Source organism: Emys orbicularis, chromosome 12, assembly GCF_028017835.1.
Source record: "Emys orbicularis isolate rEmyOrb1 chromosome 12, rEmyOrb1.hap1, whole genome shotgun sequence".
NCBI classification, from domain to species: Eukaryota; Metazoa; Chordata; order Testudines; family Emydidae; genus Emys; species Emys orbicularis.
In genome coordinates this window covers 26,465,553-26,531,376 of record NC_088694.1, presented here as the reverse complement: position 1 = coordinate 26,531,376, position 65,824 = coordinate 26,465,553, and the positions used below count along the sequence as shown (strand labels likewise).

Genomic DNA, 65,824 nt, shown 5'->3' with positions numbered 1-65,824 from the left:
CCCCCGAGTTACCCTAGTGCCAGAGGGCGATTGGCCCCAGAGAAGGTAGAAGAGGAAGCCATTGGAATCCCGCACTTTTCTCCGAGGGAGGATTGGTCCTGGTTCATATTCTAGTGCTCAGTCACATGCTAGTTTTAGAGAGGGCTTTGCACTGCTTCTCTTGGGAGGCAGTTTCAGGTCGTGCTGCAGCTCACTGCTCCGAAGCCTTGCTTAATACTGAGCCTAACTTATCCCCCTTTTTAAAAAATCTTCATCCCACTCCCAGGCCTGTGCTTGGAAAAGTTACCAGGTGCCTCCTCGCTCCAGGCCAAGAGGGAAGCTAAGGGCCAGGGAGAAGCTGGGGTCAGAATCTGCCATCCCCAGGGGGGCTGCAATTCCTCTGAGGATGCTTCCCCTTGGTGCCATTCAGTCGCTTTGATGTAAGCTGCTGGCTAGTGGGTGTCTGGTACATTTGAAGCCTTACTCAGTGCTGGCTTCTGGAACAGAGAAGAAGCTTTCTTCACCGCTCTTCCTTCAGAGCTGCTGTAAGGAGGAGTGGGGGGTGGAGAGGATCACACTGTTTTACTGGAGCTGTTCCCCTAACCTTTAATTTCTGGTCCTCTTTCCCTGTGACTATCACCTGTCCCAAATGCTCCTACCTTCCATTGCAATGGCAGAGTAAAACCAACCTGAATCTTGTTCCTTTCACTGCTGGCTACAGCATTGCCTCAGTGCACTATGTGGCATTTTGTCCTAGAGCTCCAGGCGTCATGCGATTATGTGAGAATATCAATGGAAAATCAGTGTGTGTTTCTAGCCCTCGTGGCAGTGGAGAAAAGCTTGGGGCGGGGAAATGTGTGTTCAGCCCAAAGCAGAAGGCCAAGAACAGATGTGAGGCTCTGGCTGGCTTAAAAATCATGAGGTTTTAAAGAACAATCTCATGCTAGTTCACTGCTCGGGCCTGGCAACATTCACGTGGGGTCCTGAATGGTGGCACAGAGTGGCTGGGTGAGGGGGTGACTCTTACAATTGCACTGTGCTGTTAAGGGAAGCCCTGAGCAGGAGCAGCTGCCTTGTATCGGGGTTGTAGTTTGGAAGGTTTCCTCACGACCACGGGTGCTAGCCACTTAAAACTGGAAGCTTAAATGCTACCTATGCCAGTGATCTGGGAGCGGTTCCAAACCTCTTGGACACCCCTGTGTGTTTTCAAGCCCTGGCTTATGTCAACCTAAATAATTCCTCTCCTACCCTCCTACTGTTAATATCTTTGTAGACACTGTCACTGCTTCACCCTGCTATACAAAGGCACAGCCACGGCCGCTTGAAAATATTGCAGCTGCACTGACCTCTTCACCGAGCCTCAGCCCACCCTCCCTGCGTCTCACTGAGAACAAGCAGCTCATGATGGAGCACAGCATTGGGGCGTGGGCCACTCTGTGCAGCCCCAACTTTACTGGCCTCTTGCCACCATCTTGCAGTACAGTGTCATGTGGGAGTTACCAGCAGACCCCATTGGCTAGGTCTTACAGCACTGGTTATTCTCCCCTCACATGTGGGTCTGCAGCTTCCCAAACCGAATCATAGTTGTCTCTTGCACCCTTGTGTTCTCTGTCTCTTCTCACTGCCACGTTGAGGCCTCTGCAGTCCACGGTGGCTGGGTGGTTCATTACCTTGCTGTTTATGCTTGCTGCCACATCATTAATGATGACGTTAACAAATCCTGGTGCTAATACCATTCCCTGCCATTCATCCCCACCTGCTTTATTGGCCCAGCTGCTGTTGGTGCCAGAGCCAAGTGTTTGAACTCTCAATGATGGGAAGAAGAGCGCTGTGTAAGCTTGAAAGTTGGGCCAATAGCAGCTATTACCTCACCCAGCCACGCTCTGCTCTAGCATGGGCATTTATAGGCAGCCCATCACCAGGCTCAGGCCGCGGTAGACCCCAGCCGGTCCATTAGTGCTAAAAATGTCCCTTTAATGGCCCCCTTCTTAATCAGTTCATGCACACACCCCTAAAAGCAGCTTATTTGTTGGGCAAGCTGGTTACCCACCATCACCCACAGTGTAATCAGCCATGCCCGAGTAAATCGCGCTGGGTGAAAAACATTTTATAAGACTGAGTAAATTTGCCTCCCTTCCTCAGCCCCCAAAAGAGTGTGCCGTTTGGGGGGGGGGGGCACAACTAGTTGCACGTTTGGTGACAAAGTTTGAAACAAAACTCAGAACTGGCCAAAAAAATGGTTCCTTGAGTGACTGTTACTTTGTTGTTTGTAGCAGTAAGGGGGAAAAAATTGTTTGGCTCGTAATCGCTCAGCTCATGTGTCACACTTGCTCTTAGGGTGACCAGATGTCCCGATTTTATAGGGACAGTCCCAATTTTTGGGTCTTTTTCTTATATAGGCTCCTATTACCCCCCACCTCCTGTCCCGATTTTTCACATTTGCTGTCTGGTCACCCTACTTGCTCTTTCACACCCAAACGCACACCCCACCCTGCCATTTGTTACCAAAGGGGCCAGTCGTGCCAGGTGCACGTTGCGTGCCACTTTGAGACAGCCCTACCCATGTGCTGGCCTTTCTTCCCGTGCGCATCCTTCGTGCCTTTGCGCTCATTCTAGTACCCCTCAAGGGTGCGCCAGGGATGCCCTGCTTGCTTCAGTCCCATTCCCACGTGTTGTGTATGGCTGACTTACCAGGAGGGCGAGCCCTTGGAACCTGGCGCCTGCTGGATAAGGGCTGAGCTCACGTTTTGTGGGATCCTTAGCGCTCATGTGCCAGCAAAGCTGCATCTCATCACCTCTGTGAGGAAAGCAAGGCCGGGCCTTGCCTCCCGTTTGCCCCCATTGCCAAAGAGAAAGCAACTGGGAGTGGCTGCACTTCTTGTGGCAGGTGAATGAGGCTAGCACGGGCCCGGGAAGTGCAAACCCGCTTGTGCCCATTGCGCGAAGCCGTTGGGTCACACAGTGCAGCCTGATCTCACGCTCAGCTCTGGCAGCCACTAGCCACAAAGCCCCCCCGACTCACCATCTGAGGGCACTGGGGGTTCAGCTCCTGCCCCGCAGCCAGGGAACTGGCCAGCCAGGTGTGGTGGGGCTTTGCATGTGTCCTGGCTGTTGCTATGGCCACTTCTGCCTGCTGCCAATCTGAGGCTGTGTAAGGGAGCACAGCCCCATCCACCATGCCCTCCATCACAGTACAATAGCCCCTGCCCTGCTCTCCCCCTCCCCACCCCGCCCAAGGAGCCTCCTGAGGGATTTTCCCGCACTCTTGCGTCGTGCCTGGCACATGCGAAGGCCTGAGTGGCACCTGCTAGCGGCCACATCTGCCCCCAGGCCTGCCACAACCCTTTGAGTTGCCAGCACGTCTCCCATCCAACTCACTGTGCCGGGGCAGTTGTCTCATGCTTCTTTTTTTTGGGGAGGAGGGAGAGGAAAGCCCAGTAAAACTCTATATTGTGATAGCACCCAAAGGGCCCGGTCAGAACCCAGCCCCCAGAGTGTCAGGTGCTGTATAAATACGGCACAGGACACAACCCCTGCTGTGATGGGCGCCACAGTCTAAAGCAGAGGTTCCCAAAGTGGGCGATACCGCCCCCTGGGGGGGGCGCTGGAACGATCCAGGGGGGCAGTAGTAGCCTCGGGTGCAATTGGGGGGGCGTTGAATAATAATTGTATTATTGTTGTTTCAATAAAACAGCAATTTACACGTGAGTAGCTTTATACATTTTCTTACATATCTACCGTACGTTTCTGTGTCTCTAGTGCTTACTAATAATAAAATCGTAGCAGGCTTGTGTCGGTACAGTACTATTTGAAGTGTACAGTCAATATATTTGTCATATTTTTTATTACAATATTAACAAAAACAGGGGAATGAAATCGTAAAAAACCTGTTAACTATTAACATTTATTTATATCTATCGAATCATCTGTGTTAATTGGTAAATAAGGCGTGTGTTAATAAGGAACAATTATTTAAATAAGGGCAAACTAAATTAAAACTATTAACTGATTTTTAATTGCATATTGATTATTTTTTAAATTAATTATTTCTTGATAAATTTAGTTTGATATTTGACAATTTAATATCAAATACATATATCTAATGCTGAGCAAAGAACAAAACCCAGTTTATTAGTTTCATTAGTATTTTAGTTTGGTTGTCTTTTGCTGTCTTACGCAAAAACCACTGTATACCTGATGTCGTGGGCGATATTCAATAACACATCTTTCTTTACTATATTGTAGGACGTAGGTAGAAATATAGATACATAAAAGAACGCAAATTTGTCACTGCATCATTCTGTTTGTTCACTTAAAGACGGTAGATTTCCAGGGGGGCGCTGAGTAATTTTTTTTCTGAAAAGGGGGCGGTAGGCCAAATAAGTTTGGGAACCTCTGGTCTAAAGTGACAAACTCCCTTCAGGGGAGCAGCCAATGGTAGTGCCCTTCACCCAGGCCTGCGCTTTGCTGAGTCTAAATGAGCTGCCAGGCAGCCCACGTGGCCAGGTGCAGTGCCACACAAGGCTGCGCCTGCTCTGTGTCGCTTGCCATGGCTGCGCTAGTGCCCAGCAGGGCATGCTGGAGGAACAGCCCCTAGTGGGTGAGTAAAAACAGCCCCTAGCAGTCTGGGAAGCTGTGCAGGCCAATGAGTTTTGAGAACAGCCAGCCCCACGCAGCCCTAGGAGCATTTAGGCCACCTCCCGATACTGCACCTCTTTATTACCAGCCAGCTAATGCTGCCCAGGTAACCCTTTCACAGGGCTTGGTCCCCCTCTCAGCTACGAGCTGTGTCTGGATGTTCCCCCCACATTGCTCTCGCCTCATTAAAACAACACAGTCCCACTGGTTGAGGGGTGCTGATGGGAGAGGCACAGAGAGTTTTACAGCAGTTTTTACAAAGGGCCAGGCTAGCATGTGTAGGCTCTAAATGAGGGGGTTTTACAGACGCTAATAGGAATAATGCTTTCATGAACTTAAAAACATACAGGTGTCAGCCAGGCACTCTCCTTCTGGTCAAACCCTCCCAGAAGAGCTGGAAACCTAAACACATAAGAATATAAGAACAGCCATACTGGGTCAGACCAAAGGTCCATCTAGCCCAGTATCCTTTCTTCTGACAGTAGCCAATGCCAGGTGCTTTAGCAGGAATGACCAAAACAGGTAATCATTGAGTGAGCCATCCCGTCGGCCATGCCCAGCTTCTGGCAATCAGGGGCTAGGGACACTGGGGTTGGGTCCCTGACCAACTTGGCAACAGCCAGTGATGGACCTATCCTCCATTAACTTATCTAATTCTTTTTTGAACCCAGGTATAGGTTTGGCCTTTACACCATGCCCTGGCAACAAGTTCCACAGGTTAACTGTGCATTTTGTGAAGAACTACTTCCTTATGTTTGTTTGAAATCTGCTGCCTATGAATTTTATTAGGTGACCCATGGTTCTTGTGTTATGTGAACGAGTAAATAACACTTCCTTAGTCACTTTCTTGTTACCATTCACGATTTTATAGCTCTCTATCGTACGCCCCCTTAGTCGTCTCTTTTCCAGGCTGAAAAGTCCCAGTCTTTTTAATCTCTCCTCCTACAGTAGCTGTTCCACACCCTTAATAATGTTTGTTGCCCTTCTGTGAGCAGAGTTTAAAATAACGTCTCACTGTACTGGGCCTAGGTGCTGATTGGGAGCCAGAGACTGGAATGCAATAAAGGGGGTTGGGAAATTTCTTTTTTGCTACTGGATAACCAGTGTGGGGGATCAGAAGTGCAGTTTGTGACTGGTTGAGAGGTTTAACTTCAGTGTTACCCACCAGTCTTGGGAGTATCTGCTCTCCCTTGTGCAGTCTGCCCTGACCTTGGCATTACCAGTGCGGGCTACCCCAGTCACACGTTCTCTGTACCTTTTTGAGTTCTAATCTCTTTTTTTGAGATAGGGTGACCAGAACTGCAGTATTCAAGGTGTGGATGGATTTATAGAGTGGCATTAGCATATTTTCTCTCTTCTCTATCCCTTTCCAAAGGGGTCCTAACCGTCTGGTAGTTGTTCTGACTGCTGTTGCACATTGAGCAGGTGTTTTCAGAGAACTATCCACAATGACTCTCAGATCTTTCTTGAAGGGTAACAGTTAATTTAGACCTCACATTTTGTATGTATAGTTGGGATTATAACAGGAGTACTTGTGGCACCTTAGAGACTAACAAATTTATTAGAGCATAAGCTTTCGTGGGCTACAACCCACTTCTTCGGATGCATCCGAAGAAGTGGGTTGTAGCCCACGAAAGCTTATGCTCTAATAAATTTGTTAGTCTCTAAGGTGCCACAAGTACTCCTGTTATTTTTGCGGATACAGACTAACACGGCTGCTACTCTGAAAGTTGGGATTATGTTTCCCAATATGCATTACTTTGCGATTATCTACATTGAATTTCATCTGCCTTTTTGTTGCCCAGTCCCCCAGTTTTGTAAGATCCCCTTGTAACTCTTCGCAGCCTGCCTGGGACTTAACTATCTTGAATAGTTTAGTATTAGCTGCAAATTTTGCCACATTACTGTTTACCCCTTTTCCCAGATAGTTTATGAATATGTTGAGCAGCACTGAGCTCAGTACAGACCCCTGGGGGACACTGCCGGTTCTTCTGTAAGTGACTGCGCATATCGATTCCAATTAGATGTGTACGCACCACCTACACAGTCATCAGAACGTTTTCCCCCTAGCAGCACCTGTTGGGTCAGCTGTGGAGCCCCTGGAGTGGCACCTCCATAGTGCTCTATACATGACCCTGCCAACCCTGCGCCACCTCAGTTCCTTCTTCCCACCAGTGACAGTCGTTGGAACTGTGGCATCTTGCTCAGCAAGCTCTCCGTTTCCCTAGCTTCTATTTACTTTAGTGTTTGTTTTCCTTGGTTAGTTATTAGTGTAGTGCAGTGTTAATAGTTCAGTCGGGGTGGGGGGTTCCCCTCCAACCTGACTGCACTCTCCCTGGGGACTCAGGGCATGCCTACGTCCCAGGGGTTCAAACCCTGCCGGTCCTGCAACAAGCCTATGCCAATGGGCAACCCCCACGACACTTGCTTAAAGCGTCTGGGGGAAACACACGAGGTGGATAAGTGCAGGATTTGCAAAGGGTTTCGCCCGAGAACGAAGGAGGAGCAGGACTTTAGCCTGAAACAGCTCCTTGTGGAGGCAGCAGTTAGACCACAACCAGCATTGGGGTGGCAGGACCTGGTGCTGAGTGCATCAGTGTGTAGTGCCCCAGCAGCGGCAGACACGACACCATGGAAGGACTCTGGACAAGACCCGCAGCACTGCCGCTCTCCAGGGCGGAAACAGTCAGAGAGGACTCGGCCCCAGTCACATTCCCTGGGTCAGAAATAAGGGAGGAGTGGTTCCCCAACTTTGGGACCCACCCCTCGTAACCGGCCAATGGGGCACATCCCAAGGAGGAGCTCCGACTGCCGAAAACCTCAGAGCTGGCACCATTGACTTCGGTCCCGCAAGTGGGACCGTTGATTTCGGTGCAATTGAACTCACCATGTCAGGTGGTGGAGGAGGTACAACTGCCTTCCACCCAGACACATTTGAGGCTGCGAGAGACCTCATAGCCATGATGGCACTGTGTCTCCGGCCCTTCGCACCAAGCCCCCGATGCCACAGCACCTTCCCGCGGAAAGCCTGCAATGCTCCGCCCCTCGGTGCCACCAGAGACAAGATACTGCTCGGAGTCCCGGCACCACTCAGAGTCCCTGGGCCGATCACGGCATCGATCGCCATCGCGCAGCAGGTCCTGGTCCTGGCGCAGTCCATCTCGGCACCGTTCCAGGTCACCGCGCAGACCCCACTCGTAGCACCACTCCCCAGCCTCGCAGCAGCGCTCCCCAGTCCAACAGCATTTGGCACCGTCCTGGCCTCGCAGTCTAGGTCCACGTCTTCGGGCTCAGAGACGGGGTCTAAAGCCTCGGGATGGGCCCGATGCAAGCCGGCACGGGGCAGACCAGACAGGGGTATGACACCATGGCACGCACCGTGGCGGGGGCCAGCGCAGTGGCCATTTTGGACCCCTTGGGCATACCACCAGGCCCAGGACACTCAGTCCAGGGGCTCCCGAGGGGTGCAGAGGAGTTACCAGCCCTACTACCTCCCCCAGAACCCATCCCTGTTCCTGATCCTGACCCTTGGGTAGCTGACCCTGGATTAGAGGCAGGACAGGGGGTACCAGAGGACCAGGAAGGTCAGGAGGACCCAGTTCCCCCTCTGGCCTCCTCGTCTTCCTCCCCGGACGAGGCTGTGGCAGGCACCTCCACCTCCGGGCCTCCCCCTATAGATAGCTGTGCCCACCAGGAACTCCTACGCAGGGTGGCACGAAATATGAACCTGCAGGCCAAGGAGGTAGTAGAGTCAGAGGACCCTATGGTGGATATCCTGGCACTGGAGGGACCATCTAGGGTCACTCTACCACTCATCAAAACTATCCAGACCAATGCAAAGACCATTTATCAGACCTCAGCTTCCATCCCTCCCACCGCCAAGGGGGTGGAGAGGAACTATTTTGTCCCCTCTAAAGGGTACGAATACCTATTCACACACCCGCAACCCTGTGCCCTGGTGGTGGCTGCAGTGAATGAGAAGGAGAGGCAGGAACAGCAAGCCCCAGTGCCTAAATGCAAGGACATGAAGTACTTGGATTTATTCGGACGCAAAGTATATTCCACAGGGGGATTACAACTCAGGATTGCTAATCAGCATCAACTCCTGGAACTCGATGCTGAAGTTTAAGGAATTCTTACCAGCAGAGTCCAAAGAGGAGTTTGGGGCTATTGTCGAGGAGGGCAAGGCAGTGGCACGGACCTCATTACAGGCTTCACTGGATGCTGCGGACTCGACAGTGTACACCTTGTACTCAGGAATCGCCATAAGGCATAGCCCATGGCTGCAGGCCTTGGGGCTCCCGCCCTAGGTTCAACAAACTATGAAGGACCTGTCTTTTGATGGGGTTAGTCTGTTTGTTGAACAGACAGACTCCAGGCTGCATAGCCTAAAGGATTCCAGGGCTACAATGAAATCCTTGGGTATGCACACCCCAGCAACCCAAAGAAAACCCTTTAAGTCCCAACCACAGTAACAGCGATCATATCCTCCTTGGCCGAGGCAGGATCCCTACAGACACAGGGGCAGAAATGGCAGGCGCAAGCCATCCCATCCTCAATCTGGGCAGGGCAGGGCCCGACTAAATCTTTGTCGGGCTCAAAGCAGTCATTTTGAAGGTGTGCCCGAAGACAAAGCACCTGTCTCAGCACCGGACCCTTCCCCGTTTTCTGAATCGTCTATCTCACTTCTACCACATTTGATCCCAAATAACATCAGACCGCTGGGTTCTTCGCACGGAAGAAGTGGGATATTCCCTTCAATTCTGCTCCGCCCCTCTCTCCCCCCCACCCCCTCCCTCTTCAGGGACCCTTCTCACGAGCAACTCCTTATCCAGGAGGTACAGTCGCTTCTTGCCATAGGAGTGGTGGAGGAGGTTCCTCAGGAGCTAAGGGGAAAGGGATTCTACTCCCGCTATTTCCTAATCCCCAAGGCAAAGGAGGGGTCTCAGACCCATTCTAGACCTGTGAGGACTCAACAAATTCATGGTGAAGTTGAAGTTCTGTATGGTCTCCCTGAGCATGATTATCCCTTCCCTGGATCCAGGAGACTGGTACACTGCCCTCGAAATGAAAGACGTGTACTTTCACATAGCCATTCGCCCCACGCCCAGGCGATTTCTAAGGTTTGTGGTCGACCACAAACATTATCAGTTCATGGGCCTCCCATTCAGTCTATCACCAGCCCCCCGAGTGTTCACCAAGTGCATGGCGGTCATAGCAGCCTTCTTCTGGAGGAGACAGGTGTGGTATACCCCTACCTAGATGACTGGCTGCTCAGGGGGCGCACCAGGGAGCAAGTGGAATCTCAGGTCCGTTTCGTCAGATCCACTTTCGAGAGACTGGGCCTCCTCCTCAACGTGAACAAGTCAACCTTGTCTCCGACCCAGAGAATAGAGTTCATCGGAGCAGTGCTGGACTCTGCAGGCATGAGCATTTCTGCCGGAGACACGATGCCAAGCCACGTCAAACATCATTCAAGGCCTCAGGTGATTCCCGACTACTACTGCAAGGGGTTGCCTATGTCTCCGCGGCCACATGGCAGCCTGTACTTACGTGGTCCGGCATGCCAGGCTGAGGCTCAGATCCCTGCAAGTGTGGCTTGCATCGGCCTATCGCCCGGGACGCGACAACCTGGACTGAGTAGTGACAGTACCAGAGCACATACTCGAGTTCCTCCAATGGTGGCTTGAACCTCGGATGGTGTGTGGAGTCCCTGTCCACAGCCCCCAGCCCGCCTTGTCCTTGGTAACGGATTCGTCAGCTCTGGGTTGGGGTGTGCATTTGGGAGATCTACAAATGCAGGGACGATGGTTTTGGGACAAGCTCTCCCTTCATATCAACATCAAGGAGCTCAGGGTGGTATGCCAAGCATGCCAAACTTTTCGGGCCCAGCTGCAAGGCCAGTGCGTGGCAGTGAGATTGGACAACACCACTGCCATGTTTTACATCAAGAAGCAGGGTGAAGTCCGTTCCTCCCCTCTGTGTTGAGAAGCCCTCAGACTCTGGGAGTGCTGCATAGCTCACTCCATTCACCTGGAAGAGTCCTATCTCCCAGGGGCTCAGAACGACCTGGCAGACCACCTCAGCAGATCATTCCACAATCACGAGTGGTCCGTCCATCTGGACGTCAAACACTCCATCTTCCACGACCTTTCCCCAGGTCGACCTGTTTGCCACCCCCAGCAACAGGAAGTGCCCGATGTTCTGTTCCTTCCAGAATCACAGCCCAGGCTCAGTGACGGACACGTTTCTGCTACCCTGGGGAGGCCGCCTGTTGTACGCCTTTCCCCCCTTCCCTCTGGTGCACGAGGTTTTCTCAAGGCCTGCAGGGACAGAGTGGAGGTAATTCTGGTGGCTCTGGTGTGGCCTCAGCAACACTGGTACACCACGCTCTTGGAACTGTCAGTGGATGCCCCGATTGCATTGCCACTCCACCCCAACCTGATCACTCAGGACCACGGTCACCTGCTCCACCCAGACCTCAAGTCTCTCCATCTCACAGCTTGGAAGCTTCATGATTAAACCCTATGGAACTTCTGTGCTTGGAACCTGTACGGGAGGTCCTACTTGGCAGCAGGAAACCATCCACCAGGGCCACTTATCTAGCTAAGTGGAAAAGGTTCACTTGCTGGTGTGCCCAGCATCACACCCCTCCAATCCAGGTGCTTATACCACTCATCCTAGAGTACCTCCTACCCCTAAAACAACAAGGCCTGGCAGCGTCATCCATCAAGGTACACCTCGCTGCTATCTCGGCCTTCCACCCAGGAGTGTCTGGATGCTCCATATTTGCCAACCCCATGGTGGGACATTTTCTCAAGGGCCTGGAATGCCTCAATCCCCAGATTAGACAGCGAGTCCCTGTGTGGGACCTTAACTTGGTCCTCTCCAAACTAATGGGGCCCCCGTTTGAACCGCTAATGACTTGCTCCCTCCTCTATCTGTCGTGCAAGGTAGATTTTCTGGTCGCCATTACCTCAGCACGCAGGGTGTCTGAGTTAAAGGCCCGCACCTCTGACCCACCTTACACGGTCTTCCATGAGGATAAGGTGCAATTTAGGTCTCACCCGGCCTTTCTTCCTAAGGTCATGTCACATTTTCATACGAGTCAAGACATATTTCTGCCTGTTTCCTATCCTAAGCCTCATGCCAGTAACAGTGAGCGGAGGCTGCACTCTCTGGATGTTCAGAGGGCGCTAGCCTTCTACATCCAACGCACTAAGCCGTTCAGAAAGTCGAACCAGCTATTCGTAGCGGTGGCTGACCGGCTAAAATGACTCCCGGTATCATCTCAAAGAATATCTTCCTGGATCACGTCCTGCATCCGCACCTGCTACGAGTTGGCCAAGATCCCAGCCCCGGCACTTACAGGACACTCCACATGGGCACAAGCCTCAGCGGCAGCGTTCCTGACCCAAGTCCCGATCCAAGAAATCTGCAGGGCAGTGACTTGGTCCTCGGTACATATGTTCACCTCTCATTACGCCATCATCCATCACGCCAGAGATGATGCAGCTTTCAGCAGAGCGGTGCTCCAATCTGCAATTCCATAACTCCGATCCCACCGCCTAGGTAAGGCTTGGGAGTCACCTACTTGGAATCAATATGAGCAATCACTCGAAGAAGAAAGAACAGTTACTCACCTTCTCGTAACTTGTTTTTTGAGATGTGTTGCTCATATCTATTCCAAACCCACCTGCCTTCCCCTCTGTCAGAGTAGCCGGCAAGAAGGAACTGAGGAGGCACCGGGTCGTATATAGAGCATTATGGAGGTGCCACTCCAGGGGGCTCCACAGCCAACTCGATGGGGAAACTGCTAGGGGAAAAACTTTCAGACGACTGTGCACGTGGTGTGTGCCCACCTAATTGGAATGGACATGAGCAACACATCTTGAAGAACAACAGTTATGAGAAGGTGAATAACTGTTCTTTACCCCTCCCTACAGGGAGGCAGTGCAGCAAGCCTAGGAAGTGAAACTGCTCAGAACCAAAACAAAACCAAGCAGGCTAGCACCATTTGGTACCTTGTGCTGTAATCCACACCTGAGCCAAGTGGCTACAAGAAGCCATCAGTGGTGGGAGGGTGTGGATAGGGTTGCCAACCCTCCAGGATTGTCCAGGAGTCGCCAGGAATGAAAGATTATGTCATTTGATGAAACCTCCAGGAATACGTCCAATCAAAATTGGCAACTGTAGGACTGGAGGATTCTGACTGGAAAGCGAGTCCCTTTGCACTGGCGTGAAGGATGATCCAAGGTGTGAGGCAAAAGGAGAACCAGGCCCATTGTACCAAAAGGAGAGAAACGGTGAAATACAAATGGGATGTGCTCTTCAAACATGCGGGGGTATTGTTAATGCAGCGCAGGGATTTCATTTTCATGTTGGCGGTGTCCCTTTAGCCACATTGCCTGCTGCTGAATGAACACACGCATTAGCTGTCCCTTCCTCCCCTTGCGGAATCAGGCTGTAAGCTCATCGGCACAGCAGCTCAGCTCTGCGTCGTGCTTCTGACGCTCAGGCCACTCCCAGGACACGGCCCTTACGTGGTCCTTCTACCTCCTGCTTTACCCATTGTCGAGGGAGGCCAGCTGGAGCGGCCCTTTGGTTCCTGGTGCGGCTGAGCCTGGGCTCTTTCTAGGAAAGGCTCATTTCAGCCACAGAAAGGTCATTCAATGCTGAGCACCCACTATTATTTTTCTGTGGGTGCTCCAGCCCCAGAGCACTCACAGAGTCAGCACCTAGGACTCCAAGGTGAGTTCTGACCCCATAAAGGGAGATGGGCCAGAGACTCCCTGAAGTCCATTAGGAATTGGTTTAATATGTTATTGATTTAACATGGAAGATGCCCAGAGACTATGGTGATGGGCATCAGTATAAAGCTCCAAGCTAGAATGCAACGAGTGCCATGCCCCTAGCCAGCTCTCTGCAGGCCACCGGTGATCCCTAGAGCAGTTTGGGAGCTTCAGGCACCAATGTTAAATGACTCACTTTGTCAAATTACACAAGATGTAGATGTGAGGACCAGACTGCAAGTGAGATTCCAAATCCACCCTTCAATGCTGGAACTAATGTAGCTGCCTAGAATAAGACCTGCCAGTATAAGGCCATGGAGCTGAAAGCAGCAAAAATGTCATTGCAAGAGAAAATTCATTACGGGTTCCATGATGGGGGAGTCCCAGCCAGACGGCAGCCCGCACCCCACAGATTGGCAGCTGCCACTCAAACATTCAGCTAGCCAGCTCCAGCATCAGTCAAACAGGCTGCATAGAGCCTTTTCCGCAACACAATGGGGGTTTAAAGCAATCAAGCCAAGCCTGCGAATGCGTGACCCCAGCCATAGGCCTGGAGCTATCTCAGTTAAGATTTCAGCCATTCTGAGGGGAAGAGGGTGAGTGTTTCTGATTTTGACCCCAAGAGACACACATACAAGCTGTTTCATACCCACAGCTCGCCCTTCCCTCCAGCCCAGATGGGCCCCAGGTCTTGGAGGAAACATGCCCATTCTGGGTAATCCGACAGAAAGAGATCGAGGCTGCTGGGCTTCCATGTGTGTCTAATTCTGAAAACCTCAAGGATGTCCAAGACGGGCAGAAATGTTTTCTAAAAAAGCATCAGCAAAGGGTCAGCCCATGGCCCTAGGTTTTATATAATCCACGAGAACAGCTGGGTCTGAACTCAGGATCCTGCCTTCCACAAGCAGGGGGAGGTGCCTCATGAGGAGGAGAAGCCCCTGTGCCAGGCAATCCGCTTTGGAACAAAACAAACCTCATTTATCCCACACCGAGACCCTGCAACACATGGGAGAGAAAGTGGCTGCTGCCATGACAACTGCCCATGGCAGGACACTGCAGCTCCAGGGCGCCCGCGTGCCAGCCGAGATTAGGATTAAGAGGATGAAAAGGAGGGGAGGGGGAGACCCATGGTAAAACTGGGACACATTTCAACTAGGCAGGGAAGCCAGACTGTCAGTTACATTAACTAATGGCTTTATCAGAGCTCTGTGTGGCTTGAAAGCTTGTCTCTCCCCCCAGCAGAAGTTGCTCCACTAAACGCTATCCCCTCACTCACCATGTCATTCTAAAAGTGCCCAAGTCTCACCCCCAAAGAGCACTCTCGGGCACCCCGTTGCCACGGCAGTATCGCCAGCCATCAATTGCTCTGACTTGGCCTTTGGAGGCTGCCATTTGGGCAGGACTAACCAGTTCACCCTCGGAGATCAGGAAAAGCTGATGACTTTGAAGGCCGAGTTTCAGACAACTTTCAAGGGTGCAAATTCAGTTGGCCTAAGCAGCTGTGCTGGCACCATTGGCTTGCACGTGGTTATACTGACCAAGAATCTAGCCCAAAGCCACCTGCTTGCCTCACTCCCGGAAGTGCACGGTACCAAACCGTTGGTCCTGCTCCCTTCCTGCCAGATAGAGTAGCCTCTGGGCTCCTTACCCAGATTTACATTAACCACAATTTAAGGCAGTTCAGGCCTTGGAACAAGAAGAATCCTGGATTTATTTAAACAGGAAATGACCCTGGAGTTTTCCTCCAAGCACAAGCCCAAAACAATGGGCTGGGACAGAGGGTAAGGAGCCCCTCGGCCCCCCAGCATCACTGCTGCACAGAGCACTCGGAAAGCATTTAAAACTTGCATGATTTATTATTCACTTTGTGATGTGCCCCAAACACCTGACTGCCGAGGGGAGAGCTGGTTCTGAGTGCCCTTCTGCAGCCAGGAGCAGGAGCCTCTCTTCCAGGGGATTCCCACGCGGGAGCGGCTGGGTGTTGTGTACAGCAGGTTGGACTCAGCCCAAACCCACCCGCCCAAGCGCCAACAGTAGTGCAATAAGGCAAGAGTTTATCGTTTTCTTACAAAAAGCCATTTGAACAACTGCTCAACCAGACAGAAAACGTAGGAGAAAGGGCACCACGTCCAGCAGAGTGACTCTGTAAAAGTGGCCGGGGGAAGGAAGGGTATGACCGTGTCTCAATCATTCTCTGCTGAACGTGCTCGGTTTAAAAGTAAAACGATGAAAGGGGGTTTCGAATTAGCAGCCCTTCACACCCCCTTGGGATCTGAGAGTTGAGCTGGGTTCTCTCTGGTTTGTGTTGCCAGCATCAGTGCCAAGGACCCTGGCTAGGATCCTGCTTGGTTTCTTGGAGCTGTGTCAGGTCTGAAGAGTTAATAGCAGCAGCAAAACTTATCTTAGTCCCTGAAGTGTGTGGCTCTGGCACACAGGGACCAGAGCTGGGGAGTAAGATGCCATTTTTGCATAGTCACTTTTCTGAGCGTAGCCCCATTTTAATGCTGCTCTAGGTGCGAGGGAATAACACTTTGGGTAAATGTCTCTTCTTGCTAAGTGGCTGCAGCCCATTTGGAGCCCAGGCATCCCAAAGTACTAAAAGGCTCCTTCCAGTTTGGATTTGTATTTCTAGATAGAGGAATTCTCCCTCCTGGCCTGTCTCCCAAAATCCCAGAGTGGGGCAGCTCCAGGATCTAAACACAAGCCCCAAATAATAAGAGGGGGTAGGCTGAATGGGAGGGACCTTCCTAGGAAACTGAAGCACTGGGCTGACACTCTGTATTCCACATGCAGCCATGCTCCGCACGGATTCAATAAGTGATGCTATGTTATTTCTATTATTTTGTCCTTTCCCCTGAAACCTCACAATGCTGCTGTCTAGCTTCCAAAGGGATAGTCTCTCTTTTCCCTTAAAGGGAAACCCCCAGACTATCCCCAACCCTCCCGCTCCATGCACTCACTTCCCTTCCCACTCTTCCTGGTGGTTTGTATTTCAGTTTGGTGAGTTTCCTGTACATCCCTCCCAGATGGTTCATGCTATCGCTTTCCCTTTGCTATGGAAAGCCAATGGATCATCTATTCATTGCAGGAGCTGTCCACTGTGCAAGAAACTCTCTGATTTCCAGACGCAACGACAGAATGAAGGAACAAGTGTCTGAGTCAGTCACAGTTAAGTCCCCAGAGCTTGCTGCATGCCAAGCAGGAGCATCGCTGAGGAAAGCAATGAAGGAGGAGGAACCAAAGCAGTCTACAAAGAGATTTCCAGTGGCAGTCAGTTCCAGAAAGAGAAACACACATCTCCAGTGGTTTTCCCCACAAGTGATGATAATAAATTAAAGGGTTTATGGCCTTAACTCTCTAGGCCTGAGATGCAGCCCTGACGTCAGCCCAGCTACCTGCTCCGATCCCTGCTGGACTGCCCGAAACTGATGGTTGGTGTCATAGCAGAAAGCACAGCGAAGGAAGAAGGGAGGTGCTTCGACAGAGGCCACGTGGCCCTAGCAGCAGCAGTTTTTGGCCAGTTCTTATGATCTTGGCTTTGACCTCAACGTCACTGCCAATGAGGGTACTCCCATCCAAACCTCAGCCCTTTCTTCCACCGCAGTAGGTAACTTCCCACCAGTCAGACCACTCTCAGGGAACCCTCCCCACCCACCCCAAGCTTCAGATAGAAGTCCATTCCCCAAGTCGTGCAGGGCAGGGTGATTATTTCAGAACCAGCATGGCCTCCGTCCCGTCTTTCCTTGTCAAGTAGAGTCCGTGAGTGAGGTAGTACTCTCGCCGGAGGAAGGCGTAGAAATAATCAGAGATGAGCAGGATCTGCAGAAGTGAAATGTACAGGGTGTAAGTGACACTTCAGACCAAAGACTAGCTAGCTTTACAGACCACTGATGCAAAGCTCTCTTTCCCATATCACTCCCAGCCTCGTCTCTCATTCAGGAGAGCAGTAACACAACCCAATCCGGCCTCGCCCATCTCAGAACCCCATGCTGATCACTTCTAATGGTCTTTAGTTTAAAGTCTGATCACTTCTGAGTGACTGTTTTATTCAGAAAGGACAAGAGCCTAGGAAGGACTAGAAGAAAAGCCACAAACACTCAGGGTCTAACACAAAAGGAAACGAGATAGAGGCTTTAGAACTTCAGTGCTACCAATACACATTGTACTGATGGGTAAATCGCAGGAAGACTAAGGTCCAGCTTTTTAAAGGTATTTAGGTGTTGCATGCTGAGCGGAGCAATGCCTATACACCTTTCAAAATCTGGGCCTAAGTGACTTGCTCAGGTTATTACAGCAAGTCAGTGGCAGAGTGGGAAAGAGACCACAGGAGTCCTGGGCACTAACCACTAGGCTACCCTTCCTCCCAAATGAATCTCTATTTTGCAGTGAGGCCCCATTGTGCTGGGTCCTGTACAAGTGTACAGTACAAGGCACCATTGTTTGTGAAATCTCAAGAGCTGACTCAATGAACAGTTCCGGGGCGAAGGCCTAAACTCCAACATTTTGGAAGGGCTTGTTTTCTGTAACTGCCAACCGGGCAGCTCCCACAACAGGGACTGGCTTTCAGTGAGTGCCAAAGTTTGATCATTCTTAAAACACTATTTGTTATGTACCTACTTGCCATTCATCCACTGATCCCATTGTCCCCATATCTGCCCATCAGCACTTGGATCCAGTCCGCCTGGGAACAAAAGCAGTCACATTCACCAGTGACCCTGACCCATTCTGGAGCTGGAGGCCTTTATAGCACTGTACAGGGGTACCTATCACTATAACAACCAAATAACAGCGTGTCATAGCTGCAAAGCACTTCCTGAGCATTCATTATGCTACTCCGTGAATTCATTCAAGATGGAATCTTACCTGACAGTCCTTCTGGGTGCTGACTGGACCAAGGGAATGGGGTGATGGGCTGGGTGGGAGAGGTAGGAAGGGAGCTGCACTGTCAGCAGGAGACAGTTTGGTGGTGGAGTAGGTAATGTGGCTGCAGATGGGAGGGCGGGGCGGGTCTGATGGAGTGGGAAGGGCAGGGGATTGTGGAAGTGTGGGTGGTCAGTGGGGCTGGCAGAGATGGAAGGGGAAAGCACAAGGCAGCAGAGAACTGAGGCAAGGCTGGGAGAGAAGGAGCTGGGAGGCAGTGCCTGAAGTGAGGTGTGAAAGAAGGCTCAGATCTCCCGCTCTCTCCCACAGGGCTCACTTCACAAAGATGAATCAGCACTTCCATGGAAGGCTGTCAAAATTTTTTCTGGAAAACAATTCTGCTTCCAGATCCTACATTTTCTGCATCCCCTTCCCCACCCTGACTCTTTATTACTGAAGAAATCTGCAGCTTAAGGAGCTCATCTCTAAAACCCTGCAACAACACAACTGCTTGCTGTGAAAAGGAGGATGCTGTTCCCAGTCAAGGCTGATTCCTTCAAGCAGAAGCTCTGGCACATCTTCTTTGGACATGCCGCTCTCACTAGTGGCACAGCAACACAGGAGGTGTAAATAGCCTCAAGCGAAAGAGGTTCTAAGTCCCATGCAAGGCAATGGCAAAGACACCTGTAGTTAGTGTTCTCTGGTTCCAGGGGAAATCAGTGTTACCTTGCATGAAGGATGCTGACAACAGGTGATTCCCCCATAGCTGCAACACATTCCAGGAAGGCAATCTACTCATTAGGTGCACCAGCACAAAGCTTCCACTAATCTTCCCTTTAGACTGGCAGCCTTGCTTATGCGTGGACATGCCAAGATGCAAGCCTGGACCTTATGTGTAGTAAGGGGTTTCTCCTTCCAAGGGGTTTCTTTCTGGAATATTTATTTTCTCTAGCACAGATGGGGAAATAATTCCCACCCATTGTCACTGCAAACGTCTCCAGCTATATGGAACTTTTAGGAGCCCCATGTAGCTGAGGCCTGGCCTGACATGAGTAATTAACTCCTGGAAGGAGGCCTCATTTCTTGGAGGACACAATTAAGGAGGTAAACAGATCATTAAGTTGAAACACACACTATGTCTGAGCCAGCAAAGATAAGAAGGAGAACACCCAGGGAACCATTTACTAACAATGGACAAGATTAGTTAGGAACGTAAAGATGAGGTAAGGAGTAGGTTGAATGTGGACATGCATGGACAGAGCATGCTGCACAGGGACTGGTTCCTGCAAAGTAACCACACCAGTCCAAAAGTGTGTGATGTAATATATTGTAAATGCAATGAGATGTGTAAATGTATATGAAGGGAAAGGATTTCTGTGTAACTTTGGACGTGTGGTACACCCTGTAACCATTGATGGATACGTCCATCAATGGCTATTAGCCAGGATGGGCAGGGATGGTGTCCCTAGCCCCTGTTGCCAGAAGCTGGGAACGGGCGACAGGGGATGGACTGCTTGATGATTACCTGTTCTGTTCATTCTCTCTGAAGCACCTGGCATTGGCCACTGTCAGAAGACAGGATACTGGGCTAGATGGACAATTGGTCTGATGCAGTATGGCCGTTCTTATGTACTCACTACACTTGAGTCTGATCAACTCAGAGTAGCTTTGCTGTATGCCAAATAAAGACACCTGAGTGATGAAATCTGGAATCAAACTGAGTTTTTTGGACCCCAGAGAACTGGATGAAGTTTTCTCCCAGAACTGGACAAGGTGTCTGAATAAGCTGAAAAAGATCTCGGAGGGAATCCCAACGGCCCAGACTTGCTGCACTGGAAGAAGCTAATGCTCTGTCTGACGTGGCATCCCATCTCTAATGATAACCAAAGCTGGATGCTTCAGAAGAAAAAGTGTAAAATCCAAAATAATACCCTTCGCTCTGCAACGTCTCCTGGGGGGGAGTTTCTGTCTAACTCCACTTGTTTAAGCCTTGAGAGCTAACGATTTTCAATTGGTTAAAGTCCTGAGCAGGGAAGCCACAAGAGTTTCAATTTAGGCCATTTCCCTCTCCTAGCATCTTGCTAAGAAATACCTGGGCAGAGGAAGGAAGAAAAGTGACTCAGGAAGGGTTTGCAGTCGTACTGGCCACAAGGGTGACCTGTCAGACACTGCAATATACTAGTAAAAGAGAGATGCACACGACAACTGGTCCCACTCTCTCCAGAGCTGCCAGTAACAGCCACCTCAGGTTTTCCCCACAGGGTCATTTCAGTGATGACAGGAATGCCTACCACTTACATGATACTGTTCTTTTGCAGGGTGCTGTGCAGACATTAATGAAGCCTCAGAACAGTCCCATTTCACAGTTGGGGAAACTGAGAAGTTAAGTGACTTTCTCCAGACCCCACACCAAGCCAGTGGCAGTGCCAGGACTAGAACTCAGAACCTAGGCAAGTCACAGCCCCTGGGTTCCCCAGATTCTCCACATGAGGTTAATTACCTCAGCCATGAGATTGTGAGGCTGAACTCATTAACATCTGGAAAACACTTCAACAGCCTCATATAGAGGCACCACAGAAATGTAAAATATTGTCTATAAATCTGCCTTGTCCTGAACCACTAGGTTAGTCCATAAATCACTCACAACTGCACCCATTTGCTGCAAGACTTGTTTTGGCCCGTGACTGAAATATTCACATCTTCCAACTGTTAAAAGCATGAGCACTCCTGTGAACACACAGCTCTGCTGCAGCCAAACAACTCTGAGAGCGGCATCATGTGTGCGATGAGAAAGCATCTCTATGCTAGAGAGCTGAGAGCCCCTGGATGGCATTTCTACCTCTTAGTTATCCTTGGAAGTGTAACATGACACTCCATGTGGGAGTGCATCTATCTGCCTGCAGCATCCACTTGCTATTAATGACAGGGAAGACTGACTGTAAGGGCCAGTCTACACTGTGAAACAGAATGGGGACAATTGTGTTGTAACTAGTTTACACCACAGGTTGTATGTGTAGTTTTGTTGGCATCCTAAGGAGCCCCAGAGGTCTGGCAGAATAGTTGGTGAGGGAGGCAGTGTTGCCTAGTGGCCAGAACTCTGGACTGGGACTCAGGAGGCCTAGGATCTATTCCCGCCTCTGCCAAAGGGCAGTTGGGTGACCTTGGGCAAGTCATTTCACTGCTCCGTGCCTCAGTTTCCCCATCTGTAAAATAGGGATAATGAAGCTGACCTCATTTGTAAATTGCTTTGAGATCTACTGACGAAAAGTGCTACATCAGAGCTAGGTACTATTATTAATGACAGTGCATCTTAATGTGCACCAACCAGGCTGTCTGCTGAAATAAATACACAAATGAGTGGGTGCTCTGATGATCACACATTAATTTCAAGGTCAGATTGTTCTGGGGCTGAATCTCCCATGTGTGACAGCACAGCAAAAAGGCTGCCAGACCCAAGGAGGGACTGGCACTGCAAAGCTCAGATGGGGGGGCACGTGGCCACAGGGTGGGTAATCTTTCATGCTAATCGCACAGTCCCCTATCACACAGGCACTTCTCACCTGCCTCCCTTCAGATTTCACCCCCTCATGGAACATGCAGTCATGCTTCCCACAGGAACAGGAACAGCACAACTCTATGAAAAGCCCTGGAGTCACCACTATCTAGAAGACAAATTTTATACCGTGACCATCTTTAGAAAGTCGATAATCAGTTACCACACAGCAGCATACTTAGACCAGGAGGTAAGCATGGTACCTTAGACAGCATGGTATGGTATCTCTTGGGAAGTGCTGATTTTAATGGAACCTTTTTAATGCACAGAAGGGGTCTGAGTTACGACTACTGCAGGGAACACAGATTATAAAGGCACAGAAATCAAAGTTAAGTCCCAGTGTTGCATTAATACAGCTTTTTGCATGCAACAATAGCTCCAATCTGGCATTGATTGGCATGTGAGTAACGGTGAAAACAACAATATTGCTGCCCTGACAGGAGGACAGAACAGGTAGAGTCCCAGGGTGGGCCAGCTCCCTGCAGCCCTCAACCCCAAGTAGTGGGGAGGGCTTCTTCCTGGAAAAGGCAGGCCCAAGAGGAGACTGACGTTCACAAAATAATGGTAAAAGTAATCCAAGACCAGTCGCTCAGCAATAGACCCATGGCCCTATCCATGGCCAAGGCACTGTCGGAATATCAGCCCTCACCATTCTCAAGGGAGGTGGGTGAGCGTTGTTATCCACAGTCTACAGATGAAGACTCTAAGGCACAAAGAGATGAAGCGATTTGGCTACAGTAACTCCTCAGTACTCTGTGACCATACAGTGCCCTGACTGGGGCTGTTAGGTGCTGCTCTCACATAAATTCTTAAAAACACCTGCGACAGAGCCAAGGCTAGATCTTAGGGCTTCCCGAATCCCAACCTTGTGCTCCTTTGCCATTCCTCGCAGCCCTTCGCCTTTCTGAGAAGCAAGGCCAGTCACTTCAGATAACCAGCTCTGGCCAAGTCAAGCTGCAGATGCCCTGGCTTCCCTGCCATTGTGAATGATGACATCACGCATGCCAAAAACAAGGACACAAGAAACAACCCTTTGCGAATCCCTATTTTCTTTCCTTTCCTTTATGGCCCTCGGTGACATGTTGCTCTCATGGACAGTAACCAAAGCGCTAGCAGCAGCTCCTTTTTGTGAAGGCTCCCAAAGAAGTCAGCCTGTGACATTACAGCGACAGGTTCCTTGTTAAACAGCCAGAGAGTTATGGGATCTTACAAAGAGGTGGTTTATTTCCCACACACTTTAAACTTAATGCTGATACGCTGCAGCTTGTGGAAAAACTGCTGCGCCCACCTTACACAAAAAGCCCACAGGTTAAAACAGGACAGCACCCCGGGGAACAGATTTGATGTGAACGCGGATAACAGGCAACTTCTAATGTATCTTGAGCAGGACAGCAAATGCTTTAAACTGGTTCCAATGTTTTGTTTGATTTTAGCCTTAGGGTTTTTGCTTAGAGATTGCTCTCGTTCTTCCTTTAGAAAATGAATACAATCCAGTAGAGATTTTAGGAGCCCGTATGATACTGAGACACACAACAACCAACCACTGTTCCTTCAACTAGACAGAGTGTGAGAGGCTGCTACTTGTGGGGAAAGTTCCAATCTTCCCCACCCCTGATTTTAGCCTAAAACTTGCTCCTGATATAAATTAAAAAAAAAAAAAAAAAAAAAATCCGTCATCTTTTCTGGCTTCTCCTCAAAACTGATGAAATCTCCCAGCAATCTGCAGAGTTTGGATTAAAGTGGTCTAAGCCCTCCTGAATGCATTTTATGCCTTAAAGTGAAATACAACTGATCGAAGAATAGTTAAAGAAATACAAACATAACAAAAGGAAAGTTGTGCAATTCTTGTCTGTACACAATCTTGCCGCTGTCGACGCAAGAGCCTTCTCCTATGCAGCCCCTGGAGTCCTGTACCTCAATGTCTCATCCACTCATACTCTAAGATCACTCAGAACTCCTCCATTTCCATAACCTACCTGAAAATGGATCTTTTCTCCTTGCTTAATATATCTGATTTCTCTCAGTCTTTACTTGTTATTTACACTCTGAAAAGCATTTTAGGATACTGATGAAAGAATCTTCACAAAACAAACATTTACTTTGTATTCTATTTTGTGTTAAAATGCATTTGATCAATGGGTTTAATGCAATATAAACGGAAGATCCTTCTTTGTTAATGAAATAACTTTGTAAGATAGATGGTTCTCATATGACAAACACATACTTCCTGGGTGATGAGATGACTAAGGAAAACATTTTCAAAAGCGCCCAAGTCCTGTTGATTTTCTCTGAGACTCTGGCTCTTAAGTAACTTAGGTGCTTTTGAAATTGTACTTAAGTCTCATAAGGCCTGTACAAAAGTCTCATAATGGCCCTTTTGTCATTGACCTCAATGGATGCAGACACGTAGTATTTATAGCTTTATTATCACCATGGGTATTATTCTTTATGTAACTGCTGTTATTCTTGGTAATGCATCTTGCTGAGGAGGGGGAAGTTTCCAAACTGGCCAGCTGCATTTCTAAGTCTATATGAAAACAACTCAAGATAACTATTAAATGACAGAAAACCACTGCTCCTCCCAGACCACATCAGTGGGCAAGTAATTCGTTGCCTTGAATTCAAGGTTTGCTAGCTTGCTGTACCGCTGGCTAGGAAATCTGTGCACAAGGATCTCAAGAAAGGTTTACACAGCGACAAGCTGGAGGGGTAAAAGGGTTTCTGGCAGTTCAGCAAACAAAGGTCACACACAGACAATGCATGCTCTTGCATTACTATCACAGTATTTTTCATCCTGTTGGCTCCCCAGGCATGCTGCAAACTGAAATAGAGATGGAGACTATATACACAGGGATAACTCCGTCCACTAGCGAAGTGGTGATAAGATGCAGGGTGAAACAAGGAAGCTGTTTAACAACATGCAGCAAAGCTATACAACCGGTTAGCAAGTGAAGAAGAATTCTTTGTCTTGCTGAAGCTGCAAGGGAATTAAAGAAAGCAGAACATAATTACCCATGCTGGAATGTGGCCAAATCACTTTTACAACTGTTCCCTGTACAAAGATTTCCATGGGAACTTTAATGATCACAAGTGGTCAGGACCTCGACAGCACCTGCAACAGCCTAGCACCATGCTGCTGTATTGGTTCTGCACTCACTCAGAAAGAAGCAGTGTCGCCATGGCCCACATCTCCAGCATCACTACCTGCAGCATCTAGGCATCCCTTGGAGGTCTCCTATTCAAGCACAGAACTGGCCTGACCTTCTAACAACATCACAGCACAAAGTAGTATCGTCTGCTGCATGACCCTACACAGGTCACTTGATCAAACTGAAGGTGCCAGCCAGAAAAACGGATTCCAATTTGTTTTCTTGAATCTAATAGCAAAATAATTCTAGATACCTTGCAGACACAGCACCCTCCCCAAAATAAATAAAAAGAGAGATTTCCAATGGACTGCCCATTTCAGGACAGTAATTATTTCTGTTTAAAGCTGTAATGGGTATTGTGTGTTTGTGTTTTGGAACTTTAAGATGATGGCTGGCCAGAATGCAGCTTGGCCAGTCATTAACAGCCCTCTGATGACTGCAACATACTATCTGCAGGGCAGCACTGAAGGCCAGAATGATTAATGCCCAGGGATGCGCCAGTTTTGAAACTGCAACTGGGAGAACCTGAAAGTCAAGACAGGAAGGGAGTCCTTGCAACGCCAACAGGAATGCTGAGGTCACAGACAAGACTGCTTTGGTGCTACCCTCCCTTCCTTTTAAAGCAGGTCTGACAAGAAAAGCTGTGTGAGTAACTGATTTTTCAGTTCGCTGTCAATTCCAGGAATAGGGTCAAACTCAAACCAAATTTTTTAATACTTTTCAATGAATTGAAAAAGTCAGAAAAATTCCATTTTGGATCAGACAAAACGTTTTGGGTATTTTAAACTTTGTTTTTACAAAGGAAAAGGAAATGAAGGCCTAGATGGTGATGTCATGCCCAATAGCCCGGTAGGATTGGCACTCACCTGGGATGGGAGAGGGTCTCCCTCTAGGTGAGTACCCTAACTACCAGGATACAAGGTCATTCTCTCTCTCTCCCCGTCTGGCACATTAGCCATTCAAGAATTTTATACGAAGTGGAACAGCTTCAACAGGACAGCCGGAGAGACACCCACCCCAGAGCATTGCGCTGGCAGCGGAACGAGCTGAGTCTGCGGGGGAGGGGGAACTGCAGGGGAGGGGCCAGGGGCTCAGGGGCTGGCCAGGAGGGTCCCGCGGGCCAGATGTGGTCCGTGGGCCGTAGTTTGCCCACCTCTGGCTTAGGGCCAGGGTGCAATGGAACTGATGTGGCCCTGTCTGCATGGAGGTTCAGGGTTCTGGGAGTTCATGTACAGGGTTCCACACATTCTACCTTCCACTAAGCACAGCACCACAGAGGGTCCCTGCATCCCAGCACATGGGAGATTGGGGGATAAGGTAGGCCAAGACAAACGGGGAGACTACAGGGATCCACTCGACATAGAATCATAGAATATCAGGGTTGGAAGGGACCTCAGGAGGTCATCTAGTCCAACCCCCTGCTCAAAGCAGGACCAATCCCCAGACAGATTTTTACCCCAGTTCCCTAAATGGCCCCCTTGAGGATTGAACTCACAACCCTGGGTTTAGCAGGCCAATGCTCAAACCACTGAGCTATCCCTCCCCCCAAACATCTGGGGGGGGGGGAAGGGAGGCACCCAGTAGGAGTGCCTACAGCACTCCTATGGCAGCTCTGAGAGTTTAGTGACAGCTACAGAACCACTCTATCATCTGTTTGTGACCTGAAGGGCAAAGGGAACATCTTGCTTTTATTAGAAGTGATGACTCACTAATGCTCTAACTTGCTACGTCACGTATTGTGAACATTGTTGAGGCAATCCAACTCCCTGACTCCAGCAGAAATACGGGTCTTTCCACAAACTAAACCCGTCCCTATCGCTAGAAGGGATGGGTAATTTCCCTCACGGTGCTGTGTTACAGACAAGCAGAATCTCATAGGATGTGAGAAGATTGCTGCCTACTATTGCTTCATTGGAGGTCCCACTGGACCTGTAGGCTACACTTCAGCAGTAGGGATGGTGGGCAAGTTAACGTGTGCAGTCTCAGTTGGGATCATTATAACATCAGCATGATTAAATCACCATCCTTAGCATCACTAAGTGCTACACACATCTAGCAGCAGCAGCAGGCGGACACTGGTGCTGACTGAGGCCACACTCCTGTGTTTGGGCTTGTTTTTGGACAGAAGCACTAGTGGGAGCATAAGAAGGAGGCCTGCCAACCCTTCTGTTATGTCTCCCCAGACCACCAGAAAGAAAAATAAATTAGTCAATGTGGGCCACTGATTCCTGTCTTAAATCTGATGACCCTTTCAGCTAGCAGGCAAACACTCCTGCTCTGTATGTCCACAACAACTTTCATCTAGGATCACAAAGTGCTTTCTAACTGTTAATTTAAGTCAGTCCCCGCAACACTCCTGTGAGACAGACAAGTATTATTCCCATTTTACAGAGGGGGAAACTGAGGCAGAGAGAAAGGAAATGACTTGCCTAAAGTTACTGTCAGAGGAAGAATTGGGAACAAAATTCAGGAATTCATGATTTTCAACCTTGTGGTCCTCTCTCCAGACCAATCATCTCTGCTGATTTGGACAGCCCTTCCTTGCACACTTACTTCTCTGCACAAGAGGTGAAACTGCTTACTGCACTAGGGGTTGGTTGTTTCTGACACTGAAATCAGAAAGGTGTTTGGGAGAACAGACAGACAAAACTTCTGAGCACAGAAATTGCACAAAAAACTGTGGAAGTCTGAAGTGATCCAGTAAGACTGAGAACACAACCCTCTGTGCATTTTCTTTCCAATTACAAAGCTACATGAAATTGCAGTTTTACTGCTCCCCTCACACATTAGCTAGGTGCATATTTAGAGAGCTAAAGAACCACCATCTGTCCCTGATTTCTCCTACGACCCACTGATTATACTATTTTGATCAGTATCTTTATAGCCATCTCTCCCACTCTTACCACTGTTTGCTTTCACATTTCAGAACTTTCACCCTTTATAAATCTGTGTTTTAACTGCACAAATGGCTCATTTCTGGCCTCTCAGTAAGCTTGCCTGTCTAGTACAAGGTGAAGCACCCCCCCCCCCAGAGTGCCAAAGGGACAGAGGTGGTCTCATTTTTAACATGAAAAGAATATTCAGTTTCTTCAAAGGGCGAACAAAGAAATTGACGCAAGGCTCAGTGAAGATCAGCAATATGGAGTGGCTTAGTTACTCCTTTAAGTTTTCTGCACACAAACTGTAAATGGGAGAAGTGTGGATGGAGTTTGGGGATCTGTCTATTGCCAGTAAATACTAGTTTACAAAGAGGAAAAAGAAATTAGCAAGTTGCAGAAATTGTGGACAAGGGTCTCAATCCCACGAGGTGCTGAGCACGTTCAGTCTCAGTGACGTCAACGGGAGCTGGGGATGACCAGCACCTTGCAGGACTTGAGCTCAAGAGGAGGAAAGAAGATTATCTGGATACTTTTGGGTATTAACTTTCCTTTGTAGGACGTTAACTTAAATACAAGCTTTTACTGCTGTTTTACAAATCTGCCAGCTTCCAAACCAGACACCTGGGATCCTTCCTTTATTTCCAAGCTACAGGCTGTATTTTTTGCAGCATAAACTGGACAGAACATTAAGATATGGTTCAAGTAATCAGACAGAGTAGTTCTGCTTCTTATTAATGTGTTAGAACCTCGTGACTAAGCTCTTGGCAGCGCAGATCTCAGCTTGACAAGAGAGCCAGGACGCTTGCTACAATCAGTGCAGGATGCACAAAATGGACCATATTCTGTAACACCGGGGTTCTCAACCTTTTCTTACTGAGCCCCCTCACCCCCTGAACATGCTATAAAAGTCTCCACGGCCCACCTGTGTCACAACAACTGTTTTTATGCATATCCAGTAGACTAAAAGCCAGGGCTGGCATTAGGGGGTAGCAAGCAGAGCAACTGCCTGTGGGGCCCCACACCACAGGATGGCCAGCAAAGCGAACTTGCTTGGGCTTTGGCTTCAGCCTGCCCACAGCTTGGGCTTCGGCTTTCTGCCCCAAGCCCCAGTGAGTCTAACGCTGGCCCGGCTTTCGGTTTATTGTGGAGGATCCCATGAAACTTGCTCGTGGCCCCCCAGGGAGCCCCGGACCTCTACTTGAGATCTGCTGCTGTAGCAGACCCAGATATTGCTTCTTTGACAGTCATGTTACCAGGCACCCAGCTGTGCTGCATAAGTGTTGCCAATTGCCTCATTTTACTAACCTGCCCTACATTGAACGTCAAAGTGATGGCATAATAAAAATTGGAATTGGCGCTTCCTGCGTAAATCCAGAGATGCCAGAGCACTGGGAACAGCAGGGAACAGGCAATGAGCACACAGGAGAGAATAAAGATGTTCCGAAGGACTGTAAGAAAAAACAAAGATATTATAACAGTGTAGTTGAGATACTAACAAGCAGCTGACCTATGTCACCTGAGGATGGTGCTTAGCATGTCTATAGCGCCACCCAGCAGCTTGGAGGCACTAATTAAAGGGTGGTTCTCTCCACCAGCACAACCAGGAGTGGTGCCAGGGTTTTTGCTGCCCTAGGTGGCAGCACTCCTCCTCTGAAGCTGCGTTCTCAGCGGCGGGGGTCCTTCCGCTCCGGGTCTTCGGGGCACTTCGGCGGCGGGTCCCGGAGCGAGTGAATGACCCGCCGCTGAATTTCCGCTGAAGACCCGGAGCGGAAGAAACCCCTCTGGGCGGCCCTGATTCTTGGCGGCGTTTCCGCGGCCGCTTTTCTTCCCACCCAGAGGAATCGCCGCCGAAATGCCGCCCCCCACATCCTGCCGCCCTAGGCGACCGCCTAGGGTCGCCTAGTAGAAGCGTCGGCCCTGAGCACAACCTTTCATAATGATAAATATTTGCTATATTAATCCCGCTATTACATTCTATAATAAAACAACTGGGATTTTTCTTTAAAAGAAAAGAATTTTGTCTGTTTAATTTTTAATTGGATCTCCCATTTTGCGGCTCCTGGTTTCCAGGAAGTGCTGCTTTGATAACAGCAAAAGCAGGAGACCTCACAACAGCAGCAGGGGGCAGTGTCTCTGGGTTATTCAAGAGCCATTAAAGCTCATTCTCTGAGAGGGATATTGCACCTCACCTCAGCATCAAATCAGGTTGCTCTGCTTGCCTACAGGAGAGCTGGAGTGATCAATTATTGAAGGTACCCAAATCACTTTGGATTAGCCTGGAACGCAGGGGAGCTTTCCAATTGGCTGTCAATGTTGTCATAAAGGATGCAGACCATTCTCCCTTTAATATATTAATTCCCTATTTCATAACTATAATAGGACATTGCAGGATAATAGAATCATAGAAGCGTAGGACTGGAAAGGACCTCAACAGGCCATGTAATCCACCCCCCGCACTTAAGGCAGGACTACGTAATAACTAGACCAGGGGTCGGCAACCTATGGCACGTGTGCCAAAGGCGGCACGCGAGCTGATTTACTGTGGCACACTGCTGCCGGCCTGGGGTCCCGGCCGCCGGCCCCGCTCAGCCTGCTGCTGGCCTGGATGGACGGAACCCCGGGCCGGCAGCCGGGACCCCAGCTGGCAGGGGCCGGGAGACGGAACCCCAGACTGCCAGCGGGCTGAGCCGCTCAGCCCACTGCAGGCCTGGGGTCCCAGGTGCTGGCCCCGCTCAGTCCGCTGCCAGTCTGGGGTTCCATCCGCCGGCCCCTGTAAATGTAAAATGTATTACTGGCACGCGAAACCTTAAATTACAGCGAATAAATGAAGACATGGCACACCACTTCTGAAAGGTTGCCGACCCCTGAACTGGACCATTCCTGACCGGTGTTTGTCTAACCTGTTCTTAAAAAACCTCCAATGAGGTACTGAAAGAGGATTGTCTTTCTCGGGTAGCCATGGTCCCTTGGCTGTGCGTACCTGGAGCGCCCTGCGCACCCATGGTAAACCAAGGTGTTTTGGAAACGTGCTGCCTCGGTCTGTCAGACCTGGCTGCCTAAGGGATCAAGTCTAACTGATGGAGTTACTGGGCTATATTATCAAGGCTGTTTTATCCTCTGCTATAGTAATTCCAAGACTGGAGGAGCAGCTGTCCCCAAAGCAGGTAAAAAGCCCCACCTGCTAGTAGCTAGTGCTGCCACAGAGAACCAGCCATGGGTCACTTCAATGAAGCCCTGACTACATGACAATCATTCAATCCCCTTCGTTCTTCCTCTTGTTCCCTTTTGAGGGCTCAGGATTAGCTTGGATTTTCAAAGAACATATAATTTGTAATGATTTCAAAAGCTTCATAGAAATAACTGGAGCAGAGAGGCCAGGATGTGAGTCTTGTGAACCAACCCCCCTAGTTTTGGATTACAAAAGCCAAAGGGAAACAAAGATGGCAGGTTTCACATTTCCAGGCCTAACTAGGCTCCTTTGTCTTAAGGCTGAAATTGCTTATTAAGGAAATTGAGGTCATGTTTGGGTTAGCAATGGATTGACACAATCCAAAGAACAGCCAAGCAGGGTTGGCTGGTACTGACTGCTATAGCCACCCCAAACCACTCACTCCAGGAAGCAACACAAATCTTCCTGGAATGTTACACTGCCAAGCCTATTAGCTGCTGCAACATTATCTCAGCAGACATTTAAAGTCACCCTGAGGTGGTACATCATGGAATCCGAATCTGTGAAAATGAGCTGCAAGCTACCTGACAATTACACCAAGTCCAATGCTCAGGGGCTGGAAAGGGTCTTTGTGGTCTAAGAGAGGCTAAGCAATGGCTTGGCTAAATGGGGTGATCCAGTCAGCACACATTCTGAGTGTGTGATCTCACACACAACAAACTGACAACTGTGAATTATAATTTGTATTATTGTAGCACCTAGGAGCCCTCATCCTGGACCAGGACACCAATGTTCCAGGCACTGTATAAAACATAGAACTAACAGTGTTAGAATGGAGGGTTCTAGTGACTGAATTAACTGTAGGGTTGGTGCTCAGATTACCAGAGTCATAAACTGAGATTAGAGACACTCCCAACCCAATTCAAAGGGTGCCTGTATTTTATATCAATGATATGATAATAAATACTTTGCACTCATGAAGTATCCTTAATGAAAGGATCTCAAAGAGCTTTACACACAAGCATTTAATCCTCAGAACAACCTGGGCAAGGAGGGAGGGAAAGTTGCTCACAAAAGTCATAAAATCTCCCCACACACTTCATGGTTTGTATTGATCAGACTTGTTTCCTTCCGGACAGCGGACAGTCCAAGGGGGACAGTGCCCCCTGTGACATGCAGTTGTATTGCACAGCCCCAGGCCACATCTGGTTTTCCTAGCTTCATCCTGCAGTGAAGAGTTTTGGGGCAGGTCTACTCTTAAAACACTGCATTAGCGCTTAAGTGAAGACTCTCCTACTCTGATGGGAGAGCTTCTCCCATCGGCATAGTTAATTCACCTCCGCGAGAGGCAGTAGCTATGTCAATGGGAGACGCTCTCCCGCTGACATAACACTGTTGACCCTGGGGGTTAGGTTGGTACAACTACATTGCTCAGGACTGTGGATTTTGCGTACTCCTGAGCGACGCAGTTATACCGATATAAGCCTATAGTGTAGAGCTGACCTTAGTTAAGCCCCTCATCTCAGCCATGTCAACAAACAAAGGTTTGGACTGAGAGTGCCCCAGGGACTGTGGGGGGGGGGAGGGAAGAATCAAACACAAAGAACTTACATCTGTAAAGGTGGCTCCAGAGTGGAAGGAAGGCCATGTACAGCGCTACGTCTCCCACAGTTGGGTAGGACTTGAAGATAGAAATGACGGCAAGCTGAACGAACAAGAAGAAGATGGGGTGCTCCCTAGAGAAAGGAAAAAGGCAATGACTGGACATAACAGGTACTGGAGGAGCAGCATTTGTCTCTAGAACCTGGTGCCAAGGATCGGCAGGGACACACGAACATACTGTGGCCAGACTCCTACAAGCTTTCATGCTCTTGCTCTGTTTGCCCAGCAAGTCTCCCAGTGTGCTGGGCTGCAAGCACTGAGCCAATTTGAGAGGAATATTCCCAGGGCATTCGTGTACCTACACATGGATACTTTGGGCACATACACACGATCATCCTGTTGTGTCCAGGCCTTTCCAGTGCTGCCTTCTGTTGTTGTGGTAGGAAGAGCAACCAATGCTACTTCACTCTGAGATGCTTTTGCCCCATGAGGACTGTTTTGAGAAGCTCACTGCCTGGCAGATTCACCCTATGGCATATCAGAGCAGCAGCTGTATACATTCCAAGTCGTCATAACAGTCCCATCTGAAATCCAGACAGTTACTGGGCTGCCCTCAAACAGAATGGCACAGTTCTTATCACAACCCTTTAGTATCTTTCCTGAACCTTTTACTTTACAGAACTGGCTTTGAGTGTCCTGCTGTCCAATCCACAGCAGGATCCATCTCAACTGCCAGCTGTGATCAAGCATCCCCTCCAGCTGTCCCTCCACTCCCAAGTCCATGTTTTTGACTACTGTATGACACATAGCCCTACCTATGGGTCAATAGGTATTAGGGTAAGAATATAGCAGCGCCTCAATCAGAAATATTCATCCAGCTTCCTGCATAACTACTCCAAAACCAGCATAACACGCATAGGTATTTTACAAATCACGTTCCACAAATAGACCTCTTCCTCCATGAATGAAAGTATGTGTCACAGTCAAAGGCCTGTAGGCCAAAATAATGACCTATATATTGAACTTATGACAGTGCAAGCATTTGGTACATGTGTAAGAGACATATTTACAAGAATCTCCACAGTGCAGCTTTCTGCCTGTTTTACAAGCATGAGTAGTTGTAGCTGTGTCGGACCTGAAGAAGAGCACTGCGTGGTTCAAAAGCTTGTCTCTCTCACCAACAGAAGTTGTTCCAATAAAAGATATTACCTCACTCACCTTGTCTCCCTTACAAGCACGAGACAGAGGGCTACAGAGTGTGTAGAAAGCATCAGGCTCTGGAGCACAGTTTGTTTTTAATTAGGGCTGTCGATTAACTGCAGTTAATTCACATGATTAACTCAAAAAAATTAATCGAGATTAATCGCAGTTTTAATCGCAGTTAAACAACAGTATACCAATTGAAATTTATTAAATATTTTGCATGTTTTTCTACATTTTCATATATACTGTATTGTGTTGTAATTGAAATCAGTGTATATTATTTTTGAATACAAATATCTGCACTGTAAAAATGATAAACAAATGAAACAGTATTTTTCAATCTCTTAGTCGTGAAAGTGCAACTTAAAAATGTAGATTTTTTTTTGTTTCGTAACTGCACTCAAAAACAAAACAACGTAAAACTTCAGAGCCTACAAGTCCACTCAGTCCTACTTCTTGTTCAGCCAATCGCTCAGACAAAAGTTTGTTTACATTTACAGGAGATAATGCTGCCCTCGTCTTATTTATGTCACCACAAAGTGAGAACAGACATTTGCATGGCACTTTTGTGGCTGGCATTTCAAGGTATTTACGTGCCAGATATGCTAAACATTCGTATGCCCCTTCATGCTTCGGCCACCATTCCAGAGGACATGCTTCCATGCTGATGATGCTTGTTAAAAAAATAATGTGTTAATTAAATTTGTGACTGAACTCCTTGGGGGAGAATTGTATGTCCCCTGTTCTGTTTTACCAGCATTCTGCCATATATTTCATGTTAAGTAGTCTCGGATGATGACCCAGCACACGTTGTTCATTTTAAGAACACTTTCACTGCAGATTTGACAAAACGCAAAGAAGGTACCAATGTGAGATTTCTAAAGATAGCTACAGCACTTGACACAAGGTTTAAGAATCTGAAGAGCCTTCCAAAATCCGAGAGGGACGAGGTGTGGAGCATGCTTTCAGAAGTCTTAAAAGAGCGGAAACTACAGAACCTGAACCACCAAAAAAGAAAATCAACCTTCTGCTGGTGGCATCTGACTCAGATAATGAAAATGAACATGCATCAGTCCGCACTGCTTTGGATTGTTATCCAGCAAAACCCGTCATCAGCATGGACACATGTCCCCTGGAATGGTGGTTGAAGCAGGAAGGGATATATGAATCTTTAGTCCATCTGGCACATAAATATCATACAATGCCGGCTACAACCAGGGCCGGCTCCAGGCACCAGCCCACCAAGCTTGTGCTTGGGGCGGCACCTGGAGGGGGGCGGCGCGGCGCTCCGGCCGCCGGGGAGAGCGGGGCCACGGCCGGGCTCGCCGCCCTCCCCCCGGCGCTCTGGCCGCCCTCCCCCCTGGCGCCCTCCCCCCGGCCGCCGGGGGGAGAGCGGCGAGCCCCAGCCGGGGCTTGCCGCCCTCTCGCCGCCCTGCCCCCTGCGCTCTGGCCGCCGGGGGGAGAGCGGAGCCCCGGCCGGGGCTCGCCGCCCTCTCGCTGCCCTGCCCCCTGCGCTCTGGCCGCCGGGGGGAGAGCGGAGCCCCGGCCGGGGCTCGCCGCCCTCTCGCCGCCCTGCCCCCTGCGCTCTGGCCGCCGGGGGGAGAGTGGAGCCCCGGCCGGGGCTCGCCGCCCTCCTCCCAGGGCTTCGGCCGCCCTCCCGCCCGGCGCCCTCCCCCCGGCTGCTGGGGGGAGAGCGGAGCCCCCGCCGGGGCTCGCCGCCCTCCTCCCAGGGCTCCGGCCGCCCTCCCCCCCCGGCGCCCTCCCCAAAAAAAGCGGCAAAAAAGCCAGAGCCGGCCCTGGCTACAACAGTGCCATGAGAACGCCTGTTCTCACTTTCAGGTGACATTGTAAACAAGTGGGCAGCATTATCTCCTGCAAATGTAAGCAATCTTGTTTATCTGAGTGATTGGCTGAACAAGAAGTAGGACTGAGTGGACTTGCAGGATCTAAAATTTTAGATGGCTTTATTTTTTAATTTAGTTTCTTTTGTACATAATTCTACATTTGTAAGTTCAACTTCATGATAAAGAGATTGCACTACAGTACTTGTATTAGGAGAACTGAAAAATACTATTTCTTTTGTTTTTTTACAGTGCAAATACTTGTAATTAAAAATAAATATAAAGTGAGCACTGTACACTTTGTATTCTGTGTTGTAATTGAAATCAATATATTTGAAAATGTAGAAAACATCCAAAAATATTTAAATAAATGGTATTCTATTATTGTTTAACAGTGCGATTAATTGCATGATTAATTTTTAATCGCATGATTAATCACAATTATTTTTTTAATCGCTTGACAGCCCTATTTTTAATACAAATGAACTGGCTTTGCAGTACTGAAGAAAAATTAAAATAAAGAAGAGACACTGAATGTACCAGAATGACCTTCATATTTGACTTTCAGACTACGGCACTGGGCAACCTTGCATGCTTCAGGCACAATGAGAACTCTCTTTTTTGGTCTTTAGAGCTGTTTATACTACATTTAAAAAGCGAGGCTGAAACTGGACTGACATGTTCTTAAGGAGAGAGGACTCCTGAAGCACAGACAGCAGCCAGTTCATTCCCAGACAACTGTGAGTAAGAATGGGCCCACCACAGCTATTCTGGGTACTGGTGAAGAAGGAGAGAGGATGCTGTGAAATATCCTGGAGTGGTCTGGTTCACCTCAGCAGCCTCTTGGGAAATGCTGGTCCTGGGAAGCCCCGCATAGAGGTGCTGAAAGGACTGCAAAAATGGGGGTAACAACTGGAGTTGTGACCCTATGCGCCAGGTCACAACGCCACTCACTCTAATTTGGCCCAGCTGTCCCTCTGTCATACCAGCAAGGAAGGGACTTTGCCATTATGCCACCCAGCTCTGATCCAGGGCCAAGTGAAGGGTCCCCCCTTGTTGTGCCCCTGCCAAGCTTAAGTTCTCAAAAGTGGAGGGGCATCGGCACTCCCTCCCACCCCCTGGCTCCAGCACCTGTGGCCCCATAGTGATGCTAATGGCTTACAGCCAAGAGATATGAAGATGTTTCCTTACACTGAATTCTCAGGACACACTTGTGTTTGCCTGTCACCACCCATGACCACACACTATTCTTAGCCTTCCAGACTGACAGACAGAGAGAGAATGGCCTGGCTCCAACAGAGCGGGGAACGCATATCAGCTATTATCTCAGAAAACTGCCTGCACTTCTAAGGCAATCTGCAATGAAACAATCTTCACAGCTCCATAGCAGAAGAGGACGATGCATGCTAGGAGGGGAGAAGTGTGGGAGCTCCCACGATTCCCCATACAGGAGCAGCAAGAGTCCCAAGCCTTGACACAGGCAATGAGGGCAGCTCCTTCCTTGGAAAACCAGATATTAAGATGATTTTGTCCTTGCACAGAGCATTTCATGAAAGCACTTTACAAACATTAATGGACTGAGCCTCACACAACTTCTGCCTTGAAGGTGGTATATTTTTATCCCCATTTTATCGATGGGGAAACTGAGGCACAGGACGAGATAGCAAAATTGTTCCAGGCCACAAAGCTGATTCAGAGCCAGGAACAGAATCCATGAAGTCCTGGCAACCAGTCCCTTGCTCTAACCATCCTGCAGTATTACCTCCCCAGAATATTTGAGGTATCCTGGTATCTTGTACATCCCAGTGTTACATGAAGCAACGTGCTTCTCTATAAAAAAAGCTGCATCCCACTATTCTAGGGAACAAGTAAAAAATGCACTAACATGCAGGGTTCTTAAAGGATATGAGGTACATTTTCAGTACACCAAAGGCTTAACACCCTTCCCTCCTTGAGAGAAGAACACTGTCACTTTAGGAAGTGAGAAGGAAAGAGTTGATAAAAACCTAATTCTGCTCTTTTTCATTTCACAGCTCCAGATGTCTGACACTGACCTGCATGGGTTTCTACTGGACAGTAACATGACAGTGGGCTTTGTGGGCTGAAATCATTTTTGGTGTAGGAAGTATATCAAGAAGAGAAAGTCTCTATCATTCCCACTCCTGCCAACAGAGACAGAATAGTAGCAACTCCTTAGGCTGGCAGATCACAGAGACAAAAGGGATAGCAAATAAACCCACTTACTTTAGCTTTACTGCTAAGGGAATGGTGTAGAAGAAGACATTGATCTGAAATACACACACGAAGAACAGACTGAAGTGGTCAAACATCTCAGCAAAGAAGTACCAGAAGAGGCCAATGTTGGGAGTCAGATCTGGAACGGAAAGGCTGAAATTTAAAGAGAAAAATCAAGGTAACATTTTAAAGCAGTTGGTATTTGACTTACTTGCTTCTATGAAATTATTGAATCATTGTGTGCTACTGGAAGGAGAGGTGGGGGAGGGGAAAGGGAGGCTATGGCTTAGAATGCATTGTGAGGAAACCAAAGGGGAGAAAACTCAGGGAGGGAAATCACCCTCCATAGTTGGTGTCAGTGCTTCTAGCTGTCAGCACTAGTTACATATTTAACTAGTCAGAGAGTTCATCGCAGCAGTACAAAACTGAAGGTGACACATGAAACCGGGGCAGAGTGGACAAGAAAAGGCTGCATCCACTTATTGAACACCTATAATCCCCAAGATATTTAAACATCCTGATCACTATTTTCTCAAGCAGCACCTAACTTTTTCCTTAATGTCACTTTAAGGCCATTTTATACAGTTAAACACACATGCAGCTTTACTCCTGTGGAGTCCATCATCAGTGACACCCACTGCGGTCAGTTTGGCTAATCCAAAGCACATGCCAAGAAACAGATCCACTTCTAGTTAATTATAGGGAGACTGAAGAAACTCCAGTATCTTCTCCCTACCTAGTTCGTCTTCTCTAGATCAGTGGCTCTCAACCTTTCCAGACTACTGTACCCCTTGCAGGAGTCTGATTTGTCTTGTGTACCCCAAGTTTTACCTCACTTAAAAACTACTTGCTTACAAAATCAGACATCAAAATACAAAAGTATCACAGCACACTGTTACTGAACAATTGCTCACGTTCTCATTTTTACCATATAATTATAAAATAAATCAATTGGAATATAAATATTGTACTTATATTTCAGTGTACTGTACATAGAGCAGTATAAACAAGTCATTGTATGAAATTTTAGTTTGTACTGACTTCACTAGTGCTTTTTATGTAGCCTGTTGTAAAACTAAGCAAATATCTAGATGAGTTGATGTCCCCCCGTGGAAGACCTCTGTACACGCGGGGATACACATACCCCTGGTTGAGTACTACTGCTCTAATTCTTGCTGTCATGGTTTAATGGAACTTGGGTTATATATTTTTGTTATTAGTGTGTTTGTTTCCCCTGAATTGCTGGTAAATTTTTCCTGAGACTGAAAGCTCTTTGGGACAGGGAATGGGTCTCCCATATGCGTGGATAATGCCTATCACAGTATGGACATTCCCAGAAAACAAATTACAACTACTTACATGAAACCATACACAGATGGAATAAAGTCCCAGGAGTTGAGGAGGAAGAATGAGAGGCAGACAATTACCACCAAGCTACAGAGATACAGTGCTGCATATTGCGTGGCGTACAACCAGAAGCCTTTGCTTTTCAGTTTCACTGGTATGAACTGACGCTGGAAACAAAACACAAACAAGGAAATAAGAGGACATCCTGTGGCCTTCTATTAACAAGACCTGCCCTGCTGCCAGAAAGCAGCAAACACTGGCCCTGCTACAATGGGAGTAGCAGCATTCAGCACACTCTGCTCCAATGTGCTCTGCCTTGGCCAATCAAATCACACACTCTGCCCAATACTTTCAGAACTGTGCCTGAAAAGTCAGGTAATTTCACATTCAAGTAACCCTAACGGGCCGTGTGTGTGTGTGTGTGATTCCCTGATGTATGTGCAGAATGTTGGTAACTGTGCAGCCAAGCAAACACGCCAGGTTTGGAAATCTGGGCCACCTCTGACAGAAGCTCCACCAGAATTCAGCAGCTCTAAATCAGTGAAGCTGCATTGCCATTTGGCACCCACATTTGTACTTTACATGTCTTGCCAGGGTCCTGAGAGGCAATACTGACTGAGGGTATGTCTACACTACAGGATTAATTCGAATTTATATAATTCGAATTTAGGAAACCGATTTTATAAATTCGAATGTATTCGGCCACACTAGGCACCATTAATTCGGTGGTGTGCGTCCAAGCTACCATAGTAGCATCGATTTCCAGAGCGTTGCATTGTGGGTAGCTTTTACATAGCTATCCCATAGTTCCCGCAGTCTCCACCCCCCTTGGAATTCTGGGTTGAGACCCCAGTGCATGATGGGGCAAAAAACATTGTCGCAGGTAGTTCTGGGTACAGCCTCCCCCTCCCTCCCTGAAAGCAACGGCAGACAACCATTTCGCGCCTTTTTTCCTGAGTGAACTCTGCAGACTCCATTCTGCATCAAGCATGGATCCCGTTGTGCTCCAGAACGCAGTCTTGAACATTATAAACACCTCGCGCTTTCTCGTGGAGTTTATGCTTACACAGGACCAGAAAAAAGAGGCGAGGAGGAGGAGGAGGCGGCGATTGCAGCGCAGCGACCAGCGTGATGAGGACATGGACACGGACACAGAATTCTCTGAGACCGCGGGCCCCGGTGCTTTGGAGATTATGATGTTAATGGGCCAGGTTATAGGCTTTGAACGCCGATTCTGGGCCCGGGAAACAAGCACAGACTGGTGGGACCGCATAGTGTTGCAGGTGTGGGACGATTCCCAGTGGCTGAGAAACTTTCGCATGCGTAAGGGCACTTTCATGGAACTTTGTGACTTGCTTTCCCCTGCCCTGAAGCGCCAGAATACCAAGATGAGAGCAGCCCTCACAGTTGAGAAGCGAGTGGCGATAGCCCTGTGGAAGCTTGCAACGCCAGACAGCTACCGGTCAGTCGGGAATCAATTTGGAGTGGGCAAATCTACTGTGGGGGCTGCTGTGATGCAAGTAGCCAAAGCAATCACGGAGGTGCTGCTACGAAAGGTAGTGACTCTGGGAAATGTGCAGGTCATAGTGGATGGCTTTGCTGCAATGGGATTCCCTAACTGTGGTGGGGCAATAGATGGAACCCATATTCCTATCTTGGCACCGGAGCACCAGGGTACCCAGTACATAAACCGCAAGGGGTACTTCTCAATGGTGCTGCAAGCACTTGTGGATCACAAGGGACGTTTCACCAACATCCATGTGGGCTGGCCGGGAAGGGTTCATGACGCTCGCGTCTTCAGGAACACCAATCTGTTTAAACGGCTGCAGCAAGGGACTTACTTTCCGGACCAGAAAATAACCGTGGGGGATGTTGAAATGCCAATTGTTATTCTTGGGGACCCAGCCTACCCCTTAATGCCATGGCTCATGAAGCCATACACAGGCAGCCTGGACAGGAGTCAGGAGTTGTTCAACTACAGGCTGAGCAAGTGCAGAATGGTGGTAGAATGTGCATTTGGCCGTTTAAAAGGTCGCTGGCGATCCTTATTGACTCGCTCAGACCTCAGCCAAACCAATATCCCCATTGTTATTACTGCTTGCTGTGTGCTTCACAATCTCTGTGAGAGCAAGGGGGAGACCTTTATGGCAGGGTGGGAGGCTGAGGCAAATCGCCTGGCTGCTGATTACTCGCAGCCAGACACCAGGGCGATTAGAAGAGCACACGATGAAGCGCTGCGCATTAGGGAAGCTTTGAAAACCAGTTTCATGACTGGCCAGGCTACAGTGTGAAATTTATGTTTGTTTATCCTTCCTGAAAACCCGCCCCCTTTATTGACTCATTCTCTGTAAGGAACCCACCCTCCCCCTTCCCCCAGCTTGCTTTCAAAGGAAATAAAGTCACCATTGTTTAAAAATCATTTATTCTTTATGAATTGATTATAAAAAGAGGGAGAGAACCTGAGTGGGGTTTGGGAGGAGGATCAGCGGGAAGGAAAAGCCCAGTAAAAAAAGGTTAAGAAAATGGCAGCCTTTTGCTTGGGCTGTCCACTGGGGTGGAATGGGAGGGTGTACGGAGCCTCCCCCCCCGTGTTCTTACACATCTGGGTGGGGAGGCTATGGAAAATGGTGAGGAGGTAGGGGGGTTATACAGGGGCTGTAGCGGCACAGAACCTGAGTGGGGTTTGGGAGGAGGATCAGCGGGAAGGAAAAGCCCAGTAAAAAAAGGTTAAAAAAATGGCAGCCTTTTGCTTGGGCTGTCCACTGGGGTGGAATGGGAGGGTGTATGGAGCCTCCCCCCCCGTGTTCTTACACGTCTGGGTGTGGAGGCTATGGAACATGGTGAGGAGGTAGGGGGGTTATACAGGGGCTGTAGCGGCACTCGGTTCTCCAGCAGCCGTTCCTGAAGCTCCACCAGACGCCGGAGCATGTCTGTTTGCTCACGCAGCAGCCCCAGCGTTGCTTCCCGACTCCTCTGATCTTCCTGCCGCCACCTCTCATCTCGAGCGTCTCTCCTCTCCTCACGTTGGTCCCTTCTGTCCTCACGTTGGTCCCTCATGTCCTCACGTTGGTCCCTCATGTCCTCACGTTGGTCCCTCCTGTCCTCACGGTCACTGGCTTCTTTCCTATACTTGCAAACCGTCTCCTTCCACTCATTCAGATGAGCTCTTTCATTCCTGGTGGATTGCATGATTTCGGAAAACATCTCTTCTCTCGTTTTTTTTTTACGACGCCTTATCTGGGATAGCCTTCGGGAAGGAGGAGGGAGGCTTGAAACATTTGCACCTGCTGGAGGGAGTGAAAAAAGGAGAGAATTTTTTTAAAAGATACATTTTTCAGAACAATGCTTATACTCTTTCACGGTGTATACTATTCACATTACATAGCTCATGTGATTTCTGTGCAAGGTCGCATTTTGCCTCTTAATATTGAGTGCCTGTGGCTTTGCTGCTAGAGATCACAGACGCAGGTCGGGGCAACAGAATTCACCTTGCATGCTGCCATGGTAAGCCACTGTCTTTAGGCTTCTGCGCCCTGCTTTCCCACATACCAAGCAAAGCCCGTTGTGCTGCAGTTTTCCTGTTAGCTTGTTTTCTGCTGCTGAAGGTTAACACCCCCCCCCCCATCCAATTCTCTGGGATGAGTGCTTTATCCCTCCCCCCACCGCCTGGCTGGTATCAGGGAAGATCCCAGCAGGAACCAAACTAACACCCCCCCCCCACCCGCCATGAATTCTCTGGGATGAGTGCTTTATCCCTCCCCCCACCGCGTGGCTGGTATCAGGGAAGATCCCTGCAGGAACCAAACTAACACCCCCCCCCCCACCCGCCATGAATTCTCTGGGATGAGTGCTTTATCCCTCCCCCCACCGCGTGGCTGGTATCAGGGAACATCCCTGCAGGAACCAAACTAACACCCCCCCCCCCCCACCCGCCATGAATTCTCTGGGATGAGTGCTTTCTCCCTCCCCCCACCGCGTGGCTGGTATCAGGGAAGATCCCTGCAGGAACCAAACTAACACCCCCCCCCCACCCGCCATGAATTCTCTGGGATGAGTGCTTTATCCCTCCCCCCACCGCCTGGCTGGTATCAGGGAAGATCCCTGCTAGCAAAACGCGAAAAGCTCTGGGCCAATCCTCCCCCCCCCCCTTGCACTTGGCTAAATGCAGGGAAGGATTTCTTTTCAGCCACAGGCAAACAGCCCAGTAGGAACGGCCACCTCAGTCCCCTTAATTAAATTCCCTTATTTCAACCAGGTTACCCTAAGCGATATCACTCTCCTGAGGATTACACAGCAAGATAAAGAACGGATGTTGCTTGAATGCCAGCAAACACCGGGACCATACGCTGCCAGGCTCTGTCAGGCAATGATACCAGATTACTTGCTACTAGCATGGCGTGGTCAAGTGTCCTACCATGGAGGACGGAATAAGGCTGCACTGCCCAGAAACCTTGTGGCAAGGCTTTTGGAGTACCTCCAGGAGAGCTTCATGGAGATGTCCCTGGAGGATTTCCGCTCCATCCCCAGACATGTTAACAGACTTTTCCAGTAGCTGTACTGGCTGCGAATGCATCCCAAGTGCTCAGGGCAAATTAATCATTAAAAATGCTTGCTTTTAAACCATGTTTTATATTTTAAAAGGTAAACTCACCTGAGGTCCCTTCCATGGGGTCATGGTCTTGGGTGCTGGCTTGGGAGGCTTGGGAGGGTACTTCAGTCAGGGTGAGAAACAGTTCCTGGCTGTTGGGGAGAACGGAGAGCTGGGTGCTCTCTGCCAGCTCGTCCTCCTCCTCCTCCTCTTCCCCTTCCGCGGAATCATCAGGTGTCCCTGATGAGATTATCCCCAGCTCGGAATCCACAGTCAGAGGTGGGGTAGTGGTGGCGGCCCCCCCTAGAAATGCATTTAGCTCAGCGTAGAAGCGGCATGTCCGCGGCTCTGACCCGGAGCGACCGTTTGCCTCCTTTGCTTTTTGATAGGCTTGTCTGAGCTCCTTGACTTTCACGCGGCACTGATCTGTGTCCCTATTGTGGCCTCTCTCCATCATGCCCTTGGAAATTTTTTCATAAGTTTTGGCATTTCGTCTTTTCGAACGCAGTTCAGCTAGCACTGAATCCTCTCCCCATATAGAGATCAAATCCAGTACCTCCTGTACGGTCCATGCTGGTGCTCTTTTTCGATTATCAGCCTGCATGGTTACCTGTGCTGATGAGCTCTCTGTGGTCACCTGTGCTCTCCACGCTGTGCAAACAGGAAATGAAATTCAAATGTTCCCGGGGCTTTTCCTGTCCACCTGGCCAGTGCATGCGAGTTCAGATTGCTGGCCAGAGCGGTCACAATGGTGCACTGTGGGATAGCTCCTGGAGGCCAATAACATCGAATTGCGGCCACACTAACGCTAATTCGAATTGACAAATTCGATTTTGGCGCTACTCCGCTCGTCGGGGTGGAGTACAGAAATCGAATTAAAGGGCCCTTTAATTCGAATTAAATGGCTTCGTTGTGTGGACGGTTCCAGAGTTAATTCGAATTAAAGCCACTAAATCCGAATTAAAGGTGTAGTGTAGACCAGGCCTCAGGCTGTAAAGGGCTCTGATGGAAGGGTGCTCTGTCCCTCTGAAACATGGCAGATTTAACATCAGAAAACTTTCTGAAACATCTCAAGCCAATTTACACAGACTTCTTGGCAGGATAGACAGAAAGTGCAGGAGAGCAGCCATTTAATTCAGTACAAACTTCACAAGGGAGGCAGTGAAATTCAACAACAAATCCTGATAAACAGACATCTTTTTGCAGCTCTGAATGCTTTTGAAAGTCCCCTTATAAATCCAAAGGCATTAGGTGTTCGTGTATCATCACAGGTCACCAACTCTGGAAACACTATACTTATGCTCACCGCCATGCAGATGTTTTGCTTAAAATAAAGAGAAGTGCACAATTGGGACAATATGCAGGGAACTCACTGCTCCCCAAACAACAGCACAGTCTCTTTTCAGATTTAACAAATAGTTTTGACTTTGTAGATGCTCCATTACGGCAAAGATTTAAAACAACAATGAAATTTCCTGGATGTTTTGGAGAAAAATGAAAGACACGTACACAGGGGGAAGGAGGAAGAGTGTGTAAGTGACTCTTCTCCATTTTCTTTCAGAGTTAAAGAAATTGAGAATGGGCTTCAGGGAAGAGAGAGAGAGAAATCTGTAATGAACATCCACTGTAAAATCACAGAGTGAGGCATGTCAGTGGAAATATATGACTGACAGTCATCTGGGACCTGGCAAGATTTTTTCAGACACTACTTATAAATCTCTTTACAGATGCTGGGTAAGAGTCCTTTCACTAGTGTCCATAGCCTTTCCCTGGAGCATCCCCTTGCTTTCCCAACTAGATGAAACAAGAAACTGATCAGTTTCCATAAGGACCTTTATGATTTAGGCTCTTGTTCCAGTCACCTCTCACAATATCAGCAGAAGACTTAAGACAGGTATCAAGCCACCTGAAACCCCAGACAAAGGGAAAGGAAAGGGATATACTGAATACCGTGGTGATGGGTACGGTAGAAGCACCTAAAGGAACAGAATAGATTAGTAGGGAGACACCCATTTCCAGTGAATTATCTCTTCTTCCAGTGAACATGAATAGTCTCTTTACATCCTCCTCTCATTCCACAACATTGTGCTCTCAGCAGTAGCTATCAGCATGCATTTGTCTTTTACATCACTAGCGAAGAGTTGCCTCTGCTTTAATACCCCTTTCCAGTCTTGGTAAAGATAAATTAAACTGCTTTGCGGTTCAGTGTTCGTCTTGCAGGGCTTTGGGCATCCATTAATAATTAAGGATACCATCTTCTTCAGAATCCCTGGTACAGTCTGATCAACATTCTGTAAATGGAGGAGGAATGAGGCTGGGGAAAGCAGATGTTTGCAAGTACCACAAGTGCATGCCTGGCACTGTGGGGCAAGTTAGACATGATCACTGTCTTTTGCAGTGCATTGTTGGGCCTGGATGATGCAGGCAAAAGGACTGTCACTATACCTCATGGCACTGATGCTGAGTCACTATAGAAGAAACTCTGCTGCTCCAAAATTCTCTTTGGTGGTCACGTGACACCAAACGCAGCTTTGTGTTTCAGTAAGGAGAACTGCCTGCAAATTTGCAGACAGGGAGTAAATGAGTTTCTGCTTTCCTCCTTCTATCCACGTGACTACTGCAAGATGTTAAACCTCCACTGGCCTGGGGAAGGATAAGATTATTTTTTCCAGATCTTGAGAACTGGCCACTGAATCTAACAGTGTATCTCCTCCCTCCACCTAGACACAGGACAACCATTGCTGGCTGATAGGAATTGGCCATGCATAGGATATCAGAGGTTACAGCCAATACAATTACTCTTAAGAGAATATTTACCTGTAGAAGATACAGCAATGCTGGTGCAAACAAGGTGAGAGGATACAGTGACTGGTATGTCGCTAAGGCCAGGAATATAGCACTGAGGAGGGTACTACCTGCAGGGAGGAAACAAACCTCAGTTAACAAACCATGATCATAAAGATGGTCATATTCAAACAAACAGTCCTTTAAATATTGAGTCACTGCTCAAATAGGGGGAACTACTGCACAGTACCAGCTGTGATCATCAGAACTCCACAAGCAATTAGAGGGGGTAAAAATAACTATTTCAGTGTGTTCTGGAGCTTGTCCCTCTCTGTATTACAGGGACATTGAGACAAGAAGAAGGGCTCCGACAAAGAGTCAATAGCATGAAACAGCAATTGATGCAATTGGTTTATATCCCTATAATCTACCTAGAGAGATTCATATAACCCAAGTCTCATACATAGATGTCAGTCACTATTTATGTGGGAGAAGGTGCAGTCTGGAGTCATTTCTGCATGAAGCAGCTGTTCTATTAATATTATGCACTTGAGAGCCCGTTTTCACTGGACTGTCTCAGAGTGCTCTGCAAACATTACTTGAGCTTCACAAGTCTGAGTAGGGAAGTAGCATTAGCCCTATTTTACAGATGTGGAAATTTAGGTACAGAGCTTAATTAAAAATTTTAAAAGTGACTTCTAATTTTGAATGCCTACATTTTTGTTTGCCCAATTTGAGACATTCTGGGCTGAGCTAACTTCTGAGCACTCACACTGCTCATCAACTTCAGCTGGAATTGTGGGTGCTCAGATCAGGCCCAAGGTATCTCCAGTTGGACACCAATAAAAGGAAGCATCCCTGACCAGGAGCTACTTCTCAACATTTTGGCCTAATTAATTTGCTCAAAGTTAGTAACAAAGACAGGATTGGAAAGCCAAAGTCGTGGCTCAGTCCAAAGGGCTAACCAGTAGATCACACTAGTTCACTCCGCATCACTAACACAAATAAGCTTCTCTCCTTCACTTCCATCCTCTTTAAGAGAATGAGCAGCACAGACCCTTCACTGGGATCTCTAAAATGAAGAATCCTCTCCCTTTCACAATTACATTCTCCTAGACAGAAACCTACCTGTTCTCTGTTTCAGTGAGTGTTAGATTAGAAATATCTATGTGCAAAGGCTTGCTATGCAGAAATCTATCGTTACATAAAAAACTCCCAAGAAAATCTTTTACCCATAATCTGATTCTCCCCCTAAAACACACTTTCAACACTAGAGGTTGCCACACACCGATTCAGGAAAGAAGAACATGGGACAATTACTACAGAGGAGTGTTTTTTAACCTTTTTGATACCGGGGACTGGCTTGTTGTCTTTCTAAACTGTGTCAAGGAGATCTGAGTGACAGGCGTCAGTCCATGGACCAGTCGTTGGGAAACACTGCTACAGAGTAGCTCACTGGGAATTATTCAACTTTCTGTATTGCTAAGTAGGTGAACAATTATAGAGCACTACACCAAAGTGGATCTTGTTCACTTATTTTTGCAAATGTAGTTTCAAATATAAATCCTCCTGCTTCAATGGCATAATCCAACCACTAACCAAATAGGGGTTAGGAAGAACCTTCCCTTACAGGTATATTAGCTTCTAATTGTTTATTCTGAAGTTTGTCCCTTCTTCCTCTGAGTCATCTGGTACTGGCCACTATTGGAGACAAGATAACAGACTAGACTGACCACCGGTCTGGGCCACTAGAGAAATCCCTATGTTCTTATGTGAATATTACAGAGCCGCCCAGATGCTCTGCTGATAGGAGCTTAGACTAGAAAGAGAAATGTAGCTGTAGCTATGAGATTAAGGTAGCTGCCAGCCTACTGTAATCTATTCTATATCTTCTACTATTTAAAAAATTAGGGACACTGGCATAATGTTCCTTTAGCGTTCATCTGCTCCTGCTGCTTATCCCTCTTCTGAAGCTATAGATGTTTGTAACACCACAATTTGCTGATATCAAACAAGGTTATGATTGCAGGTGAGAGTTAGACAACAGAAGCAGGTGAACTCTCATGCAAATATCCTTAATAAGAAAAAAAAGAGGAAGTGACAGTGCCCCACCTCCCCCTCAGAAATAAAAGATACAGAGGCAGATTGATTTCTAAATAGAAAGATAATCAAAGTTGTCCAAAAGAGGGCACCGGCCTAAGAATCAATCAATATTTAGGGAATGTTTTCATTGCATTGTAAACTCGGATGCAGGTTTGTGGACTTGTTTCCCAGGCTGCGCTTGAGTGTTCACACTGCATTGTAAATAACTGCAATTGCTGGACTTGAATCTCACAGCTGTGCCAATGTGTCCACACTGCACCATGCAGACCTTTTGACCTGGGTCTGTGGCTTGAGCTGTGTCCACACTGCAAAATGACAGGGGATGGACTCGAGTCACAGCAGGACTCGGGCTCTGACCCTCCCACTTCTACCAGGGTGCTAGGACCCAGGGTCCCAAGTCCTTGCTGATCCGAGTCAGGCTGTGTGTCTCTGTGTGGTTGGAAGGATGACTTCGGCTCAAACCTGAGTCCGAGCCTGGGCTTAGCGTGTAGTGTAGACACACCTCACAAGACCGGAGACTTTTATACATGTTGGGATGACAGACCTTGTACTTAACTATGCATTTGCCTTTTGCTTCAGTGATTCCAAGTAGACCTTTGACATTGCTTTAACCCAGTCTGTGATATGTCTACTATTAACTGCATTTCCAATAGCTTATGGTTCAAATATTTACAGAAAGATATGAGTCGGAGCAAGATTTTCCCAGTGCATTACCTTTTATTGTAGTCAAAATGAAGAATGCAATGACAGTATTGTTGATGGCACAGGTGGACTTTGCAACACAAGACATCACTGTGTATGGATTTAGGAGATAACTGAAAAAGAATAAAAACTCAATTACACTCATGCCATTAAAAAGAAAAGAAAAGAAAGAAAGAAAAATACCATAGCAAAGAGAGAAATATCAAAGGAAAATGGAAATGATTTGCTGTTTCTTTTTGATTGTTTAAATGTTTACATTGTATGGTTTCCTCTCAACCTCAAAGGGATCCAGCTGAATTGATGCCTTTCAAACGGTGCAAAATCAGATGCTGCACTTGTGTATAAACATGTCATGGCGAAGGATGGGGTGATCGTGGGAGAGCCCAGTGGGAAGCAGGAGATGGCAGAGGAAAAAGAGCCCATTTAAAATGCAATTCTGTTCTGAAAAGTGATCAAATAAAAATGGCCCATGTTACTCAGCCGGTCTGCTCCAGCTTTGTATTCAAAGTCACATATGCTGACTTTAGTGACTAAAATAAGTTCCTGCTGCATTTTTTACTCCTGTTAGCCCTGAGGGGCCAACATGGCTAAACAGACAGCAAGATGGATTCTATTTCTTCTTGTGCATAAACAGAACAGTTTCCTATGTCCCAGTCAGTTATACCTGTGCAACCCCGCTGAAGGCAACGTGACTGCATAGGTGCCAGCAGGGCCTAATTTGATCTGACGAACGTTTATTGCAGGTGGGACGTGCGAGAAGCAGAGAATCCAGGCTGATGCTCAGATCCCAGGGTAACTGCAAGGTTAGCAGTTTAAAATATAAACCATCTTTTTACTTGTAAATTGAGCACATCTGAGCTGTAATCACCGAGAGACAGTAAACACAGAACCCCACAATGCTCTTTGAGAGTCACTTTTCAGAGTGCAACCATACTTTAGAGATACCAGCTCCTCTCTGAAAATTTGAAATGAATGATGCAGCAGTCTAATTTAACTGGGCTCCAAGGAGCAAAGAAACGCTCTGTACATTATTGATTCAATAAGTAAGACAGCAGATCAACCAACCTCCATTGTAACATGTCAGACCCTGGAGACAGGAGAGGGGATTATGACTTGCCAGCTGTTCTCTCCTATGAATATTTATCATACTACTGGGTTCTCGCAGTCTGAGGTTGACCTTTTCATACGCCTGAAGTTAATGGCTACTTCAAATACCAGGCTATGCTAAGATACAATTCCGGTATTCCTTTGTGATATTGTGCACCAAGTGTAATAAAAATGAGAAATAGTCTAACTTTTTTTTTTTTTTTTTTTTTAAACAAAAGAGGAAAGCTTCAGCTTTCTCACCTGAGGTGGGGTGGTGGTGGTTTACTGACCTATACAATTCATATCAGGACAGGAAAGAATCATTCATGTTTCTTTTATGAAAATCCTTCTTCTGATCAAAGAACATCAGTGGTAAGGGAGAGCCAAGAGGCAGATCCCTTTTGATTAATTCCAGACTCCAGGTTTATCCGATTTATTCAGATCAGGAAAGAGAGATTTGTTTCTTTTGATTTTGAGTATCTGCCTCCTATACTGTTTGTTTTAATTAGAGCTTTACTTACTTCAAAAACTTAGAGCATGTGGTCTGAATAATGGGGTTTCTTATAATGCCTCAGAGGGATGTTATTAAAGTTAACTAGGTGGAAACTGAGTACCTCAGACCCTTAAAAATAATTTCTGGGTTTTCAAAACAGTCATGCCCTGGGAACACCTTGCCCAATTACCCCCAAACTTTCAAAAAAATGTTCTCTTCTAGAAGGGGAACACAACAGACATTTTGGATGCACTGGTTTAGTTTTGAAGAAGTTAGAAGATGGGCAAAATTGCGCTTTTAACAGAAATCTAAACAACAGAGAGACTACAATCTCTCCATATTAGAGACTGTACATTGTCAATCCCAATAGAAAGGGGTTGAAAAATTTATTTTACTATGTGAAACATAAATTTGGAGAAGCATTAGCTTTCTGTTACTTGACTATGGAGATACAGTGCTTGGCACATTTTTTCTGTGTACCAGGAAAGAGAAAGCAACTAAAGAGAATACTTAACTAAGATGCTGAAACCCCTAAATAGAAAAATTAAAACATGGGAGGATTTGGAATCTAAGTTTCTTGCATCTGCTTGCAAGAAGCAATACTTACAACAGTGCTACTTTGAGGGGGATGTAGTGCATTTCCATCGGGGTCCGGATGAGTTCGGCCACATCTGATGCATACTGATCCAGTTCCATTAGGAGTTTTTGCTTTTTAAACTGAACAAGAGAGAATGACCGAAAGCTGTCAGACATGGAAATACATTGTATCTATCTAGGGTCTGCAACCATGTCCATCACCATGATGTCTATGTAGAGATGCTAGTCACCTTATACTTAAGGAAGAACAAAGGTTTGCTTAATAAGCCCAATTTTGACTCCCCTCCCTACTGACTCTGCCTGACCCAAACCATTCTGCTTGAAGTTGCAGAGACATGACTGAATGCCAGACTCGGATTTTACTGTCAAGTCAGGGAAGTCAGAAGAGGCACTGCGAAGATATAAGAGCTCAAATAAAAACAAAGTGTTTGCACTTCCTGGACAATTTCCTAAGGCTTTTCCAGCTCATAGTTCCAAAATAGCTTCCAGTTTAGTTTATTTTGTTGCCCCTAGTAACAGCAATAGTGACATTTGCTCAATTTGTGTGTGAAATGAGGGAGTTATTGAATTAGTTATTAAGAGTCATTTCTATGTACATTTTGAGTGCCCAGTGTGTTTTCAAATGCAACACGGCAGCTTTTGTGCACTCTCTAAATCCTGCATTGTCACCAAAGAATGGTGAACTTTACCCCCAATGTAACATCTAAGTCCTACACAAACAAAGTCATTCACTAAGCTATACTCAGGATTGTGCACCTCTGTGTATGCCCGTTGCTTCAGAGCATCTGTCAGAGATCTCCTCTGGGCACCCAAAATACGTTTCATATATCCCCCACTAAAAATATACGTTCTCCAGAGAAGTGAAAAAGGTGATCTGTAAATCTACTGAAGTGTCCCACAGAGAGTCTGAAGAACTGCCTTACTGGTGAGGATTTTTAGACGCCAGGACCCATAGCATCTTTTGCTATTATTCCTTCAGCTCTCCCAAGCTAAGCAAGGTTAGGCCAGGTCCCTGCTTAGATGGGAGACTGCCAATGTACACATAGGTGCTGCAGAAAATGGTAGTACCCTTCCTTTTAAATTGGTAATGAATCAATGTCCCAGCATGATACTAGGGAACACTGTGCTGCCATTACAGACACAGAGTCTTCTATTTGCAAAGATTGCCTCAATTAAGTTATTTACGAAAGAATGCACACCCTCCTCAGGGAGAGTCACTAGCTTCAAATTCCATTTATTAATATTTTGAAGGCATTGGTAGGGATTAAATCACTCCGGTGTCAGATTTCTTGCCCAGTGCAGCAGAATTATCGATCCTCCACCATTCTGGATTATGTGAACTCAAACTACAACTTTCTTTAAGGCTAATAAACCTTATAGTTACTGTTAGGTACTTTTTGGTCTGTAAATTAACCATGCTGCATGTGGACACAAAGCCAGCCATGTGAGTAACTGGTTAAAAGCTGTAGTGCGAACAGGCCTAAGAATGAGAGCCCCAATGTCGTGCTAAATTCCTACAACAGTAATTAGTTTTGCACACTTAAAATTCCCATTACAACTGAAAAGGAGTCCTCAATTCCTGTCTTAAATTATTGCATCCCATTACTGTGCATTGTGAACCAGCTGCCACGTTTCACCCCAGAAGTGGCTGCATTTCCCTGGTGGTTGACCTGATCCCAAGGTATACTTCAATATCAGTTTCTCAAATGCTTGAAGATCCTTTCAGACAAAAGGAGGTATGCATGTGAGATCATCATTAAAACTATGATGTGCACAGCCATTACATTAACTTGAGTAACACCACAATACCTACATCATGCTGAGAAGCCACCCCCTGTGAAACACACGTAACAGCAGAAGTTAACAGGGTCCATGTTGGCTCACCCACATTCTGCATCCATGTTTGCTGACCTTTTTGCTGATTTTGTAGCTATTGCTAATCAATAGATATCGATAAGCGCATTGTCTGAGTAGACCTGGACTTGCTTCACATTTTCATTTAATGAAATACACTTGCACTTGTCGAGAGAACAAGGACCGGAAGATTCTGCAAGTCTGCTTACCACAACTTTGTTGAAGTCCTGGACGGCCAAGTAGAGGGCAACAGCAGTCAGCACATCAGTTATCTAAAGAAAGGAAGGCAGACAAAGACTGACTGGTCTCTCAAACAAGGAAAACAGTAGCAAATGCAACCACCACAGAAAGCTACGATATTGTGCCAATACTCTGAATTGAACATTCACCGTAGTAACTATTGGTAATAGTTCAGGGTGTGAGGTGGAAACATCTTTACAGATTCTAGCCCTGCGGCTTTTAAGCTATGGCCCATGGAGTAGCAGTGTTTCTTTACGCCCTTCCTGGTGGGTACAGAGAAGTGAATATTTTGAGAAGCAAGAAGTGGGGAACTGGAAGAGGAGAAATTGTTCACAAAATAGAGGTCTCTCATCAAGTGGCCGACAAGAATTACAGAACCACTGATCTAGCCACAGCAGAGACAGCATGTTAGACACTGCACATGTGGCTAAGAACATGTTCACCAATGAACCAGAAAAGCAGCCTTCTGAACTGACCCACTGCTCACCAGATAACAGTACCAATTGTCTAGGGCTCATAGCAAATAATTTGAAATGGTTGCCATACATGTGTTATAATCAATTTTTAGCCCTTGTGAGAGGTGCTAGATTGCCTTTGTCATCAGAGCTGCAGAGAATAGATGCAAATTAGCTGGGTGATTTTTGTTTATTTGTATTATGCAATAGACAAAATAATTTACCGTCACACATAGGTGTTTTTAACTCTAACGTGCTCAGACAGAACCTGCTTCTGCTCCCACTGAACTCCCCAGAGCATTGCCATTGACTTCAACGAGAAGCCCACAATTTGAAAGTATAATCTCTACATTCTTCACTAAAGGTCACTTGCAATGGAAAACCAGAGTTTGTACCCTATTTATTTAGAGCAGTGGGTTTCAACCTGGGAGTCTGCAGACTATATCTAAAATTTCCAAAGGGGTCCAAACCTCCATTTGAAATTTTTTAGGGATCTACAAATGAAAAAAAAAGGTTGAAAACCACTGCTATAGGGCACAAAACTCCCCCGCCCCTACCTTTTCAGGTCAGTGTTAAGGGTTTGTGTCAAGCCCCCGTTTTTCCCCTTGATGACATTTAGCCAGGCAGGAAGTTCTAATGAAGATTGGTTTTTGGAGGGAGAGGGAGGTACAAACTGAGCATGCATATGTATAGACATGTCTTCCTTTCTAAATATCTCTTGGGCTCATTAGGGGCCTAATCTACAAAACTGCTGATTGCCCTTAATTCTCACTGACGTGAATGGAAGCTGTGGGAACTGAGCATACTCAACACCTCACTGATCTCAATGATCCCTCAGCTGGGCTAAGGATTTGGTGGATAAAAATCAATAATTAAAAAAAATCAAATATATTTTTGCTTTTAAAAAGAAGGTCATTCCTGGAATGGGTTGTTTTGTTTTTTAAAAAGATTGAAGCAAAACTTACCATGAACACCAACTCAGAATATTCAATCAGGAAATGAAACAAGTATATTATTAACGGGGTCTAAGAGAGTGAAAGAGAAAGACACAATCAAATCTTGTCAATCCCCTACAAACTCAGGCCCCAATCCTGCAAACTCTTAGTACCATGAGAAGTAGTAATTACTTCATTGAGAATACTCACAACATTAAGAGCTATACTCAGTAGCATTCACAAAATCAGGCCATTAAAAAGGAAAGAAAATGTTGCCCCAATAAGGCAATGAATTAATCAGTTTATAGAGTGTCACTACATTGACGCTGGCACCACAGGTTTATTTCTGAATCCTTTTCCTCCAGCTGACCATAGCCTTGATCTTGCAAGCATTTACACATATTAGCTTTGCTGGTGTATCTACACTGCAGCTGGGATGTGTGATTCCCAACTTGGGTAGACAGACTTGCACTAGCTCACCTTGAGCTACCATGCTAAAAACTGTAGCATGGATGTTGTTGCATGGGTGGCAGCTCAGACTAGCCGCCCACATCCAAGCCCACCCAATCCACTGGTTCAAGTTCAGGCAGCTAGCCCAAGCCGCTGCCAGTGCCGCAACATCCACAATGCTATTGTTAGCATGTTAGCTCAAGCTGAGCTAGCGTGGGTCTGTCTGTCCATGCTAGGAATCACACCTCCCAGCTGCAGTGTCCACATGCAACTACTCATGTGCACAAATTTTCTCAGATGCATAAGTGCTTGGAAGATGAAGGCCCTCACGTGGAGGAGCAGGAAGAGCACCGTGATATCAAAGCTGGCATTGATATTACTGCAAAATGTAGGGACATGTAGGAGCAAACCACCCGATAACCGTACCAGTGTTACTAGTGCTAGCCTGGATGACACACAGCACAGGCATGATCACGGATAACCCAACACCGATATGTTGATGACTCCTGTGAAGAGTGTCATAACCTGATGTTTGTTTCTTGTCTTGATACACTAGTGCATTATGTTTAGAAAATGAAAACAATTCTGTCCGGAACAATTCTGTTCAGACTGCCAATAACACCAATATCTGCATTTCTATTATCTCTTTTCTGCTAGGAAAATTTGCACGTGAACAGAATATTTGCAGCTAATGAATTCCCCTGGTTTTAATTTTGCATATGCAGTAATAATCACCAGTTACAATGTCAATTAATTTTGCAACAGCCAGCTGTGCTGTCATGAACGCTACTTTTTAGCAGGGCTACTCACTGCATATATTTGTTACACAGACAACTACATGATTCTGAAGTTTATAAATCAAGTCATTTATTTTTTGAAATTCACACAGTAGCACACACACATATAGCTGGACATTTAAAGGCACTGTGTAAGTATATAAGATAAAATGAACTATTACCGAAGAAAAATGAAACACATTCACTTACTTCATGGAAGACATCTCCAGAATAGGGCGAGACACCCAAATCCAGCAAAGCTAGCCCTTCGACAACTGAAACACACAAGATATCCACATTAGGATTCTGTGGACTGGAGACATAGCAAATCTCACAATGGTAGATTTATAGCTTTTAAAATATCTGTGATCATAAGAATTTCAAAATGAATCTCTGTCTGAACAGATCACACAAAACTGACAGAGCAACTAGAATTAGGTGTTTTCTGGTTTATTTCTACCACACAAATATGTCAAAATTGACACCACATGGTATGATTTAACCATTTGTTTCAGGAAATTAAAAATATTACAGTTGGGATGTTTTTCAATTAACTGTACACAGAATGTGTCATGTGTCTGATTGATAAGGCATGCTACTGTCTCTGATTTTCTCACATTACATTTCTTCTGAAATAACAGCCACACCCACAAAACTAATACCTAGTCCATGCTGATAAAATCTTCCATTCCCTAAGCAGGCATCAAGCCATTAGTAAGTTGCACATCTTGAAGGGAAACTACATTTTGAAGGGAACTACTGTGTTTGGCTAGAGAGACATGGGACAGCCCTAAATGTCACTTTTACAGTCCTAAACCAGATGTACACAATACAAAAAAATGATATTAATAATTATTATAGGTGGGGCTGGTAGCACTGCCTATTTTTAAGGCTGCCCATCACTTCCCATTATAAGACCCTGTTTCCAGTTGCTTACAACTCGGCCAAACCTCAAGCATTTGGGCTGAAATTTTCCTTGATGGGTGCATACCTCAGGTTGAATGTTTTGAGGAAATTTCAGCTAAAATGGTTCAGCTGTTTCCAAGAGTGAGGCTTCTGAAAAAATATGTAGTTTTTCCCACATTAAAAAATTCCTGTGACCTTTTCTTGGAGAAACTCTGTATTCTTATCAATGGCTATTAGCAAAGATAATCAAGGATGCAATCCCATTTTCCAGGTGTCCCTAAACCTCCAACTTGCAGACGTTGGGACTGGATGACCGGGGATGGAATCACTCAAAATGGCCCTATTCTGTTCATTCCCTCTAAAGCATCTGGCACTGGCCACTGTCAGAAGACAGGATACTGGGCTAGATGGATCACTAGTCTGACTCAGTATGGCTGTTCTTATCCCCATGCTTTAGTGCAGTGGTTCTCAAAGCTGTTGAACCACAATAACCATAAATGGCTATTAGCCAGGATGGGTAAGAATGGTGTCCCTAGCCTCTGTTCGTCAGAGGATGGAGATGGATGGCAGGAGAGAGATCACTTGATCATTGCCTGTTAGGTTCACTCCCTCTGGGGCACCTGGCATTGGCCACTGTCGGTAGACAGATACTGGGCTAGATGGACCTTTGGTCTGACCCAGTACGGCCTTTCTTATGTTCTTATGTTCCGCCGCTTGTTCAGGGAAAGCCCCTGGTGGGCCGGGCCGGTTTGTTTACCTGCCGCGTCCGCAGGTTCGGCCGATCGTGGCTCCCACTGGCTGCGGTTTGCCGCTCCAGGCCAATGGGGGCTGCGGGAAGGGCAGCCAACACATCCCTCAGCCTGCGCCGCTTCCCGCAGCCCCCCATTGGCCTGGAGCGGTGAACTGTGGTCAGTGGGAGCCGCCATCAGCCGAACCTGCGGATGTGGCAGGTAAACAAACCGGCCCGGCCCACCAGGGGCTTTCCCTGAACAAGCGGCGGACCGGCTTTGAGAACCACTGCTTTAGTGCACCGTCTTGAAATTTGGCAGCAGAGCCGTAGTGTCAGGGATGTGTCTTTTGTTGAACCAGTTGGCCAAGTTATAAGCCTTTGAAAAATCATCACACATGTTCAGTAAGAACTTGCTAGAGCTTCACAGCTAAATTTCCAAAAGATTCCAGCTGCACTGAGCAAGCTCCAGCCTGGAGCTGAGCACAATCTTCCTTGTAATTGCAGCTCAGAGATGCTGCAGCGTGGGCACTGGAATTGAGACTGTCCTGTGCTCTCAATGACCTCCATGCTGGGCCCAGGACAGGGTGGATGAAAAAAATAATTAGTAATTAAAATAAATCTGATTTTTTATTTAAAAGTAAATATATTATTGCTTTTAAAAACAAAGCAATTTAAAATTAAATATGAAGTTAAGACAACTTGTTATGGCCTAAAACTTATTGTACTCTTAAAATCGTTAAAATTAAAGAAAAATAATATTAAGCTGTACATGATTGCTGCTGAGGTTTTAAAGAAAGTCAAACCACTGAACTGGTGGAAGTCACTGGCTAAGCACCTGGAACCAGTGTGGTGAAGTGCTAAACCAGGTTTGGACACCATTATCCTCTTCCACAAGTACAGAGAATATTTTCTTCATTTCCATTTATTCAACTAGTTTAGTTCAAAGGTTATTTCATTCAATGTTAAGAAGCCAACCAGGAGCTGAAAAAGCAGGAAAGCTTGTTTTACTCTTCCAATATATGAGTAAAAAATAGGTGTGAGAGGATGAAATCTACTAGTTGTAAAATCTTGAAGAATATGGGCTCAGAGCCACAAAGGGACTTAGGTGTTGCAATGCTGAGAGTTGTGGTGCTTAACTTTTAGGCACTAGAAAAATCACTGGAACAACAGTGAGATCCACAAAGCCTGAGTTAGGCACCTAGGCTCCGAATGGGAAGAGACAGGCACCTATAGAATGCAATCCATAAAAGCCAGCAAGCTTTGTGGCTTCCCACCTTGGCCAGCCAATGGAAGATGTCAAGAAGAGGGGTGTATCCTAAAACTCTCCTCTCTTAGCCAGAGTTAGTCACCTCTTTCTGCTAGGGATCCACAACTAGGAACCCCTCTCCTGGAGTCAGGCAGCTTAGGTGTCTAAGCTGTTTCTTCCGAGAACAAGCCCCGGTCTATACTGCAGAGTTAGGTCAACAACTCCGTACGCATCTACACTACAATGTTGCTCCCACTGATGTAAGTCACCAACCTAATAACTCCACCTCCGCGAGAGGCATCGTGCTTAGGTCGATGTAGTGAGGTTGATGCAGTGTCAGTGTAGACTGTGTTGTTTACATCAGCCCACGGCTCCAGGTTTCAGCCCAGTCAACATAACTTAAGTCAACTTAATTTTGTAATATAGGCTTTCCCTGAGTTAGGCACCTATCATGCGCCACACAAAATAGCAGGAGGAGGTGGTGCTGCCCACCTTATCACTTTAATCCTAGTGGTTAGAGCACTCACCTGGGATGTGGGAGACCCAGGTTCAATTTGCCTCCCCTCCTCGCAGCCAGAGGGGGAGAAAAGACTTGAACAGGGTTTTCCACCTCCAGGAGAGCTCTCTAAGCACTGGCCTATTCTGAGGTGGGGCTCACAAGCTGTTCCAGACCAGGAAGGAAGAGACTGCATCAAGCCTCTTTTGGCCACTGAATTGGGTTTTATAAGAAGAACCAGAAACAAGGAAATTACTCTGAGATTTCCTGTCCCCCCCAAACTGCTAGCTCCAGTCCAAGGGCTTCTGGGAAGAGCCTTGGCCTCCTGCCTACAGGGGGTACTTTGATCCCATCTCTACTCCCATGCCAAGGGTTCACACCCAGCTACAAACACACACGCTGGTTTCCAGCTCGAGAGCGCCACATCTTGCAGGCTCTAGCCCAGGGGTAGGCAACCTATGGCATGAGTGCCAAAGGCAGCAGATGAGCTGATTTTCAGTGGCACTCACACTGCCCGGGGCCTGGCCACCAGTCCGGGGGGGGGGGGGGGGGGCTCTGCATTTTAACTTAACTTTAAGTAAAGCTTCTTAAACATTTTTAAAACCATATTTACTTTACATACAACAATAGTTTAGTTATATATTATAGACTTATAGAAAGAGACCTTCTAAAAGCGTTAAAATGTATGACTGGCACGCGAAACCTTAAATCAGAGTGAATAAATGAAGACTCAGCACAGCACTTCTGAAAGGTTGCCGACCCCTGCTCTAGCCCCTCGCAACTTAGCACCAACCCCCCGGCCCAGGAAGTCCTGCTAGCAGGGGCCTGTCACGCTGCTTGTCCGCAAAGCGCTGCGCCGCTCGGGACCCCCGTGTTAACCGACAGTCCTGTCAGGGAGGCGCACGGCCCTGCAGGGCTCGCCTCGGGCCGGGACAAGGTCTCGCAGCCCATTCATCGAGCCCGGGACGGGGGGGGGGGGGGGGAGGGAAGGCTGGGCTGGGCCGGGCCCGGGGGGTGGGGTGGGAAGGCTGTTCCCTCAGGGCCGGGCGGGGGCCTGCTACCCCGCAGGTCTCACCTCGCTTCCAGGCATTTAAAGGGGACGCCACCTCGACCCGCTCGGAGATGAACCCGGCCAGGCTGGATCGGTACAGCACGGCCCGGACCGTGACGGCCACCAGAATCCCCAGCACCAAGGGAGCCGCCATCTTAGCGGGGGAACAACGACCTCGGCGCGGGTTGTAGTTCCCAGCTTGGGCTAAGGAGCGGGGCGCCTATGGGTCAGTCTCGTACAAAAGACTACAACTCCCAGGATCCTCTGCGACTCAGTCGCCTTCCGCTTCCCGAGACCTCGTGCAAGCTACGGGCAGCGTATTAGGACAAGCCTAGGAGGGATACGAAATAGTGGGGGTCCCCAGACCAGCTGCTCCCAATCTCTGCGGAGTGTGATTGCAACACCTAGGGCAGGAGGGGAACCCCTCAGCCTCGAGGGGCTTCCAGGGAGAGTGCCCCTGGTTAGAGCCCTGCAAACCTATCTGCAGATCGGATGCAGATACACATTTTGTATCCACGCAGTTAAGGTGGCTCTTGCACTGTTCTTATTGTTCAACAAGGTTCTCAGAGCAATCAGCATCCAGCTGCCATCTGTCTGCCCCCTGGCCCCATTGCACCCAACAAGACTCTGGGGCGTATACCTCAGGTGGGGTGAGAGCACTAAAGTGCTCTCTAGTCTGCATAGGTGGAGAGACCACCGCAGACTAGGTGCTCTTCAGAGGTCCCAGAAAGGAGGAAAAGTATTGAGGTCAGCGAGAGATGAGTCGCTGGTCACACGGACAAACAAAACCTGTTTGGCTTGAGTTTCCCTTTCTGCCCTGGGTATGAAAGCTCATTCCAGTAAGGACATAGCTTCCCTCAGCTCAGGACAAGGCCATCTCGTGGTTGAGCTCTGCCAGGCAGCAACCTGGATCTCCATCCAGCCCTTCCCATTCACCAGTATGAGTGTGCATCTGGAACAGTGGCCTTTGGGCTTAGAGTCTTGGGAACCATTGTCCAAGAAGTTCCATGGTCTGCTCTCCTGGTGCTGGTGTGGGTACTGCTAGGCATAGCCCATTGTGTTTCTCTCTCACATACAGCAGTATTTTGGTCTTACTTGTAAATACGTTTTCTGAGTGGGATACCCCCAAATCTGTAAACCCACCTGAGTCTCAGTCCGGGTAATCTTGGGTTAGATTGGTAAAAGCGGTACAAGTTCTTGCCAGGGGAACCAAAATCTCAACAAGGAAGTGGGGAAAAAACCCAGTTCATTCCAAAATTGGTGGTAGTGAGGTGTGGGGTGGGGCTCATCTAGAAAATGAATCTACAAGGTAAAATCCCAAACCCACTGTTTCTAGTTTATTCTTCAGATGTTGATAAACAATCTGCCTGTAGGATAAACCTGGGCTGGAAGAGCTTTGTGTATTGCTGCTGCTTTGACAACAGGTGGCATCATGTCCTTATTCTGCAGACCTTCCATAGATGAGATCTGTAAACCACAGCCAGCCAGCCAGTGTAATCCATTTAATGCCTGTCATCTCTATGTTGCAGGGACAGTATAGTGTTTGGAAATGATGTCCTTTTTTGCTTTGCTGAATCAAGGCACTCAAGCCTTTTCATGTTTGAAGGAAATGATTCTAAAGAGCACAATTTTTATTCAGATCTCCTCAAAACCCAAGTACTGTTACATCCTTCCACAGACCACTGGTGATTTAGGATTGGATCTCAGTATTTTGTGAAGCGGCACATAAAGGCGGGTAGTTTGCCCTTTATTAATAAGTAAGATATATTTTCTTAATTTAGAGGCTTATAACTGGCAAATGGAAAACTCTGATGTTATATGTTCCTGGATATTTGTTAAGAAAGCTCTTTGGATTAAATTTTCTGGTACTTTTGCCAAAACTATGAGATCAATCATTTAGTCTGGAAATGAGAATAAGAAGGGATTTAAGTAATCTATTAAAAAAACCTGAAAGACAGGGTAAAAACCTCAGCCCATCCATTTTACTCAGATATTAAAAAACAGAGAAATACTTCACATGGTGGCAAATACTGAATCAGTCAAAGAAAATACTTATTTTCATAGCATCCAGTCATCTTGTGGAATTCTCGGTCATATAATGCGGCTGCATTTTTTATTCCTGACCACAATATTCGTACTGTAGCTATGCAATTTCAGATCTAGATTGTAGATTTTCAACCACTTGTGTGGATGGAGAGGGAGAAATGCACCATTTCTGCGCCCCTGCAGTTGCTGAGAAAGGCAGAATGCTTCTGGGACAAAGTCAGCAGAGGCAAGATCCTTTAAAAGGGTGCTGCATGCGTTCTCCCCACCACCAGCCTACAAAGGCTAATGGATGTAGAAGGTAGATTGTTAGCTCTTTGGGGCAGGGGCCATCTCTTTGTTCTGTGTTTGTACAGCGCCTAGAACAGAGGGACCTTCATTCATGATCAGAGCCCCTAGGTGCTACCACAATACAAATAGTAATAATTATATGGTAGGCAGGGACCTGCAAACATCCAGCCACTCCCCATTTGGGGCATGGAGCACTTCTAAGGAAGCTAGCCCATCTGCCCCGTAGTCCATCTGCTTCCCGCATGGGTGCACGAAGAGCAGATGGCTCCTTGCATCCTGGTTACATTCCCCCTTTTGTGCCTGTACAATGGCAGATACAATCTGGCCAGAAAATAATAAGGATTATCATTCTCATGCTTCAGGGGGAACACAGTTCACTTAGGCAGGCAGGAAACGTTCCTCACAAGGACCAGATGGCTTGGTGCATCATGATGGCAGTGGAAGCAATTTGTAGAGTTTGCCTCCTATTAGCACTGGGGATTGCATGGGCACTGCTGGAAGCAGCATACTGGACTAGATGGCCCCAAGGATTTATCAGGACTGACATATTCTATGAGTCAGATTTGATTTATTCTAGTTGATTTACTCATGCAGGCATTTGTAAAGAGCGAGTAGAAAATGCTGACTGTTTTGTTTGCAGCACAACACTTTGCTCACATTTGTTAACAATGTTCCCCTGAGATTTCTCATTAAGCTCATATTTGTCCTTTCTAGAAGTGATTGCTAACTGAATAACACAATTCCGAACCAGCTTCATGGATAGCAATCGCCTAAGAACCCTACCTTGCTGAATAGCCAGAATACAGTGTCGTGATTAAACCCACCACATTGATGTTGATTTTGACAGCCTCAGAGATACCATGTGCACTGCAGCAGAAGCACAGACTGACTTGTCCATGAGAGGGAATAGAAATAACCCAGAGACGAGCCCATGAGTCAGATGGAAAATCATGCCCCTAGCAGTTTTTACTTAATTGGAGCACAAAAACCAACTAGAGATAAAGGTCAAAAGAGTAATTCATGACAAATGCAGCCATTATTTCTGGAGCATAGGTTTGCTCAAATACTCCTCCAGTAGGAGATCCCAGGGCTAACCAACACCTTGGTCCCTTGCAGTTATTAAAGACCCATGGTTCTTTTCGCAAGACTTTGGGAATTGCCCCAGTTTCCTGCCACAGGTGTACAGGAAAGATCATCTTCTTCCTCCTTGAAACTCACTCAGTTGGGGAAGTTATTTTGTGCTTCATCTCCTGAAGAACGTGTTGTGTAGCTTACTGATGCAGAATGTTTGCTACCTACAAATGTTACAATATTATTAAAAACGGACATTTATCAGGCACTTTTCATCCCAAGATCCCAAAGCATTTGAGCAGGTTTACAGACTGGCTAGGTATGCACTGAGCTTTTTGTTAAAATCGTTGCACTACCATCAGTGGCTGGAAGTGCTTGCAGGCCCAGACAAAATGCCAGTGGCTGGTCTACATTTGGGTTCCCCTAACTCTACCACCAATGGAAGATCTCATCTTAAAGCTCTTGTAGGCAAGGCTACTCACTATAGCCTCTTTAGGAATGAGTTAGTTAATCTAATCCCTCTAGCCTTCAGTAAACGAGAGCACTCTGGTTTTGCCAGCATTGGTGAACACTGCCGAGCATGCCTGTAACGCACCACACAGCCACACACAAGAGTGCCTGCAGTGGTGCACAGGGCTTCACATCACCGTTGTGAATGCACTTGGGCTGTGTTTATGCTGAACGTTTTAGCATAGGTGCCGACTCTGTGGGTGCTCCGGGGCTGGAGAGACCACAGGGAAAAAATGTTGGGTGCTGAGCACCCACTGGCAGCACCCTACCACCCACCTCAGTGCCTCCTGCCCACTGGCGGGCCCTGCGGATCACCGCCTCCCCCTCCCTCCCTGCGCCTCCTGCTTGCCACGATCAGCTGTTTTGCGGCGTGCAGGAGGTTGGGAGGGAGGAGCGAGGATGCGGCGCGCTCAGGGGAGGGGGGTGGAGCATGTGTGGGAAGAAGCGGGTGGGGGTGGGGCCTTGGGGGAAAGGGTGGAGTGGGGGCAGGGCCTGGAGCAGAAAGTCATTGGAAAGTCGGTGCCTGTGCTTTTTAGCCTTGTCTACACTAAAGATTTTTCTAAAAATTTCTCAGTGTCGCTACTACGGGTGCAGCTCCAATGACAGTAGCAACAATGGGAGCTATAGTGTAAACCGATCACTAACAGCTGCTGGCATTTCAACCGCAGCATCCTCTAGCTCTTCTCCTAGCAGGGTTAGAAAACAGAGTGATTAAAACTAGCTACCAGTATACGCTGGCATTCCCTTCATTGCTCCACCCTGGGGGAAATGGTAAGCCTAGAAACATACTGTCGAGAAGGCCATTGTTCTGAACACCACTGTGTCACTATCCACGCCCCATTTGAACTGAGGACCTAGCGAGAAAAGGCCCTCAGTTATTATTTGGATCGGCCTTGTGCAAGGCACTGTGCACACATGCAGAAAGGGGCAGTCCCTTTACCAACCAGCTCCCAGTCTTACACACGGCAGGCAATGGGTGGGAGAAGGAAAGGATGATCACCCCCATTTTACAGATGGAGAATTGAGTTGCACAGATTTTAAAGGCACAAAGGGGAGTTTGGCTCTTAATGCCCCATGACTTTCAGTGGGAGTCGGGTACCTATTTCTCTGTGCACTGGAAAACTTCCCCCAAGTGACTTGCCCACAGTCACACCAGAAGGCAATGCTAGG

At 47.5% G+C, this 65,824-nt stretch overlaps 1 protein-coding gene across 1 annotated transcript; it reads right to left on the bottom strand.

Annotated features, from left to right (window-relative positions):
- Window positions 1-17,114: 17,114 nt before the first annotated feature.
- Window positions 17,115-60,908, bottom strand: PIGU (phosphatidylinositol glycan anchor biosynthesis class U). The gene is made up of 12 exons (XM_065414735.1): window positions 60,764-60,908; window positions 56,521-56,585; window positions 55,115-55,174; window positions 53,664-53,726; window positions 51,611-51,720; window positions 49,437-49,537; window positions 46,653-46,750; window positions 39,260-39,414; window positions 37,910-38,053; window positions 32,631-32,755; window positions 29,156-29,298; window positions 17,115-17,228 (listed from the first exon to the last, which is right to left on the bottom strand). The coding sequence occupies exons 1-12, from the start codon at window positions 60,891-60,893 to the stop codon at window positions 17,115-17,117; spliced, it is 1,308 nt and encodes a 435-aa protein (XP_065270807.1). The 5' UTR covers window positions 60,894-60,908.
- Window positions 60,909-65,824: the final 4,916 nt, after the last annotated feature.

Coding starts and splice junctions, on each gene's coding strand:
- PIGU (XM_065414735.1), bottom strand. CDS start 60,893: ATGGCGGCTCCCTTGGTGCTGGGGATTCTGGTGGCCGTCACGGTCCGG. Junction 56,586..60,763: donor TTTAAATGCCTGGAAGCGAG/GTGAGACCTGCG, acceptor TGTGTGTTTCAG/TTGTCGAAGGGCTAGCTTTG. Junction 29,299..32,630: donor CTGGAGCCACCTTTACAGAT/GTAAGTTCTTTG, acceptor TTTTTCTTACAG/TCCTTCGGAACATCTTTATT.